Below are 72,089 nucleotides of genomic sequence, written 5' to 3'. Positions count from 1 at the left end.
GAGGCCTGGCGTTGTCCAATCCACAACCTGTAAAAGAGGGGTATAAGGAAAGGTCTTAATGTGACCTCATGGTATGCAAAAAAAGGGGGTAGAGGCCTTTGCTGCAGGTCCTCTAACGCTGGCTCCTCTTCTTTCCTTGTGACTCCGAGCTGAAATCAGTTTGGCGGTGAATCTGAGCTGGAATTTGAAGGGTTGTGAGTCTCTGGAGGTCTGAGATCCAAATCAGGTGGTTGAATTCTACTTCTGATGAAACGTAAAGGGATCCAAAGTTTCTTAGCGGGGTTATCATCTGTTGAAACAAAAGCATAGACTTTTCCTCGAATGAGGACTTTTCCTCTACATTCAATTGAGAAAATACCTCCTTTTTATATTTGACTTAACATTCCATATGTCCACTGAAAATATAGAGGTTGTGGGCTTAACGCCGTAGTGTTTGCTATTGAAAAGGGGTTGTAATAAACTGAATCAGGCAGGAAATCGGCTGTGCTTCCTGCCATCACTGGCTGCAGCGATTATACTGATTGGAGCTCTGAAACTCCACACTGGGAAAAGGGGCTGCAACTGAGAACATCCCCTGATTTTGTGGGGCCTGGGGCTGGCCCCCTTGCAGGTTTCCCGAGTTGGGGTCACCCACTGCATCAAAATTAAAGCGACAATCTCTGGCCCAATGATTTCCCCTCTTACACCGGGGACAGGGCCCTGGAGGTGCAAGTCTGGCTCTGCAGTCTCTGGCCCAGTGGTTTCCCTTCTTACACCTGGGACAGGGCCCAGGACATGCTCTCACAGTAGCACGGCTTGGGGGCGCTTTGCAATCTCTATGAAAGTGGCCTGGTTTTCCACAATTAAAACATCTTTTCTGAGCTTGTCTCTGTAAGGCATAGACCTGCACCTTATGTTTAACAGAACCAACATTCCTGCATGCCTCCAAGTAGCCCATTATGCCTTCCTTCTCCTTAAGAGGGCACAGAATGGCCTGGCAATCCTCATTAGCATTTTCAAAGGCCAATTGTTTAGTCAATAGCTCATGAGTTGCCTTATCCTTAACCTGCATTTCAATGGCTTTCATCAACCTACCCATGAAATCTGCATAAGGTTCTGAGGCTCTCTGGAAAATCTTTGTAAAACTTCCCTTAAATTCTGCATCTGCATCAACCTTCTCCCATGCACACAGGGCTGCGTCACGGTGGACATGAGCAAAAACAGCACGAGGCAAGGTGACTTTCCTTTCTGGGTCATGCCATTTCCCTTCACCAGTTAACATCTCACTAGTTAACTCAATACCTGAAAAGTTTTGTCCAGCATGGCCTAGGCCTTGAAGCTTTGCCTTGGCCTCATTATAGAGCAACATTCTCCACTCCAAGTACTGAGAAGGGCTTATGTTGGGGACTGCTCAGGACCCTGAACAAAAGAGGACCCCGAAACCTTTACCCTGGACAAACCTGAAAATTCCATTACCAGCTTTGCATGACCTGAGGCAAAGGTGCCCTTGTGACAAAGGAAATAGCCAAACTCAAGAGGTAAAAGTAGCCCAGGGCAGTTACCTAAGAGACGCCATAAAGCCCTAAAGTAGAATACCTTCCTCTACACTAAAAGCCTTGTGCATTCCTCCTGCCAGATGCTCCTGCCAGATAAACCCTTGCCTTCCTCTCCCCACTATTTCTCAATCTACTCTTGAAGAATGTTGTAAGCCCACCTAATACACCCCGAACCTTTCCTTATGTGGTCTGAGAAGACACTTCCCTGATGATTGACAACTTATGTACCAACCCCCTGCTAAGAAAAGTATAAAACCAGCATGGCTGTTAATAAAGTTGCCCTTGATCGGCATGTGTCGTCTTGGGCCCCCTGTTTACTAACCTCACTAGTCTTTTTTTTTTTTTTAATTTTTTTTTATTTTTAATTAGAGAATCACTGTGAGGGTACAGTTACAGATTTATACACTTTTGTGCTTATACTTCCCTCATACAAAGTTCAGGAACCCATCCCTTCACCAGTGCCCATTCTCCACCACCCGTAAACCCGGCGTCCCTCCCACCCTCCCCACTCCCATCTCCCCCCCACCCCACCCTGCCACTGTGGCAGGGCATTCCCTTCTGTTCTCTCTCTCTAATTAGCTGTTGTGGTTTGCAATAAAGGTGTTGAGTGGCCGCTGTGCTCAGTCTCTAGCCCTCATTCAGCCCGCAACTCCATTCCCCCACATGGCCTTCAACTACAATGTAGTTGGTGATCACTTCTCTGAGTTGCCCTTTCCCCGGAACGTGAGGCCAGCCGCGAAGCCATGGGGTCAACCTCCTGGTACTTATTTCTACGGTTCTTGGGTATTAGTCTCCCACTCTGATATTCTATATACCATAGATGAGTGCAGTCTTTCTATGTCTGTCTCTCTCTTTCTGACTCATTTCACTCAGCATGAAACTTTTCATGCCCATCCACTTAACTACAAAATTCTTGACTTCCTTTTTTCTAACAGCTGCATAATATTCCATTGTATAGATGTACCAAAGTTTCCTCAACCAGTCATCCGTTTTGGGGCATTCGGGTTTTTTCCAGATTCTGGCTATTGTAAACAGTGCTGCGATGAACAGACATGTGCAGATGTTGTTTCGATTGTACTTTTTTGCCTCTCTGGGATATATTCCCAGCAGTGGTATTGCTGGGTCAAATGGGAGCTCAACCTCTAGTTTTCTGAGAGTCGTCCATACTGTTTTCCAAAAGGGCTGAACTAGCCGGCATTCCCACCAGCAGTGTAGAAGGGTCCCTTTCTCCCCACATCCTCTCCAACAGCGGTTGCTTTTGTTCTTTTGGATGTGTGCCAGTCTCTGTGGTGTGATAACCTCACTAGTCTTATTTCAGGTCGGGACCCTCACAGAATCCACCCAATTAGGAGCGCTTTCCACTGTTGTCTCTCTGCGGGCAGGAGAGATCTCCAGGGGAACCCGCAGGCTGAAGCATGTCTTAGCAACCATGTGAAAATCATGGGGTACCCAGTAGGACTTTTTACTCCAGTATGCAAGATACTCCCTACAGTATGGAGATGTAGGCCTGTACGAGACACAGGCCTGTTTGAAACGACTGAGAGAATCCATCCTTAACCTGCGATAAGATGGAGGCTGCTTCTTCTCTGCCTGGACTGGGCGATTGGGAGCATGTCCCGAGCGGTCTGGAGGCCGCTTGGCTGAGTCACCCTCAGACTCAGAATCTGAGTTAGTAGTAGCAGACTCATAACCTGCATCACTTCCATCTAACACACTGGAAGTAGAGCTATATTCACCACCCTCAGAAGTATTTTTACTATGAAAAACCTTTCGGTACAGGAGGAACCGAGGCCATATTACCCCTAATATTCTCCTCCACATCAATCGCACTTTTCAAAAACAGGAGAATAGAATTAACTACATGGGAGATTTCCCATGTAGTCCAGAATTCTCCGGGGATAGTAGTCCCTTCCTTAGATGCCTTATAGACATTTTTCCTAACTTGTTTCCAAATCTTACTTTCTAGAGTTCCTTCATCCGGGAGCCATGGGTGAACTGCATAAGCTACCTTAAAGCAGGACCGGAGTTGGTCTCTGGAAATGCAGAGTTCCGGGTCTCCTATTCTGCGGGAGAGAGACTGAATCAAATCCATAAATGACTTGCCCTGTTCAGTCTGGCTCGAGAAAATATGAAAGATCTTGGGAAGGCCCAGAATCTGCCCCATCTTAGTGGGGGATTGCTGTTCGGATTCTAACCCGCAGCACACAAAAAAATTCCTATCTCCCACTCACTTTCTAGAGTGGGGTGCACCGAACGCTATTCTTACCTTTAGTTGGTAGTTCAGGCCCACTCCAGGGACGCCAGCTGTAAAAAACTAAAGCTCGCCGACGGGAGCGTGCACTCTCGGGCTCTCCGGGCGGCTCTGTCTCACCGCCCGCATTCGGTGCTCTGGAACCGCTGTGTATGGACTGGATCGGGACAGCCGTTGGCCAAGGACAGGCGAAAGAAGAACGAGGACCAAGCTGGTTGCTGATTAGTTACCGTATACTCAATCTTCCATCTTTCTCTTCTTCCGCACTCCCAGCTCCTGCCTCTCTCTGGACCAACTGCAGCCTCTCCTTCTCTTCTCTAGTCTCTCCTCCTACTTCTCTCTCCCACCTTGCCCTCTAGGCAACACCCAGCCAGGTAGCAAAATCAACATAAGAAAGTCCTTCCTGAGGGCAGGGCATTCCAAAGCCCTTCCTGACTCTTAAGGTGTTTTTTCTTTTCCTTAGTCCAGGAACTTATTAACATCTTAATCCTAGTTATTTTTGTATGGACATAGCAAGAGATACATTGAGGCTTGCAAGGCAGCTCTCCTGGCAACATCTTGCCACAGGCTCAGACCATAGCACTCAGGCCAGATTAATCACTCCTAACCCTAGCAGGGTCCAAATCTAGTCATCACTCTTTGGATCATGACAACATTTGTCCATGATCAAGCTCTTAACTTATAGTTAAGCGTTAGGCACTTTGGCCAGGCCCATCTCGATGCCAGGGTAGCACACACCTCACCGCTTGCCCTGGGTCCCTCTCGTCCCTCGTCGGGACCCTGCTTTGGGGATGCCAGGAAGTAAGGGCAGCTGAGGCTTAGGTCAAGAGAACAGATGCCCTGGAGGAAAATATCACGTAGAGTCAAATGACTCCCAGGTTACGAAAGCATAACATTTGTTAAGTCTTCCTGTGTCCATACAAAAAGGACTTGCTCTGAATAAACTATGCAAAGGACTCAAGGAGAAGAGAAAAACAATATTCACAAGTCAACAGAACACTGTTGAATTCTGAAAGAATTCAACAGAAAGAATTCCGGTTGCCAAGTTAGAATTCCCTTTTTAATCTGCCAGAAAGACAATGTCACAGCCTGTAGGATAACATAGCCTCAGGTAGCTTAGGTTTATTGGGTTACTCCCGTTACAGTGCTCCTATTCCTCTCTGTTTATTTGTAGCTTCTTTCTTAGTGTTCTGTTGACTTGTAAACTGAATTCTCACTATCTTCAATACTCAACACTCGGCATTTCCTCATCTGGTAGATCAGGCATTTCTTCAAAACTGGTTGGGAAGTTCTGCTTGATATGACTAAGGATAGCACACATAGAAGGGCCAAACCCAGAGGGTTTAGCATTTCCTTCTCGGGAGTCAAGTTTTAGACCGGCATGCATGCCCACCAGCAAACCCTCTGAATTAAACAGAGGGGAGCCAGAAGCCTCAAAGTAAAAATGACTCCCAGGTTACAAAAGCATAACATTTGTTAAGTCTTCCTGTGTTCATACAAAAAGGAACTTGCTCTGAATAAACTATGCAAAGGACTCAAGGACAAGAGAAAAACAATATTTACAAGTCAACCAGAATTCTTTCACTTTGCAAAATCTATCCAAAGTTTTCTCCATGAGTGACAGTCAGATACTTGACTATCAAGTGGGTACCAGAGGCTCCTCTCACAACTTGTGCAACTATCATTTCTTTTCTAGAAGATAAGCTTATTTGATGGTTTTACTGCCATTACCCCCCCCCCGATGAATTGCAAGGAATTTCCCTTAAAGTTGGTAAGGAAACTGAATTCTCACTATCTTCAATCCTCAACACTCAACATTTCTTCATCTGGAATATCAGTCATTTCTTTAAACAAGTTTGGGAATTTCTGCTTGATATGACTAAGGATAGCGCACATAGAAGGGCCAAACCCAGAGGGTTTAGCATTTCCTTCTCGGGAGTCAAGTTTTAGACCGGCATGCATGCCCACCAGCAAAGCCTCTGAATTAAACAGAGGGGAGCCAGAAGCCTCAAAGTAAAGTGAGGTGTGATAGGTAATCACATCATTCTTTTCACTTACGTGGACATCTGAACGTTCTGCTTGCCTAGCCCGAAATTCCTGTTCCTGCTGACTCTGATGGATCACAAAACAATTCTCCACTTTCTTTCTCTGTCCATTTGGATGACCGATAAGATGGATCACATCACTAACTGCCACATGAGTAGGGATCTTAGTTACTCCATAAAAAACTGGGGCTTCCACTCCTCTGTTCAGTTTCAGGACAGCATAATCAAGACTTCTATCGCCTACCTCAAACCAAGGGTCAAGAGAAAAGGAGTTCCTTTCCCTCTCGATGTTCTCTTCATAACCAAACGATACCTGTACACACTTACTAATTATGCCTGCCCACAGGGCTTGAGCTACTCCCTGTCCAACAATCTCTTCTACCACATGCCAACAAGTGAAAACGAACTGCTTGTTAAAAACAAAGCAGGTGGCACTGCCCTTCCTTCCCATGTTCTCCCATGAGAGGTAACCGACTGTTTCGCTGTGATTACAAAGAAGCTTCATTGATTTAACCGGTATACCACTCTCAAACTCAATCTCAAAGAACCGGCCCTCCAGGTCATCCACGAGCTGGGAACTCTCTAAAACGCAGCTCTGGTTTTCCACGAGTTTCCAAACACTATTCTTCAGCCAGGGCAGAAACCTGTCATCCCGACATAAAGCCTTCTTAATGGTTTCTCCTTTGATACCACTGACACAGAGTTTGTCCCCTTGTTTGTATGACTGATACCCCTGATCAATGTCTGCTCTGTTCTTCCTGGTTACATCAATATAAAATTTGACACAGTTGTTTTCTAATTTAGGTGACTGCTCAACTAATGGGTTGTTTACTTTCTGCTCACTCTGACTTTTGATAGGGTCAATTTTCACACCAGTTTGTTCAGAAAAATCACTCAGGTGGCTTTTAAACTTGTTGTAAGTTTCAGGGTCCTCTATGCTAAGCGTCAGCACTGCCTTGCCACTATGAGTGTCAATTTTATCTTGGAGAACTTTAACACGCTGGGTTACTTGATTAAAGGGTTTCTTCTTGCTGAGGTTAGGGCTGCTTTCTCCCTCATGACAGAGACCTGTTTTTATCACATCTTTGGGCCGTTGGATTTGGATATCAGGTTTATCTTTTGGATCATTTCCACAGTCCTTCTTCGTTTGCTCTTTCTTGACCTAAAAATTAAGGTGAAAAATGTAAAAACTCTGAGCATTATGCTAGTATTTTCCCAAAAGCTCTACAGGAATCTCAGAACCAATCTCAAGGTTGCGAATACAATGAAGTCTGAATTTGAACTGGGATCCAAATAGTAAGCTGTTTTCTATCCCATCAGAACAATTAAGCTCTTAATGGTGCTATCTTCTTACATTTTTCTAGGAATATGAGGATGAACAATATTTCCAGGCCCACCAATATCAGATTCGTGAAGTATTTTTTCCTTTCCTATGTTCCTGCTTTTCGATTTGAGGGGGCGGCATCCCAGGATATGCTCAGGACTTATTACTCCTGTCTCTGCACTAGAGCCCCTGGACAGGCTCCAGTGACCCTGTGGGAGGCCTGGGATCAAATCCCAGTCAGCCGTGTGCAAGGCCAATGCCCTACCCACTGTGCTAGTTCTCCAGCACCTAAACTATTTCTAACATTGTTGACTATATTGGTTAGATGTACAGTTTTTACATTTTCCACATATGATGATGAACTACAGGGAACACTTGTTCGTAAAATATCAAACTCAGCAGGATTAGTTTCCATGTTTATTACCAGCCATGAAATGCTAAAACCAACATAATGTAACCCATTGCTTATTAATTAGTTATTTATTAGGTGGCTATTCATTTATTTGTTTTTATATCATAATGTTAAGCTTTCTTTAAAAATAATTTTTAAATTGCATTTTAGGTAACGTGGTTACTGCAGTATAACTGTCATGGTTTTGTCATCCAAACGATTATTCCTTCACCAGACCAAAGTACGGTCCACCACCATCCTTAAGGGATTTCAAATGTCTCTCTTCCCCCACCAGCAGACTGCTTAATAATTTCAGTTTTGTGCTCAAAAAATTTGGGCTTATCATCATTTAATAATGTGTACTCTTGTTTCTCATATTTTGTATCTCTATATAACACAGATGAGTGAGGAGTATTCTAAATGGGAAAAGAATATGATGGTTAGAGTAGAAAACAGAATAAGTTCAGACAAACACCAGCTTAAGTCCAAATCTTTATGCTACTTTTGCTTTTAGCAACAAATTACTTCTCTCCTCATAAACAAACCGAGGGTTAAAACAATCTACAGCTTGTCCAATAAGGTTATGTTTAAGATTCAATAATGTAATTGTTTTCTCAAGTACTCTCTAAGTATAGGTAATTCTTGTGATCAAACAGATTAGCCATATTTGAGGTGAGATATGTTATGAAGCTACAAAAATATCACTAATTCTATCTTTATTCCACAGTTGACTAAGGAAATGTATATTTGACCATTTGCTGTTGTTCAGGAAACGCTGCAATCATTTTTATTAAAGGTGATTTGGATAAAGAGATGATCTGTATTAGAACTCCCTTCCCCACTGTCACTCCACTCAAAAAGAGAAAATAAAATGGATGAGAAAGACTTCACCTTAAATTCTCATCATAAGGCAATTTTTAGCTAGTAGTGACTATGAAACCCAATGTCAGAGATAGCTAAGTCTATAACTGATACATTCCATACAATGCAGATATTAAAAAGACAAAATCATGCCCTTTGCTACTACATGATGGAACTGAGGCCATCATGCTGGTGAAGTCAACGGGAAGGAGAGAGGACGTCACAGAATGATCCCTCCCCTGTGTGATACAGAAATATACTTAGAAAGGAGCAACAAACGGCCAAAGGCAACAGAACTGAAAAGTTGGTCTACAGAACTGGGGGAGATGACATGGTTACAAGGGACACTGGTGGAGGGAAGAGGGCACTTTAGGGATGAGAATGGTGTTGGGATTAACTTACACGTGAAATTATCATTAGCAGCACTGCAAATCACCAAAACAAGAATGTGGGTAAAAACAAAGTAAGTATATTTCATAGACATGCTTTATAAACATACCCTTTTTGAAGGCGGAGCCGGCTACTCTGTGATATTACTTCTCTCATTCAATGACTTTCTGTCATTGTGTTTCGTAAAAGCCATGATGGCTTGAAGATGAACAGGAAGCTCAACTGAAACACTAATTTCAAATTCAAAATTAAAGTTACTGCAGTCTCCCCAAAGCTATCTATTAATTATACAGATGATAAGACCTTTCCTATTTTGTCTCCATCAACTGTCAACTCACTCTCCTGTGAGGTGTCAACTTAGCCAGCAGACAGTTTAGCCACCAAAAAAAAATCAACTCAGGGGCTGGAGTGATAGCACAGCGGGTAGGGCGTTTGCCTTGCACGCGGCCAACCCGGGTTCGAATCCCAGCATCCCATATGGTCCCCTGAGCACCGCCAGGGGTAATTCCTGAGTGCAGAGCCAGGAGTAACCCCTGTGCATCGCCAGGTGTGACCCAAAAAGCAAAAAAAAAAAAATCAACTCAACAATAAAAAGCTACCTCTGATTTAAAAAAAGAAATGGGAAAAAAGCATGAAATTAATACCTCAAAGCCAGAGAAAATATTGGTCAAGAGGATTGGTCAATGGTTGGAACCTACCACAAGTGTGTGTGCAGGCGGAGAAGGGTAGTTAGGGTACAGAAGGGACCACTATGATAAAAAGAGTTGGAAATGATCACCGTGGACAAGAGCTGAGTGTTGAGAGTAGGTAAAAGAATATACATGACAAGCTTTCAGTATCAGTATTGAAAACCATAATGTACAAAAGGGCACAGAATGTGTGTGTATGTGGCAGGGAGAAAGAGAGAGAGAGAGAGAGAGAGAGAGAGAGAGAGAGAGAGAGAGAGAGAGAGAAAGGGAGAAAGGGAGAAGGTGGGAGAGAGACAAGAAAAGTCCCTGCTTATGTGCGTGGGGGGAGTGTGCCGCGGTGTGGCAAGAGGGAAACTAGGGACTTCTGTGCTGGGAAATGTACACTGGTGAAGGGACGGGTGTTGGAACATGATATGAACTCAAATCCAATCATGAACAACTCTGTCACTGTGTATCTCACTCTGGCTCAATTAAAAACACAGCTGGGTCTGACCAAACTACAGCACAGTAGCTCATCAACCCCAACACCTGCTCCTGGTGTGGAAGAGCTGAGATACACAAGAATGACCTGAGTATCAGGAAAGGAATCAAGGAAACAAACGAAATTTAGAATGAGAGCTTAGGTACCAGAGCAATAGTATAGCAGGGAGGGCGTTTGCCTTGCATGTGGCAGTACTAAGTTCAATTCCCCAGCATCCAATATGTTTCCATAATTACCATCAGGAGTGATCCTAAGTGCAGAGCAGGGGGAAACTCCTGACTACAGCTGAGTGTGTTGCAAAAAAGCCATCCTCATCCAAAATGAAAAAAAAAAAAAAAGAATGAGAGCTTACCTGGGCGGAGTCAGGAACTTTACTGCTGCTTCAGTGATTTTTAGAAGAGGAAGGTGCCTCTATCTCTCCTCTGAGGTCTCTCTCTTGGAAGAAAAGGAACAATAAAAACAAGATCTTCAATAATGATAAACATCACTAAAACAAAAGACCAGGACAGTAGCAGTTGTCTTCAGAATTTCAGTACCTAAGAAGAAACTCGGTCCATGAGAGCCCCCTATAAAGCTTCTGTTCTCTGGATTGGGGCTATACACAGTGGGTATGGGGCTTGACTTGTGTGCGCTGACCCGGGTTCCATCCCCGGCATCCCATATGATGCACTAGGAGTCACTCCTGACTGCTGAGCCAAGAATAACACCTGAGCATCACTAGGTGTAATCGGAAAAAAAAAAGCAAAGCAAAATCAAAAGTTTCACTTATAAAGAGCCCTTCAATGAATACACGGAGAATAAAGGTAATGTATAAATCTTACCGTCTTGAGAGAGAGGTATTAATAATCTCCCTTACTATTCAAGAACTGAAACATTCAGAGAGATTAAGCTAGAGACTCAGGTTTTTGCGGCCCCACAAAAATATGCTTCTGGAAACTTTTGATTGTGAACATTTTCAGCAGAAACAGAGAACATGGAAATTCATGTAACTATCAGGAAGAGTTATATTTTCTGTTGAAAAATGTACATCTTCTAGTTTTTCTGTACCATGGTTAGAAAAGTCCTAACGTTTTCTTTTTTTTTTTTCCTATTTTTGCTTTATGGGTCACACCCAGCGATGCACAGGGGTTTCACCTGCTCTGCACTCAGGAATCACCCCTGACGGTGCTCAGAGGACCATATGGGATGTTGGGAATCGAACCCAGGTTGGCCGCGTGCAATTCAATAGCCCTACTGCTGTACTATTGCTCCAGCCCCCAAAAGAACTAACGTTTGATCCTTAGTTATATCTTTTCATCTGTAAATATGAAGGACTTCTTTATCATCATTTTAATCAATTCAGACCAAGATGAAGCACCGGGGTTTAGTTATTATGTACATCAAGTCTTTTCATCTAGGTAAAACATGGGCTTCTTTTACTTTTGAGATTGACTTTGTTGTATCACTGCGATTCAACAGACCATTGCAAAGCTGTTCATGATTGGGTTTCAGTCATGCAGTGTTCCACACCCATCTATCCACCAGTGTACCTTTCCCAAGACCAGTGTCTTCAGTTTTCCTCCAGTCACCACCACCCCACGCCCCCAGCCTGCCTCTATGCTCTTGGCAAGCAGAACTTCCTGGAAATTAGGCTAACTCTCCTAACCATCTCTGTGTAGAGTAAGAGTTCTGGCTTCCTCCAGCATCACATTCTTAGCCGCCTGTTTATAAAATGAGGCAATAACTGTAAATGAAAGTGAATGAGGCAACAGCTGTAAATTACATTGAAAGTGCTGGACCAATATTAATGTTCATTTAAGCTGTTGGGTTCAACTGCCAGGCATCAGGGATTGTATCCAGGCTGCACAGCCTTTGTCATATTTCTGTTTCAATCTCCAAACCACTTCAATCTGTGTACCAAGTAGGATCAACCTCCATTGTCACAACCATTGTCACTAACTTTAGCTCAGTGCCTGGCACGTAACAAAAATATGATAGTACATATTCCTGCTCGGAGAATTACCACAGTATTGAGATACTCACCTTGGACATGTGTTTTCTAAGCAGCAGAGAACCTAGGAGAACAAAAATAGAAGCACACAGTTAAGGATCTGAACTGCTTTGTGAGATGCTAAAGAAAAAGAACCTAATGCCCAGCCATGAAGAATGGTTGCAGTCCAAGAGTGCCTGAGACTGTGACTCGACTTATGGAACTTGACGGAGGACACATGTGCCCAGAAGAGAGTCAAAGGAGGAAAAAGAAATATGAATTTGCAACGTCCACTGGGAAGAACGTGACCAATCTCAAGAGAAAGGGACAAGAGGTTAAATCAACACCCCAAGAGCTACCCTAGACAACATATACAGACAGAAACATGTTTTTTTCAAATATGAAAAGTGTCCTCCTCGCTGCCATCCTGCAATGTTTTTTGTTTGTTTGTTTAATTTTTTTTTATTTTATCACCATGTGGAAAGTTACAAAGTTCTCAGGTTTATGTCTCAGTTATACAATATTCAAATACCATCCCTTCACCAGTGCCCATATTCCACCACCCAAATCCCCAGTATACCCCCCGCCCCCCCACCCCCAACTGTATAACTGATGAATTTCACTTCATTTTCCCTTTACCTTGATTATGTTCCATATTTCAACACCAAACTCACTATTATTGTGGGAGTTATACCCCCAAACAAGATAGCCCTACTAAGGAAGCATTTGATAATTAGATTTCCATTAAAAGATTGTATGTTTTCAGGTTTTAGAAAAGGTCGTGCAGCCGCATTAGCGGCTGCACGGCTCGGATGTGTCCCAGTCCCGAATCCCGGAGCCGTGTTAGTGGCTGCTCAGTGTCGCCGGGGCTCCATCTGGAGAAGGTGTGCAGGCTGCACCTCCTCCTTCCGGCCCCCCAGTGTTGCTGGCCCCGATTGGGGTCCGGAGCAATTTCCGGGCCGTGTTGCTCACCAGAATGCCTGGCCGCTTCTCTGTTGAATGTGTCAAAATGGCGCCGAGAGTGGGTCGAGGGCGTGACTTCCGGCGGCCGGTACCACTTGGAGTTTGGGCTGGCGCCGCCCCACTACAGTGCCCCCCCCCCCCCGCGGCTCAGATGTGTCCCAGTCCCGAATCCCCGAGCCGTGTTAGTTGCTGCTCAGTGTCGCCAGGGCTCCATCTGGAGAAGGTGTGCAGGCTGCACCTCCTCCATCCGTCTCCCCGGTGTTGTTGGCCCCAATTATCCTGCAATGTTTTTTGAGAGTTGAGCAAACCCTTCTGACCTTGCCCTTCTCCAACAGAAGGACTTAAATCAACACAGTCCTTCTGGGCCTGTTTTCAGCCCTAGCAAAATGCTCCTCCCCCCTTAGAATTCCCTCTTTCCCCTCTTCTCTCCGCCCTCCCTCCCGCCCTCTCCCCTGCCCTCTCGCCCCTTTCTCTTTCTGCTACATTAGTTTTCTCTCTTATTCTCCTCTATCTCTCCTCCTTTTAGTCCTCTCACCTAGCCCTCTCTCCCTTTCTTCCTCTGACCCCCTGCTCTTCCCCTCCATCTTTTCTCTCCCAGCCTCTCTGTTTTTTCTCTTTTCCTCCAATCCATTCTGCTGCCTCACTCTCCCGGAACCCTCCTGTCCAGCTAATTCTCCCTCTCTCCTTCATACTCTTTCTCTCACTCGTCCCCTATCCCCGCATCACTTCCTACTTCTCTGGGCTCACAACTCCTTCCTCTTTTTCTCTCTCCCCCTTCCTTCCCCTCCAACCTCAGACCTTCCCATTCAGCCCTCTCCCTCCTCTCTCCCAGGTCTCTTCCTCTCCCTCCTTCCTATTCCCCACTGTCCTCCCAGTAGCATTGGCCCTGCAGAAGCACACCTGCTCATTGACGGGCTTCGTTGCATCTCTGCTTCATCGTTCCGTACAATAAGAAGCAGGTTCCTGTGTCATCTAGGTAAACCGGAGGTTAGCAGCAAGTGTGGCCCTGACCCCTGAGCCTTCCCCTGACCTGGAGGACTCCTGCATTTGCTTAACCCCCAAACAACACCCGCCAGCCCAGACGCTATAGCTCACCTTGTCTGCCGCCGCCAGCACCAGGATCCAGGGACACCCAGCGGAATCCAGCACCAGGTAGGCTACTCTTGTTGGGTTGTATTGGGTTTTTTTTTTGCCCTGAATGACTGCTGCTCACCTGCCTTTTGGTACTTTGGCTTTCAATTCCCTCTTGTCCCTTAAGCATAAGCCGCCCACCCCATTTCCCCTCTATTTCTTCTCCATCCTGTCCAAAGAAATCCTAGGCACCACATCAGGACTCCTAAACCCTGCTGCAGTGATCCCTGAGTAGTTCGGAGTGAGCCCTGGGTGCGCAGGGTGGGGCCCAACACCTCCTCCCCAAATCAACATAAACGGAAGTGGGGAGAGCTGCACCCCCACAGTGACTAACTGGACAGTTTGCAGAGCCCCCAAGGTGGGTGAGGCTGGCCAGGCTGAGCTGATGGGGATTGCGAGTGAGCTGAAACCAGGATGGCAGAGGAAAAAGAGGACCAGGAGGAAGAAGGAATTGGGGAGTCCCCCCTCATTTATTACATGAAACACCTCCAACTCCCTTCTTTCAACTCTCCCTTGTGGGTTTTGTCTTTTGGTTTGGGGTTTAGATTTATTTGCAGATTCTGACTCTTTTATATTTTTGCGGGTGGGAGGTTCGGGGGTTGGGGGGAGCGGCGGTCGGTGTGAATTTGGATTTTTACTAGACCAAACCTTGTGTGTTCTTGTGATCATGAAACTGTTAAAAAGGAAACCCAGGATCCCACCGAGCAAGTAGATAGATGACTCAGGATATCTGGTGTGTGACTGTGACTTTAACTTTGGAAATCAAACTACACAACCCAAGATCCACAGCGGCCCCGGAAATACACACCGCCCACTTTTTTGAGTGGCGGCCTACTCTAGCTGGCAAGGCCTTTCCAAAACGGAAACTAAGCGAAAACTTTCTCGTCGAATCTCGCCGAAGCAGAATTTGGGCCCTGCCTGAGCCCAGCTCTGCCCCCAAAACCTCTTTGGCTCTGGGCCTCGGGTCGAAGCAACTCACCCACTCCTAGCTCCATGGAATCCCAGAGCAGAACTACTCACCGATCAGAGACACAGCCTGGCAGCAGCAGTGCGTCGTTCCAAGTTGGATCCCAGAGCACTTTAACTCCTGTGATGTCAAAGGAACCACTAGAGACGAGGAATCCCGCGAGCAACAGGGCGGGAATGAGCTTCTAGGAGAAACTCAGATGACCGCCTTCCCCGCGCTCCAGGGGGATGTGCCCAGCTTGCCGCATGCGTCCTGCCCTCAGGGGGTTGTGCCCAGAATGCCGCATGCGTCCTACCTCCAGGGGGTTGTGCCCAGAATGCCGCATGCGTGCAGAAGCCTGACGCTCTAGGCGCACCTCATCCCTGTGTCTGCTGGGTGGTAGACTTGAGGTCCGCACAGGCCATAGAGCTTAAGTTATCCCCGCCACTGCCCATCAGAAGGAGGCAGAGGGCTTAGTTTTACTTCTGGAGTCCGGACTCAGGCTCAGGTCCTGCACTTGCCCGCGAGGCTTTTCAGCCTATTTATTGCAAGTAACTCTACCACCTCCTCCCCCTGGCTTCAGTGGAATTTGGGATTCTCCTGAAAAGACCCTCCAGTGGAACTTGGGGCCCTCCCCTAGTGGAATATCCTTTCCCATTCTGTAGACTGCCTTTGTATTTTGGTCACTGTTTCTTTTGAGATGCAGAAGTTTCTTAGTTCAAGACAGTCCCATTTGTTTATCTCTGTTTTCAATTGCTTGGTTAGTGGCGTGTCATCTTTGAAAATACCTTCAGTTTCAATGTCGTGGAGGGTTTTGCCAACCTTGTCTTCCAGGAACCTTAGGGATTCTGGTCTGATGTTGAGATCTTTAGCCATTTTGACCTGACTTTTGTACATGGTGTTAGGTAGAGATCTGAGCCCATTTTTTGCATGTAGCTGTCCAGTTTTGCCAGCACCATTCATTGAAGAGGCTTTCCTTGCTCCAATTCACATTTCTTGCTTTCTTATCAAAGATTAGATGATTATCTAGTTGAGGGTGTGTGTTAGGATATTCAACCCTGCTCCATTGGTCTGTGGCTCTGCCTTTCTTCCAGTATCCTGCTGTTTTAATTATTACAGCTTTGTAGTAGAGATTGAGGTTGAGGAGGGTGATTCTTCCCATATTCTTTTTCTCAAGTGTTGCTTCAGCTATTCATGAGGGCTTATTGTTCCATATGAATTGCAAGAGTGTTCGCTCTATTTCTCTGAAAAAATCATGGGTATCCTTATAGGGATCACAATGAATGTGTACAATGCTTTGGGGAGTATTGCCATTTTGGCAATTTATTTCTACCAATCCATGAGCAGGGGATATCCTACCATTTCCTCGTGTCCTCTTTTATTTCTTGAAGTAGTGTTTTGTAGTTTTCTTTGTACAAGTCCTTTACCTCCTTAGTTAAACTGATTCAGAGGTACTTGATTTTCTGAGGCACTCTTGTGAATGAGATTGCTTTTTTTTATGTCACTTTATTCTCTGTAATTATTTGCACATGGGAAAGCCAGGGACTTTTGGGCATTGATTTTATAGCCTACAACTTTACTGTATAAGTCTAATGCTTCTAGGAGTTTCTTGGTTTTAGGGTTCTCTAAGTACAGTATAATATCATCTGCAAATAGTGGGAGCTTGATTTCTTCCTTTTCACCCTGAATGGAGGGCTAACTTTTTTACCAGATACTTTAGTCTCTGCCATGCTAAGTAGGATGGAGTATTAAAGTAGAACAAAAATACCCAATGACACACCAGAGCGTTTGTATGGAGCCTAATTCAGTTTTAAGAGAATCGAAATAATATCTTGATGACTTGACATTAGTAATCAAACCATTTTAAACTGCTTGTATTTTATAAGCTATGGTCATTTATAACTCATAACAATCTTTGGCTACTGTTCATTTCTAATTGATGTCAATAATAATAGCGATCAACATGTATATACAATCCTTAGATCTTCCAAGACTATCCTAATATTCAGTGATCTGTGCCAAATATCCTGAAAATGTCAGGGGTCTTGTTAATCACACGTGTAACTCTTGATGTGAATGAATCTCAAAACTTTGCCAGGACGATCAACCCAAACACCCACATATGGTGGTTGTGCTGTTTCATGGCTTTTCACTTTCAATTGAGGTTTTCAGTGATAGTGATGCAAGAGCAAATGGCAGAGATTCTGTTGCTGGTGCCTGAGCCATAGGACAGCAGGTAGGGTTCTTGCCTTGCTCGTGGCTGATACAGGTTCTACCTATTCATATGCTAGAATGTTCCCCAGTACCTGAGGCAGAGGCAGAAGTAAGCCCTGCCAGGTACAGGCCCCCCAAAAACCAAAGAAACAAGCAAGAATAAATTCCTTTATCTTTTTGTTCTTTATTTTGAAAGGCTGGTAGATTTCCATACAATTAAAGAAATAAGACAGAACTCTCACATTTATTCTTTTCCCTAAAATACCCCAATGTAAACAGCTTACATAGATATAGATACAGACTGCAATATCACTATCAATTTTAGCAGTTATCTTACTTGGATCAAATGGACAACGAAGGAAATTTTAACATGCCAATTTCGCAAATTCCAAATTTTATTTCATTAAATTTTAACACATTTTTCACTGAGAAGTGGGGTCATGTTTTTTAAAACCATCTTGCAACTTGTACGGATTATTTGTGGGGCTTCTAGAATTATCCGTAAAAGTCAGGAAAGACAATTTGTTTGTCTTGCCATACCCAATAGTGTTCTATAGTTGTTCAAAATGGTGTTGAGTGAACCATGTAGCACCAGAGACTGAACCTGGGGCTGTGGCATGCAAGACCGGTTTGTAGCCCTTTGAGTTCTCTCCCTGCACAAGCAAGAAAATGTTCTTCTCAAGTTCAAGATCATATTTATCCATTGTCTTACAAAGTTTTTTAGGGTCGCCAGGAGACAGCTTGGTGGTACTCTCTCCTTCTGGATGCCAAATAATACATATTAAGTCACCAAGTGAGGCAGGAGTAGGTCCCCCAAACGGTCCAGAAAGAATGTGGACTCCCTCTCCTGTATCCAGTTTCAGAACACATAATCAACTTTCCACAGCTACCTCAAACCAATGGTCAGGAGAGAAGCAGTTCTCTTCCTTCTCTATGGCCTCTTCCTAACCAAATGTCACCTTTACACGCTCACTAACTATGCCTGCCTACTCAGTTTGATCTATTCCTTCCCCCACAATACCAATATTGATCCTTGGTAGTGTCACAGGATAAGGCCCCGGTAGCCCCCAAACACAAAACTCTCAGGCCCACACCATGGTGAGCATCACTAAGCAAAGTGGGCTGTGACATTCTCTCCCTGGCAGATTAAGAAGATAAATCTAACTTGGCAACAAGAACTCTTTCGCTTTGCGAAAATCCATGTGTTCTCTGTGAATTCCAGTCAGATATTTGGTATCAGTGAGTGGCAGAGGCTCCCCTCACAACTTGACCAATCATCATTTCTTTTCTACGAGATAAATTTATTTGATTATCTTACTCCGGTCAACTCTGCCCTCCACACACACACACCCAGTGGAATACAAGAAATTTCCCTTAAGGCCGGGTAAGAAACTGAATTTTCACCATTCTCAATCCGCATCACTGTCAAATTCTTCATCCTTATTGGCACCTATTTCTAGATACTACCTAGGAAAATTCTGCTCCATATGACTAAGAATAGAACGTATACAGGGGCCAAACTCAATGAGTGTAGGACTATTTCCATGGAGGTTCAAATTCAGACCAGCGTCATGCATGTCCACCAGCGAACCCTCTGCAATAACACAGGGAAGACAGAGGCCCCAAAGAAAAAAGAGCTGTGATAGGTAATCACATCATTATTTTCACTTATTTCCAGGAAACACCTTCGAGTGACCATGTGGACAGAGGGAAACTATGTCTACCTAGCCCAACATTCCTGCTCTTGCTGAGCCTGAGGGATCACAAGGCAAGACTCCGTACACTTTGGCTTTCCTTCTGGGTGACCAATTATATATATCAAGCCACTAATTGATGCAGGACTCAGTCCCTTGTAGAGTCCATAAGGAACTTGGGCTTTCTCTTTTTTCAGTTTCAGAACAGCATAATCAAGACTTTCATCAGCTACCTCAAACCAAGGGTCAACAGAGAAGCATTTCTCTTCCTTCTGCAGGGCCACTTCATAACCAAATGACACCTTTACACACCGACTGACTATGTCTGCCCACAGGGTTTGATCTACTCCCTCTCCCACAATATCTCTTATCACATGCCAACAAGTCAAAATGAACTGCTTGTGAAAAACAAAGCAGGTGGCACAGCCCCTTTTCCCCCTGTGGTCCCATGAGAGGTACCCGAGTGAGCCACTGAGATTATAAAGCAGTTTGTGTACTATAACTTGAGTAGAGTCATTGATAAGTTTTGAAAAGTTTGTTTTGTGTAATTTAAAGAAGCTGGCTTTTCTTTTGGCTCACTTGACTTCCTTCTCAAAGTTTTCTCTGAACTTTTCACTTTCTGTTTTTAACCCGGGGGTGCTCCTTGTTTCTCTCCCCTGACTCAAAATTCTGAGCTGTGGCTGAACTTGAGCTCCTCTTCGCAAACACAACCTCAAAGAGCCTGCCCTCCAGTTCATGCACAAGCTGGGAGCTCTGTAGAATATAGTCCAGGTTTTCCATGGGTTTCCTTCCAGACACTATTCTCCATAGAGGGTAGCAACTTCCCATCCCAACGCAAAGCCTCCTTAATGGTTTCTCCTTTGAAACCACAGACATAGAGTTTGTTCCTTTGCTTTGGAAGATGACTGCACTCCAAATCTTTACTGCCCACTTCCCAACTGCATGAATACAAAATTTAAGCCTCTCTTACTCGTCCTTCCCAATGGCACAGCATTAGAAGTTCTTCAGTGTCAGGGGAATAAGACCCATCATTGTTACTGTATTTGGCATATAAATAAACCCCAGGGAGCTTGCCAGGCTCTTTCCCGTGTGGGCAGTAGACACTCAGTAGCTTGCCAGGTTCTCCAAGAGGGAGAACTTGGCTATCAATGGTCGCGCAGCTGCATTGCTGCCGCATAGTTCTGGGAGCTTGGTTTTATAATCTCTGGATGTTGGCCGTTGATGGGATTTCACGGCACCAGAGGTAGTTTATAAGTGTGACTGCCTAGCTACTGGAAAACGGGCAATCTGGGTGGAAGAGGCCCAGTCCCAATCTAAGCAGCCTTGGAGATCTCGGCCCCAGGTTCCACACACCTGGGTTCCTCTGCTGGTTCCTTCATGTGTGAGGTTCATTCGAAAAATTTGTCCTAAAATTTAAAGATGATATGTAAAAATTCTGGATTATTAGTCTTTTCATGAAAGTCCTACAGGAATCGCAGAAACAGTGTCAAGATTATGAATACAGTGAAGTAGGAATTTGAGCGGGCATCCAAATGTTAAGCTGTTTTCTGTCCCATCAGATCAGTTAAGCTCATACTGCTGCTATCTTGTTATATTTTTCTGAAAAAGTTGAGGATAAACATTTTTTCTAGGCCCACCAAAATCAGACTCTTAAAATATTATTTTTTTCAGTTCTCTTTTTTCAATTTATGAGTTTTGGGAGCTGTACCAGAATACGCTCAGGACATACTCTTGGACCTGCACTCACTCCTGGTGGGGCTCCAAACCCAGATCAGTTGTGTTCAATGCATATGCCCTACCCCCTGTGCTATCTCTCCAGCATGTAGAGTATTATTTGTAGTATTGTTAACTATCAACTACACGGTTTTTACTTTTTTCCAAGCACGGTGATGAAGTCCAACAGATACTTATTTGTAAAATGTCAAACTCAACAGGGGTAAGTTCCCATAGTTTCTTACCGGGCGTGAAATGTAAAAACCAGCACTAATGAACTAATCATATGAGCAAAATAATAGAGTTATTTCTAATAATAAAAACCTTTCACCTAAGCATCTATTATATAAAGACTGAAATTATTTCTCTTGTTACATCCATTAATATCCAGAGAAATAGTACAACGAATAAGGCCCTTATCTTGCATGCAAACCACACAGTTCAATCCCTGGCACTCCAGAGGGTCCCCCAGGCCCTGCCAGGAGTGATCCTTAAGCCCAGAGTTATGAGTAATCCCTGAGCACCAGCAGGGGTGACACAAAAACAAACGAAAGTTGCAAAGGTAACTACTGCTGCCAGGAGAGTATTCAATGACATATTTTTAAATCTTATGAAATAAAAAGAAACATACATTTTCTTTCTTTTAGACAGAGAAACTGTAGCATAGAACTTTTTTTTGACAGACTCATATTCTATGGCTGCAAATAACTACTTTAAAGTGCACATCGGATCCCCAAGTACTTACTTCAATATCTTTATTAGACCATACAATCTTCTTAAGAAGGGAGGATGAGGTGGGGAGAATTTTTAAATCTCTAGTTTCCTTTTAAATATGAATTTATTTAAAAACCAGGGCAAGGAAGAGAAATTAAATGAGAACGATAAATCAAATACCAGAAATTCCCACAGAAACTGAGAGTACCTAATCCTTCTGCCTCAGTGGCAATTTGTCCCCAATCACAAACGTCAATCCATGTGTGTCCAAAGAAGTGGGTGCAGGAGGCCAGAGACATAGTACAACGGTAGCACATTTGCCTTGAATATCGTGGACCAGGGTTTGATCCACGGCATCCCGTAACTGCACCCCCCTTCCAGCACTGGCAGGAGTGATTCCTGAGTACAGAGCCAGGAATAAACCTCCTGAGCAATGCCGGGTTTGACCCAAATAGAAAAAAAAAAAAGTGGGAGCTAATGTGTAAGCCATCACTGGCGAATAAGGGACTGACAAAGCCAGGATTGTTGTGACGATTAAATGTAGCATCACCTGTCCCAATGCCTAGTGTAATTATTGGCCCATTAATAGGAAATTTTTATTTCAGAGAGATAAAGTAACATAAATTTATTCTGTCCATACAGGAACTGTCAAATTACTTCCCCAGAGTCGGTAGTGCGTTTACATTGCACACGTCAGACCCAGGTTCAATTCCCAGCATCCCATATGGTCCCCTGAGCACCGCTAGGAGTAATTCCTGACTGCAGAGCCAGGAGTAACCCCTGAGCATTGCTGGGTGTGACACAAGAAGCCCCCCCCCGCCCCCGCTTCCGCATCCAGGAAAAAGAATCAGAGATTTCCCTGGCAGAGTCAGGAACTTGACTGCTGCTTTAGTTGTTGTTAGAAGAGGTTTTCCGTCTCTACCTCTCCTCTGAGGTCTCTCTCTTCAAAGAATATGAACAATAGAAATGAGATCTGCAATAATGACAAACATCACTAGAATAAAAGGCCAGGACAGTAGCAGCTACCTTCAGGATTTCAACATCTAAGAGGAAACTCAGTCCATTGAGAGCACCCTACAAAGCTTCACTTCAGTGGCTGGAGGTGTATAATAGTGTGCAGGGGGCTTGGCTTGTGCCCCTCACCCAGGCTCCAGCCTCCGCATCCTATATGATGCCCCACGTACTGCTATGAGTGACTCCTGACCGTCGAGCCAGGAAAAAGCCCTGAGCATCGCTAGGTTCGGGGATTAAAATTAAAACAAAGCAAAAAGCTTCACTTATGAAGAGCCCTTCAATGAATACACGGAGAACAGAAGGTATCTCAAATAAAGCTTACAGTCCTGAGACAGAGGGATGAATAATCTCCCCTTACTATTCAAGAACTGAAACATTCAGAGACATTACGCTGAGGCTCACGCGGCCCCAGAAAAATATGCTTTGGGTAACTTCTGATTATGAACATTATGAAAGTCATGAAGCTATCAGAGTTAGTTTTTCTCTTGGAAATTTAGTTTTTGATACTAACGTTTTATCCCTAGTTATTTCTTTTCTATTTTTTTCAATTTTTTTAATGGAATAACCATGAAAAAAGTTACCAAGCTTTCAGGTTTAAGTCTCAGTCGTACAATGATCAAATACCCATCCCTTCTCCAGTGCACATGTTCCACTACCAAGAACCTCAGTAAACCTCCCAACCCACCCCCCACAACATGTGTGGCTAATGATTTTCACTTTACTCTCTGTATACTCTGATTACATTCGACATTTCAACAGAAAACTCACTATTATTATTAGGAATTTCCCCCCAACTATCAAACCTGCTGAAAAGGCATCATTTGATAATTTGCTTTACATTGCTGAGAACAACCAGAATATGAGGTCCCGCTATCGCGACAGCAGCCGCAGGGTTTTGGATTTCTGGTATTTTAGTAATTAAGTCCAGAGAAATTTCTGCCAGAAGTTGCATCACTGCAAGCTCGTACTTCCAGATAGTAGATTCTAAAAGATGGTGCTCTCCATGTGGCCACCACCACCGTCAACTCGAAAAGGAAAAGCCAAGAGAGAAAAATCTTTTCCCTCCCGGGGCGGCATGGGGTCGCAGCTCAGTTCACAGTCTAGGGGCACTCCTGTAAAGAAGCCGCTGGGTGCTGAAATTAGTTAGTAGGCCTCCGGGATCATGGTCTTTTAGGAGCAGAGGAGCCTTTCGTGTGCGGCTGCTCCGGGTCTCCTAGTTATTTCTTTTCATCAGTAAATATGAAGGACTTCTACTTTATCATCATTTTAATCAATTCAGACCAAGCTGAAACACCAGTGTTCAGTTATTATGTCTCATAAGTCTTTTATTCTAGGTAAAGTATGGGCTTCTTTTTTTGTTTTTGTTTTAAAAAAGATGTTTTATTATAAAATGATGCTTTAAATAAAAAACATTTTTTTCTTATCAATGAATCACGTGAGGGTGTAGTTACAGAGTTTCATGCCTGTGTTACAGTTACACAATACTCGAGTATCCATCCCTCCACCAGTGCCCATTCACCTCCACTGATGACCCCAGGGTCCCTCCCCCACCATGCTGTCTCCCCCCACCCCGTGACAGGGAATTCCTTATTGTTGTCTCTCTCCTTTTGGGTGTTATGGTTTGCAATGGAGATACTGGGTGGCTATCGTGTTCAATCTGCTTTCAACCCACCTCTCCCATCCTGAGTGGATTCTCCACTACACTTTAGTTGGTGTTCCCTTCTCTATATGAGCTGCCCTCTCCCCCAGTATGTAATATCATCTTCAAAGCCGTGGAGCAGGCCTCCTGATACTTATTGCTACTATTCTTGGGTGTTAGTCTTCTACTCTGTTATTCTATATCCCACAGATGAGTGCAATCTTTCTATGTCTGTCTCTTTCTTTCCGACTCATTTCACTTTGCATGATACCTTCCATGTTGATCCACTTATATGCAAAGTTCATGACTTCATCATTTTTGACAGCTGCATAATATTCCATTGTTCAGATGTAGCAAAGTTTCTTTAACCAGTCATCTGTTCTCGGGCATTTGGGTTTTTTCCACATTCTGGCTATTGTAAACAGTGCTGCGAAGAATATACAGGTGCAGATGCCATTTCGACTGTACTTTTTTGCCTCTCCGGGATATATTCCCAGAAGTGGTATGTATTTCTAGTTCATATGGGAGCTCAATTTCTAATTTGATGAGGAGCGGCCATATTGTTTTCCAGAAGGGTTGAACCAGTCGGCATTCTCACCAGCATTGTAGGAGGGTCTCTTTCTCCCCACATCCACACCAACAGTGGTTGCTTCTGTTTTTTGGATGTGTGCCAGTCTCTGTGGTGTGAGGTGGTATCTCATAGTTGTTTTGATCTGCATCTCCCTGATGGTTAGTGATGATGAGAATTTTTTCATGTGCCTTTTGGCCGTTCGTATTTCTTCCTTGAGAAAGTTTCTGTTCATTTCTTTGCCCCATTTTCTGATGGGGCTGGATGTTTTCTTCTTGTAGAATTCAACCAGTGTCTTATATACCCTTGATATTAACCCCTTATCAGATTGGTATTGGGTGAATTTCCTTTCCCATTCTATAGATTGCCTTTGTATTCGGGTCACTGTGTCTTTTGTGGTGCAGAACTTCTTACTTTAATATAGTCCCATTTGTTTATTTCTATTTCTACTTGATTGCTTAGTTCCGTGTCATCTTTGAAAATACTTTTGGCTTCAATATCATGGAGGGTTTTTCCACCTTGTCTTCAATATACCTCATGGATTGTGGTCTGATGTTAAGTTCTTTAATCCATTTTAATCTGACTTTTGTGCATGGTGTTAGGTCGAGGTCTAAGCCCATTCCTTTGCATGTGGTTGACCAATTATGCCAGCAGCATTTGTTGAAGAGACTTTCTTTGCTCCACTTCACATTTCTTGCTCCTTTATCAAAGATCAGATGATCATATGTTTGAGGTTGCATGTAGGGATATCACCCTTTTCCATTGATCGGCGGCTCTGCCTTAGTTCCAGTACCATGCTGTTTTAATTGTTACCACTTCGTAGTAAAATTTGAAGTTGTAGAGGGTGATACCACCCATCGTCTTTTCCCCAAGAATTGCTTTAGCAATTGTGGGCGTTTGTTGTTCCATATGAATGTCAGGAGTGTTTGATCAATTTCTTTGAAGAATTTTATGGGTATCCTTAGAGGGATCGCATTGAATCTATATAGTGTTTTGGGGAGTATTTCCATTTTGACAATGTTAAGTGCTCCTATCCATGAGCAGGGAATATGCTTCCATTTCCTCATGTCCTCTTTTATTTCGTTGAGTAGCGTTTTCTAGTTTTCCTTGTAGAGTTCCTTTACCTCCTTAGGCTGATTCCGAAGTACTTGATTTTCTGGGGAACAGTATGAATGGGATTTTTTTCAAATGTCACTTTCCTCTGTCTCACTATTTGTGTATAGGAAGGCCATGGGTTTTGGGGTATTGATTTTATAGCCTGTAACTTTGCTATACAAGCCTATTGTTTCTAGGAGTTTCTTAGTGGAAGTTTTAGGATTCTCTAGGTCTAGAGTCATGTCATCTGCAAATAGTGAGAGCTTGATTTCTTCCTTTCCTATCTGAATACACTTAATGTATTTTTCTTGCCTAATTGCTATTGCAAGTACTTCCAGTACAATGTTGAACAGAAGTGGTGAGAGTGGGCATCTTTGTCTTGTCCCTGATCTTAGAGGAAAGGCCCGAAGTGTTTCTCCATTGAGGATAATGCTTGCCATGGGTTTGTGGTAGATGGCTTCAACTATCTTGAAGAAAGTTCCTTCTAAACCTATTTTGGTGAGAGTTTTCATTATAAGTGGGTGTTGAATCTTGTCATATGCTTTCGCTGCATCTATTGAAATGATCATATGGTTTTTATTTTTACTTTTGTTGATGTGATGGATTATGTTGATTATTTTCCGAATGTTAAACCATCCTTGCATCCCTGGGGTGAATCTTACTTGGTTGTGATGTATGATATTGTTGATGAGTTGTTGGATTCTATTTGCTAATATTTTGTTGAGAATCTTCGCATCCGTTTTCATCAGGGATAATCGCCTGTAGTTTTCTTTATTAGTGGTATCTTTGTTTGCTTTTGGTATTAGGGAGTTATGAGCCTCATAGAAACTGTTTGGTAGAGTCCCTGTTTATTCAATTTCCTTGAAAAGCTTAAAGAGAACTGGCAACAGATCCTCTTTAAATATTTGGAAGAATTCACTAGTGAATCCATCCGGGCCTGGGCTTTTGTTTTGGGGAAGACATTTGGTAACAGGATCAATTTCCTTGATATTAATGGATCTATTCAGGTATTCCAAGTCTTCTTAATTCAGTCTTGGGAGATTGTAGGAATCAAGAAATTTGTCCATTTCTTTTAGATTCTCTTGTTTCATGGCATAGATATTTTCAAAGTAGTCTCTGATGATCTTTTGAAGTTCATTGGTTTCTGTTGTGATATCCCCCTTTTCACTTCTGATTCGGTTTATTAGTGTTCTCTCTTTCTTTTTTGGTGAGTCTTGCTAGCGATTTATCAATCTTGTTTATTTCCTCAAAGAACCAGCTCTTTGTTTCATTGATCTTTCGGATTCTTTTTTGGGTTTGCATATCATTGATTTCCTCTCTAAGTTTTATTATTACTTTCATTTGGTCTGGCTTGGGTTCCTTTTCCTGGTTCTTTTCTAAGATCTTGAGCTGTGAAGTCAAGCTCTCTATGTAGGCCCTTTCTTCCCTTCCTAAGAATGCTTGCAGAGCTATAAATTTTCCCATTAACACAGCTTTAGCCACATCCCATAGGTACTGGTAGCTTGTGTCTTCATTCTCATTTGTTTCAAGGTACCTTTTGATTTCTTTCCTTGATTTACTTCATTGACTTGTTTAATTTCCAGGTGTTTGATTTGGTTCTCCGTGTCTGTGTGTGCTTAGCTTCTATCTTCAGTGCATTGTGGTCTGAAAAGATACTTGATACAATTTCTATCTTCCTGATTCTATTGAGGTATGTTTTGTGACCCAGCACGTGGCCAATTTTGGAAATTGTTCTGTATGCACTGGAAAATAATGTATGTTCTTTCTTTGGGGAGTGTAAAGCTCTGTATAGGTGTATTAGCCCTCTCTTTTCTATTTCTTCATTCAGGGCCATAGTTTTCTTGCTGCGTTTTAATCTTGTTGATCTAACTAAAGCTGATAAGGCAGTGTTGAAGTCTCTGACTACTATTGTGGTGGTACCAATGTCCTCCTTAAAATCTGTTAGCAATTGTTTTAAGTATTGAGCTGGTCCTTCATTGGGTGCATATACGTTTAAGAGTGTGATTTCTTCCTGCTGTATATATCTCCTGATTATTAAAAAATGACCTTCGCTGTCCCTTCTAATCTTTTTCAACCCAAATCTATGTTGTCAGATACTAGTATGGCCACTCCAGCTTTTTTGAGGGAGTTGTTTGCTTTCAGGATTGTTTTCCAGCCTTTAATTTTGAGTCTGTGTTTGCTCTGACTACTCAGATGCAGATAATCTTTTCAAAGATTAGGTGTTCATACAACTGGGGTGGTGTTTAGGGATATTCCACCCTGTTCCATTGGTCTGAGGCTCTGCCTTTGTTCCAGTACCATGCTATTTTAATTGTTACTGCTTTGTAGTAGAGTTTAAGGTTGGGAAAAGTGATGCCTCCCATCGTCCTTTTCCCAAAAATTGATGTTGCGTGAACGTTTGTGTGGTCGGAGACGCTGAGTCAAGGAACGCGGAAGAAATGTATTTCATGGAGGATCTAGGTTCTCTCTGACTCTTAGACAAAGGTAGAGAGGCCCAAAATCTTCTTTTATTGATCATGGAACCTCTTAAGGGCGCAATACAGTGACATTACCAAAGGCATCCAAAGAAGTTACAGAAGGAGCATTGAGGCAGCAGAGCATGCATTGTCTCCAAAATGGAAACTGTTCTTGGGTGATAAGCACTTGCATTTACATCCCAAAGATAAGGCTGGGCCTGCACCTGAAATCTACATCCCAAACACTAGGCTGGGCCAGAGCCTGAAATCTATAATCTCAAAGATCAGGCCTGGCTAACATCTGAGATCTGCATGTCAAAGACCAGCCAGGCTTCTGTGAGAAACAGAAAAACTGCCCCTTTTCAATATACTGAAATTATTTACAGACGGCAGCTTGAAGGGGGAAAATGTTCAGCTTCATCCAAACCACAGGACACAAAAGAAATCTCACCCATTTTCATGGGTCCCTATGTTCCTGCCCATTATACGGTACCGTCTACATGGGTTCGCCCGGATAGCTCAGTCCAGCCCCAACAGAGGGCACACACTGAGATTTTTTATTTCATCTGCTGAATCCTTTAGTAGTGACACTTTTGTTTTTAGCTTTCTTATTTCTTCTCTAATTTCTTCCTGTATTTTGTTGGCTGTCCATTCGACTATTTCTCTCATGTCCTCTTTTAATTTAATGGATATCCATTCCACCGTTTCTTTGAGTTCGTTGAACATCCTCAACATTTTTTTTTTCTTTTTGGGTCACAACCGGCGATGCACAGGGCTTACTTCTGGCTCATGCACTCAGGAATCACTCCTGGCGATGCTCAGGGGACCATATGGGATGTTGGGAATCAAACCCAGGTTGGCCGCGTGCAAGGCAAACGCCGTACCCGCTGTGCTATCACTCCAGTCCCCAAACATCCTCAACATTTAATTTCCAAATTCTTTATCTGAGAGATTATATTTGTGGGAATTTCATGATGAGGCTTCAGGGCTCTTTTCTTCATCTGCGCTATTTCTTCATGTTGCTGTGGTAATATGAAGGTGGGTCCCTTCAGTTCACCTCTCACTGTAAGGGAGGACTCTAGATGGGCTCAGTCAATAGTGGTCTCTCTTTTTCCTTTAAGAAGACTACCTCTTCAGTGCTCCTCTGTGCCTTACCTGGGGTCACTAGTGTGGGTATAGGAAATGTGTTCTATTTCACTGGGATTGTTCAATTCTTTATGTTCACTGTTATTTCGGTGTTCGAGGGGAGTATTTTGATTGGAATAGGCTAATGGACTATTGGCCTAATGTGATTGGGATAGCCAGGATGTCCTCTTCAGAATTAGGTAATGGAGGCTGAGCTGTGAGTCCAAAATGCTGGGAATAGAAAAAAGAACTGTGGTGGTGTGATTGGTCGCCGCCCTGGAGGCCACACGCACCAGCTGCCTCACCTGTGCATAAAGCAGTGGGTCCCTTCAGTTCCTCTGTGGGATGTGACACTCACTTCTGGCGCTCCTGGGGCTCCAGGGATTTCCCCCAGCCAGGTGCTACACAAGGGGCCTTGACTGGGAAGCTTTTTCAGCTATAATTATCATACTGGCCCCCTCCCTATCTTACCTACCCTCTTAACCCCAAACACCTGTACATTCCAAACATTGATCCCTCTGCTACCCCACTTCCCTGGCCTTGGATATCATATTTCTACTATACATTCTTTCATATACCATAATGAATGCAGTCATCCTATATCTCTTTCCTTCTGACTTACTACACTCGGAAAGCACAGGCATATAAAGGAAAGCAAAGAGCTGTTGATAGAATGTTCCTCTGCTAGGAGCTTCTGGACATTGTTGTTTGCCTTCTCTCTAAACCCTTTCTTTCTTGTAAAGCAGAACTTTCCTGGAAACTAGGCTAACTCTCTCAACCATCTCTGTGTAGAGTAGGAGTTCCCACTTCCCCCAACATAACTGTCTTAGCTGTGTGTTTATCAAATGAGCCAATAGCTGTACATGTAGGCTTTGTATTGAAATTGCTGTATGAGGGTGCATGGTGCCACCAACAGGTCAACCTGTACCTGCAAGACAAGTGCATCAGCATCCTGATCATGACTTCACGCTTCCTGACACCCCAAAATTGTCGCTTTGCCTTGGTCAGACCCCAAAAATTTTGGACCAAGTTTAACGAAGAAATTCAGTGGCCAAAAGTTAGGTATGTGAAAGCCATACCACAAACCACCTCCGACTCAGCTATACAAGCTCATGCACTGGGCTTATTTCAGAGACTCAAAAATAAATCTCAAAAGCCACAGTTAATCTTGGACCCACGCATGGCTGAAAAGACTGGGGTAAACTGGAGGAGGGCTGTTTGGCCTGGTAGCCCACCCAAGCACAGCCCCCATCAGCCACTTGCTTCCACAATCCAAAATCGCAGCAATACTCCAGCCTGACCCCACCGTCTCAGGACAGACCTCACCAAGATATAATCTGCTGAAAATTCTGGTCTGTGGGCTTTGTGACTGCAATCTCCAGGCTTTTAGAGTAGGGGTGGGCTCCCTGGCCCCACTTCCCAATACACATGGAAGCACTGGCAGTCACCCCCACAAACCAACTCCAGCACCACCCTGTAATCTCTACTACCAGTCTTGCTTCAGAGACCCCAAAATAAATCTCAGAAAGAGATCAAAAGCCACAGTTAAACTGGACCTGTGCATGGACTGGGGTAAATTGTAAGGGCGAAGGTTGGCCTGGCCAGCCCAAGCAGAGCCCCCCCCCACACACACCCAGCCAATTGTTTTGCAATCCAAAATCGCCAACATACCACCAACCTAAGTCCATGGGCTCAGGACAGACCATACCAAGGTCTAATCTGCTGAAGATATTGTGATGTGAATCTTAACACACCAACAGTCAGTGTCCAGAGACACCCCAGCAGTCCAGGAAGGCACCACAGCACCAGATATCTCTACGAGGCCCCTCCCAGGCCTATTTCACTGGGCACCCCAGATGGAACAGGTACACTCTCCCTGCCTCCTCCAGATGGAATCCAGGTGACCAAGAGCTACCACAAGCAAGTCCCAGGTGTGTAGGCTCCAGGACTAAAATCTCCAGGCTGCATGGCTACAGAGTATGGGGCTATCCCTCTCCGGGACCCCTGCACCCAGTTGATTGGTGTCAAGCCCACAATTGCCTCTGGGCGCCAGGTTAGTGCACCAGCAGCCCTGACCCGGAGACACAGCAGTCCCAGAAGACACCACAGCGCCGGAGATCACTCTGGGTACCATAAATTTCACTGGGGAACCTCAGATGGAATAGGTGCTCTCTCCCAGCCTACTCCAGATGGAATCCTGGCGACCAAGAGCTTCTAAAAGCAAGGCCAAGTGTGCGAGTTCCAGGACAAAATCTCTGGCCACACGGTGGCATAGGACCCTGGTTGTCCCTGCCACAGTCCCCACTGACTCAGCACACAGGTGTCTCGCTCAAAATTTTCATCCGGGCGCCATCTTAGTGCAGAAACAGCGTTTGCCAGAGACACAGCAGCAAGTCCTGGAAGACACCACAGCACCAGAGATCTCTCCAAGCCCCATACTGATCCAGTTTCACCAGGACACTCCCGAGGGCGCAGATGACCTCTCCCCACCTACTCCAGATGTAATCCAGTGACCAAGAGCATCCACAACCAAAGCCCCCCCCACTGTGGTATGCGGGTTCCAGGACTTAATCTCCAGACAGCATGGCAGCAGAGGACTCACGCTGTCCCTGCCGGGGTCCCTGCCTGCCAAATAGACTTCGTGTAACACTCAATTTTTGCACCCAGGCGTCATCTTAGCACAGCAACAGCCCTGGCCTAGAGACACAGCAGCAACTCACTGAAGACACCACAGCACCAGAGATTTCTCTGGACCCCATACCGAGCCAGTTTCACCGGGGCACCCCAGATGGAGCAGGTGTGCTTTCCCTGCCTAGTACAGATATAATCCCGGCGACCAAGAGCTTCCAGAACGAAGCCCCAGCCCCCAGTATACAGGTTCCAGGACTAAATCTCCAGGCTGCATGGAGGCAGAGGAATCGGGCTGTACCTTCCTGGGTCCCCGCCAGCCCAGCAGATTGTTTATCATGCCAAATTTTTGCATCGGGGTGCCAAATTCGCGTACCAGCTGCCCCGGTCCAGAGATACAGCAGCAAATCCCAGAATACACTGTAGCACTGAAATATCTCCAGGCTCCATACCAGACCAATTTCACCGGGGCACCCCAGATGGAGCAGTTGCACTCTCCCTGCCTACTCCACATGGAATCCCGGTGACCAAGAGCTTCCACAAGCAAGACCCATGTATGCAGATTCCAGGACTAAATCTCCTGGCTACATGGTGGTAGAGAACATGGGCTACCCCCTCCCCAGGTCCCTGCTGGCCCACCAGACTGGCTGTCATGCCTCCAATTTTCATCTGGGTCCAGAGACACACAAGCAAGTCCTGGAAGACACCACCAAACTGGATATTTCTCCAGGCCCCATCCTGGGCCAATTTCACCAGGACACCCCAGATGGAATAGGTGTGCTCTCCCCACTTACTCCAGATGGAATCCCAGCGACCAAGAGCTTCCACAAGCAAGGACCATGTATGCGGATTTCAGGACTAAATCTCCAGGCTACAAGGCGGCAAAGGACCTGGGCTCTTCCTCCCCAGGTCCCTGCCTGCACAGTGGACTGCTATCATGGCCCTAATTTGTTTCCCTGTGCCATCTTAGTGCATCAACAGCCCCAGCCCCAAAGACTCCCAATTGAATCCCAAAATGGATTAGTGCCATACAGAGATGTCCTGGAACCCAACCATTTACAATCAAGAAGTTTACATTTATAATTGCAGCTGCGCAGGCTCTCATGATGTTCAAATGAGCAATGGAAAATAAATTATCTATCGTCTGCCCCTGGCAGGAAGCTTGAATGGTGGTGGGAAATTTGAGCAAAGTATTATACCCAAAATTAGAGAGAGAGTATTGGTAAAATTGTCAGCCATAGAGGCAGGGTGGGAACTGGAATGTGTGTGTGTGTGTGTGTGCAGGGGGGGGCATCAGAATAGGTACATTGGTGGTGAAAATTGTGTACTGGTGTAGAGATGGATGTTCCATCATTGTATGGCTGAATCTCAAATATGAAAGCTTTGTAACTCTAACTCAATGTGATATAATAAAATAAAGTAAGGTGGAGTTCATGCCCAATTCAATAAACTTAATCAATGGCTGAATAAATAGCAGTACTACTACATTATTATAAAACAAAGAAGAAAGTGTTGTACCAATATTAGTGTTCATTAAAGGAGTTGGGTTAAACTGCCAGACATCCGGGACTGTATCCGGGTGCACAGATTCTGTCATATATCTGTTTCAGTCTCCAAACCACTTCTACATGTGTACCAAGCAGGATCAACATCCGTTGTCATTACCATTTAAAGCCTTTAACTCAGTGCCTGGCACATAACAAAAATACAGTAGTACATATTCCTGCTGTTACTATTACCACATTATCAAGATATTTATCACAAAGCTGAATTTCTTAAACAGAGAACCTAGAAGAACAGAAACAGGAGCAAACAGTTAAGGATCTGGACTGCTTTGTAAGATGCTAAAGAAAAGAACCTAATGCCCAGCCATAAAGATGGTTTGCAGGCCCGGTGTACTTGAGACTGATGACACATCTTTTGGAACATGACAAAGGACACCTGTGCACAGAAAAGAGTCTAATGAAGAAAAAAGAAATGTGAATTAGCAAAGTCCACTGGGAAGCACTTGAACAAGGAGGAACTTCACCAGGAAGGCCAAGAAGTTAAATCAACATTCCATCAGCAACCCCACACAACATATCTGGAATCCAGATAGAACCATGTTGTATTCAACTATGAAAAGTGTCCTCAGCTGTCCTCCTGCAGTGCTATTTGTGAACTGAGGCAACTCTTCTAATCTTGCCCTTTATCCAACAACAGGGAGTAAAGCAACTCGGTCCATGTGGGCCTGTTTCCAGCCCTAGCAAAGGGCTCCTCCCCTGAGAATTTCCCTCTTTCCCATCCTCTCTCCTCCCTCCCTCTATCTCCGCTGTTCACACTTTGCTTTTCTGTTCTGATACATGAATTTTCTCTCCCAATTCTATTGTCCCACTCCTCCTTTTAGTCCTCTCTCAACCCTTCTCCCTTTCTTCCTCTGAACCCCTGCTCCTCTCCCTGTTTTTCTCTTCTGGCTTCTAAATCTTGTCTCATTCCTCCTTTCCCTTCTGCTCCCCTCACTCGCCCAGAACCATCCTGTCCAGACATCTCTCCTTTTCTCTTTCACACTCTTACCCTCTCTACTCCCCACTCACTTCCTACTTCTCTGGGCTCCCTCCTCTTCTCCGTCCTCTTTTCTCTTTACCCCCTTCCTTCCCCTCCAACCTCAATCCTTCAAATACAGCCCTCTCCCTTAACTCACTCTCTCCTCCTCTCCTTCCTCTCTCCCAGGCCTCTCCCTCTCCCTCTTTTCTACTCCTCTCTGTCCTCCCAGGAGCACTGGCTCTGCAGAAGCACACCCGCTTATTGAGAAGCATAGCTTGGATCTCTGCTAACTCTTTGCTTCATCACTCTGTACAGTAAGAAGCAGGCTCCTGCGTCATCTAGGTCACCAGGAGGTGAGCTACAAGTGTGGCCCTGTCTTCTGAGTCCCTGAACTGGAGGTCCTCTTGCATCTGCTCAACCCCCAAACAACACCCGCCAGCCTACCAGCCTAGACTCCTTAGTTCACCTTGCCTGCTCCAGTCAGCCTCCCCGCCACCAGCACCAGGACCCAGGCATGCCCATCGGAGTCCAGCACCAGGTAGGCTCGTGTTGGTGGGTTTTTCTGGGTTTTGTTTTGCTTTGGAGGCTGCTGCTCAGCTGCCTTTAGGTACTTTGGGTAGAATCATCCTCTGGTGCCTTCAGTTTAAGCCTCCCACCCTACCTTCCCACTATTCCTTTTGCATCCTGTCCAAGGGAATCCTAGGTAGGCACCACATCGGGACTCCCACATCCTGCCAAGTGTGATCCCTGAGCACAGACTTGGAGTAAGCCCTGGGCAGGCAGGGTGAGGCCCAACACCTCCTCTCCAAACAAAAATAAAGGACAGTGGCGAGAGCTGCACCCCCACTGTGACTAACTGGACAGCTTGCAGAGCCCCCACGGTGGGTGAGGCTGGCCAGGCTGAGCTTATGGGGAATGCGAATGGGCTGAAAGGTCACTAGATGGCAGAGGTAAAGGAGGATGGAGGAAGTGGAGAGTCCCTCCTCATTTATTACATCAAACACCTCAAACCCTCTTCCTCCACCCCTCCTTATGGGTTTTATATTTTTTGATTCGGGGTTTAGATTTATTTTGTAGATTTGTATCTGGGAGGGTATGTAAATTTGGATTTTTGCTCAGACACAACGTTGGGCGTTCTTGTGAACATGAACTTGTTAAAAGGAAACCCAGGATCCCACCGAGAAAGCAGATGACTCAGGGTGTCTGGGGTGTGATTGTGAACCTGAAACTTTGTGAGTCAAAGTACCTGTAAAATGCCAACCCCAAGCTCCACCGAGGCCCCACAAATACACATGCCACACTGTTTGGCATGGCACCCTAGACTAGCTGGCAAGGCCTTTCCAAAACTAAAGCCCTTCCACGTTGAGTCAGAGGGGCGGCTAGGCCCTGCCTGCGCCCAACTGTGCCCCCAAAACCTCTTAAGCTCTGGACCTGGGGTCTAAGTCGCTCACTCACACATAGCTCCAAGTTCTATCCCAGAGCAGAAGATCTACTCACCGATCAGAGACACAGCCTGGGAACAGCAGTGCGCGGTTCCACGTTGGATCCCAGAGCACTTGAATTCCTTAGAGCTCAAAGGAAGCACCTCGGAATACGAACCTTGCGGGCGCGAACATTCAAAGCAGCAGGGTGGGAATGAGTCTCTGGCCGTTTAAAACTACGTGTTGGCGAACCGACCAATGGGATAACTCATCCTCCAAGAAAATGGATTGGCCCGTGTGTACCGCCCTAGGGACTGAGTTAGCTTCTGGACCAAGAACACCTGAGTGCGGGAAAAGGTTAGCTGGGCACTGAGACTGCCCAGGGTAATGTGGACAGTAAAGAGCCGAGTCCGCGAATGCTTGCAGCAGCCTTGGGGCACGCCTGGTGGGGGCTTCTTTGGGCGCAATCTGTGGGCCCTGTATCAGTCAGGGAGCTTCAGGAATCTCCACCGCTGCCCATCAGCTGGAGGCAGATGGCTTCATTATACCCCTGGAGACGGGACTCAGGCTCAAGTTCTGCACTTGTCAGGGACTTTTCACCTGCTTGCAGGTGACCAAGTGGCCCCAAGCAGACAACAGCAGCCCCCACCAACCCAGGCTCCAGTGGAACTTGGAACCCTCCCAGAAAAGACCCTCCAGTGGAACTTGGAACCCTCTCCTAGTGGAACTAGGGGCTGAGGTTCTTTTAGAATGGGTTAATCCAATGGGAAAGGACAGCACCTGTTCTCCTGGTTGCCAGAATTGTTCATAGTTAGGGCAAAGCAAATACTTGGCTTTCTGATACAAGACTCTAGACTTCATCATCTCCAAACTGGTGATCAAGATTTTTAAAAAGGAAAACATCTTTCTCCTTAGCAATCTGAATAGGAACAGATTCTATATGTTAATATATTCTTGAAAAGCTGGGTAACCGGAGGAGACTATGATTGGTAGTGATCAATCTTTTGCAACTCCTAGAACCTTGTTCGTGTAAAGGCGATGAGGTTGGAATAATAACTGAGATATTTTTTCGGATTTGGCTTAAAGGAAAATATGCATAAAGTAGTGATGACCACAGCTTAAATTCCAATTGCTTGTTGCGGTTTGGAAAGAATGATCATTAAAAGTTTTAAATTTTTATTTGAATTTTATAAAGTTGTTCTCAAGAGTTCATTACAAAATGTTCAAACACCAATACACTTTCTTGTACCTTCCCACCACCAGAAGACGAAAGTGTGTTCAAATTGTTTTATTTCATCCTGGAGCTTTCAAAGCCCTTATGTAAGAGATTGCAAGCATGTATATTGAAACCAAAGAAATGTGTGCTACTTTTGGAACATCAGTGGGTTAGAGTGTAAGGAGACGTGTGGCCACATTTGTGGCCGTTCACTCCAGGATGTTCCGTGTTGTTCTCTTCTGGGAGCTTTGCTTCATAGTCATTGAGTCTTGTGCGTTGATGAGATTACATGGTGCCAGGGACAGTTTGAGGGTGTGACCACCAAGCGACTGGAAAACCGGGGAGCTGTGGGGAGGAGGCCCTGTCCCAATCAAAGCAAGCTTGGGGATTTCAGTCACAGGTCCCGCGTACTTAGTATTTTCTTCAGGTTTCCCTGTAGGTGAGGCTCGTCTGAGCTCGTGGAAAGCAGCCTTGAACATGGCTGCAGTTATTTCTGAAGGTTTTCAGCTGCTGGGGTGTTTCTTGGGGTGAGTAGGGAAACTCAACCTGCCCCCCTCCGAGGCTCCCTGTTGAAGACAGCCTGGCATGGTGTCAAGATGGTCTGTCTCATTAAAAGTTTTTATAAAACCTTTTTTTTTGACAAGGAAAGATACTTTAAAAAGATCCAAGTACAAAATAAAATTTAATGCAATATATTTTAGATGTGAGAGTTGAAATCTTAGTTTTGTATATAAGAATTGGCAGCATACTACATTGTAGTAAGTTATTCACGTTTCATTATTTACATAGGTTAAAATCCAATAACAATCATTCACTACAAGTTGACTTTTGTGGATTTATTTTTCTGATAATTCCATTTGCTATGCTTCAAGCATAGTTGGAACAAGCAACATAAAATACATTTGTTTTATATGCGAAGAGGCAGTCTGTCAAGGAACCTGAGGACATTGTTGGAGAGAAGGGGACTTTGGTGGCAGGACTGGTATTGGAACACTGTATGCCTAAAAGAACTCCATTATGAGCAATTTTGTAAATCATGGAGTCTTCATTTTTAAAATGTGTTTTAAGTTTTAAGACTTTTTCAAAACATTTTTTTGTTGCTTATTAGTTCACATTCGGTGCTGCACAGGGGTTACTCCTGGCTCTGCACCTGAATTACTCCTGGCGCTGCTCAGGGGACCATATGTGATGCTGGGAATCGAACCCATATTGGCCACATGCAAGGCAAACACACTACCCTCTGTGCTATCGCTCCGGTCCCCTTTTCAAAACATTTTCAAGTGTAAAAATTGTACTTATCAATTAAAAATTTTAATTTAGGGCGATTGGAGGCCGCCCTAAAAGCCAATACCCCTTTCGAAGAGCCTGGCAAGCTACCGAGAGTACCCCGCCCACATGGCAGTGCGTGGCAAGCTACACGTGGAGTATTCAATATGCCAAAAACAGTAACAACAATTGCCTCATTCACCTGACATCGAAAGAGCCCCCAATACGGAAGCGTTAAGAAAGATGAGCAAGGCGATGCTTAAAAAAATCTCATGGACGAACTAGATTGCCAAAACGAAGAAAGACTAAAATGACTGTACTTTCAATGCACGTATACTGGCATCGGAAGCATCTATCGAGGACCTGATGGTACAAGCGCAGAAGATCAAGTAAGATCTCATTGGTCTGACCAAAACGAGAGGACATATATCACATCACGCCATTTTCGATTCTGGAGAAGAATTGTTCCTTGGAACATGCGATAACAGAGGTGTCGGTGGCGTTGGTGTCCTTGTCACACGAACTTGGCTAGGAGCATTGATTCATTCGAATGCTTAACAACCCAAATCGGACGATTATGCTCTAACAGATGTGGCTCACTGCCGGCAGTTTCTATCTTCGTCGTCTATGCACCAACACATCCAACTACTGTCACTGTCACTGTCATCCCGTTGCTCATCGAATTCTTCGAATGGGCACCAGTAATGTCTCTCATTGTGAGACTTATTGTTACTGTTTTTGGCATATCCAATATGCCACGGGTAGCTTGCCAGGCTCTGCCAAGCAGGCGCAATACTCTCGATAGCTTGACGGGCTCTCCAAAAAGGGCAGAGGAATCGAACACGGGTAGGCCACGTGAAAGGCCCTACTGCTGTGCTATTGCTCCAACCCATCCAAATACAGTGAAGAAGAAATAGAGAAGTTCTACATGGAACTGGAAAGGTTCTATAAAAAAGACCACACCTTCTACAAGATCATTGTTGGAGATTTTAATGACAAGATAGGACTGAGAAGGTCTCCCAAAGTACTCCACATTCGGACACATGGCCTAGAATGGAATAATCGGGGTGAGAGACTGTCTGAGTTCATCATGTGAACCAAGACCACCCATAGTAACTCACAGTTCCAGAAGGACAAATCTAAACGCTGGACGTGGGAGTCTCCCGGTGGACAGTTCCACAATGAAATTGACCACATCGCATTCAATCGAAGGTTTTGCCTGACCGATGTCCCAAAATTCCAAATGAGATCGGACCACCGTCTCCTTCGTGTAAAATTCTACTTCACAGAGCCGGGAGAAAGTTCTGCAAAGTTTAAGTTTAAGAAAACAACTCCCAGTGACTGGGAGCTCTTTGGTACTATTGCGGCAATGTGGGAAGATGCCGTACTTGGCAACATCGACAAGGAATGCGATCGACTGGTTCAGCACCTCCATAACTGCGTGAAGAATGCCAAGAGTGAGAAAGCCACAAACAGACACTTGTCTTTGGAAACTCTCAAGCTCATTCGTCAACGTGGTGTGATGCAAGCCTCAGGCAACCAGAAGCTAACATCCGAGTTCGAAAAGCTGTGCGAAGAAGCGATAAAGGAAGACCTCAAAGAGAGAAGAGCAGCAGTGTTGGCCGATGCGGCTGAAGCTGGAAAAAGTATTCGCAATGCTCGCCTGTCCTTCGCCAACTACAAGACCAAGATGACTGCCCTCTGACGTCCTGATGGATCTATCACATCTTCCAGAAAGGAAATCGAGAGAATTATTCACGACCTCTACTCGGATCTCTTTGACAGCCACGTCCACCTGCCCACATACCAAATTCCACAAGATGGATATATCGTTCCCAACATCCTCCCTTCCAAAATTCAACATGTCATTTCGCTGTTAAAGATGTGTATAAGCACCCGGTCTAGACAAGGTCAGACTCGAACACCTGAAGAATCTGCTGGCAGTACTCATCAATAAGCTGGCTCGAGTCTTCACACACTACCTGTCTGAATGCAAGATTCCATCGCAGTGGAAAATCTGCGGGACCATTGTTGTACAAGAAGAGAGACATCCATGACATCGGCAACTATCACCCAATCTGCCTGCTGTCTGTCGTCTACAAGTTGTTTACTCGTGTCATCCTGAATAGAATAGGCAGAAAGAACACTAGATGAAGCAAGCATGTGAGCAAGCCGGGTTCCGAAAAGGATCCAGCATGATCGACCATATCCACACAATGAACAAACTCATTGAAGTTTCACCACAGTTCAAGATGCTGCTCTATCTAACGTTCATCGACTTAAAGAAGGTCTTCGATTCTGTTGAGACTGAAGCGGTCATCGAAGCCCTAGCAAAACAAGGCATTCAAACTCAATACATCAAGATCCTCCACGAGCTGTATTACGGATTCACCACCAGGAACTCACCATTCTACAAGGAAGTCATTAACATAAAGAGAGGGGTTAGGCAAGGCGATACCATTTCACCAAAACTCTTCAGTGCCACCCTCAAGAACATCATGCAACGACTGGAATGGGAAGGAATGGAAGTGAGGACAGACGGTCGGCAACTACACCACCTACACTTCACTGATGACATCATTCTCATGAAGCCAAACATTAGCCAAGCGGCACAAATGCTGGCCTATTTCAACCACGAGTGTGGAAATGTTGGACTGTAGCTGAACCTCAACAAGACGATGCTCATAAAAAAATGAACTAGTCCCTGAAGCTCCATATGCTCTCAATGGAACAAACATCTCCAAATGCAGCAGCTTTGTATCCCTGGGACAAGAACTCAACATGAGGAACGACTTGGTGCCAGAACTGTGCAGGAGGAAGAGAGCAGCGTGAAACGCCTTCAAGAGCATTGAGAAGTGGGTAAGAGGATGAAGGACCTCTGAATCCAGGCACATCTTTTTGATTACACCGTTCTTCCTGCATGAACATATGCCTCAGAGACCTGGGCACTAAGCAAACAGGATGAGAACACTATTCGGGTATCACAAAGAAGAATTGAAAGAGCTACGCTAGAAGTATCATGTTTCACTGAAGTGAGAGAAGGAATCCAGAGTTCCGACCTCCGTCGACGGTCAAGAATCAGGGACGCTGTCTCGTTTGCCAAGACATGAAATATTAGATGGGCCAGACATGTAATGCGATTCAGAGACGACCGTTGTACTAGAGCTGTTACTGACTGGATTCCTTTGGACATAAAAAGACCACATGGCCGCCCACAAACGAGATGGTCAGATTTCTTCGTCAAAACACTGCATGAACGGTTTGAGGCTATTCCTGATAAAATATTTTTATCAGGATTTTATCCAATGATTCCTGGAACGAACAGATATCATTGGGCTACACTAGCACACGACAGGGACAAATGGAGACGTTACTGGCGCCCGCTTGAGTAAATCGAAGATCAACAGAAAGACAAGTGATACAAGTGATTAATTAAAAATATAAAAATAATACAAAAACGTTTTTAATAATGTAGGAGTACTAGTGTTTATTCAGCCATTGATTAAGCTGATTGAACTGGACCTGTGTTGTATAAAGTGATATATCAGTTGGTTGAAGGTGCAGAGATAAGACACTCAAGAGGAATGTAGAGAGCACGGAGGGTCATGCCATCCATCTGGCTCTAGACAAAGATCGACTGCCAGCAACATCTTTTTTATTCTATTTTTTTTATCAGTTACATCCTAATGACTTCATTACAGAGACTAAGTAATGAGAATACGAACAGTTATAAGGTAAGCATTCATCAAAAGAACATCAGGGTATATATTTTCTTGTCAAAGCTGTTTTACTGATCAGAATGTGAGAGGAAGATATGGAGCTGGACACATACACTCTATAGATCACATCCCCCACATTCTTATGGTCGGTTACACACAGAGTAAAGAGAAGGCTCATACTATACTTGAAGGTCAAACCAGATTAAGGATGAGTAAGAGAGGAGGAAACTGCTGCTTTGTACTGCTTTCTATTGTATGACCCGGCAGGCATATGAGAGCATGCTGTACTTTCCAAATCATCTGGACTCACACGTTTTCTAGCTTGTCCACTTAATGTAAAGTGGGGCCTCAGTTCTGCTTCCTGCTTGCAGGGCAGTGTCCAGAGACTTATCCTAATGCCACCTCAGCACCATCAGGTATGAATTCCACATGACTTTTTAAAAATTCAGATTTAAATTTTATTTTATCATCAATATCATCATTACTATTATTAACCCTGTGACAGTTTTAAAGCTTTCGTGTGTGAATTTCAGTCCTACAATGATTGTTCACCCAACCCTCCACCATTGCACATCTCCCACTACCAACGTCCCCAGTATCCCATCCCACCCCTCCCCCTGCCTCTATGGAAGACAATCTCTACCATACTCTCTTTTTTATTGTTCGTTATGAATAGCATAAGATGTTGCAGCTGTGCTCACCTGAAACTCTAAAAATTGAGATGATCAGGTTCTAGAGAAATCTCTGCAGTGGGATGATCAGTTCAGAGATTCTTTTCTGTATCCCTGGATCATGGCCATGAAGGGGTTTAAGTAGCAGCCAGAGGCAGTTTGTGACCTCCAGGGTCCATAGGGATGAGGACATTAAAAGGACCGGTGTTGGTGCCCAACCAGATTGTCAGGATGAATTCTTGGACACTGTCCTGCAAGCAGGAAGCAAATCCAGGATCCCACTTTGAACTATGTGGGTGAGCTGAAGCTTGTGAGTGAGATTGATTTGGAAAAGGCCAAACCGATCCTCTGTGCTAGCATGTTCCGGCAGTAGAAAAAAGCAGTCCTCCTGTTCTCACATATCACAGACCTAGCTAAACCTTAAGCTGTGAAATTCCTCTCCTCCTGTTTATCACAGACCCCAGGTGTGAGGAAGTCCTGATTTACGGAGCCTACAATCGACCATGTTTTCCTCCCGGGAATTTGTTACTGACCATGTTTTCGTTCTGGGAGTTTGTAACATTAACAAGGCAAAACAATGTATATTTTGATACATGCTCATCCTATACCTCTACTTTCTGCTCTATTGAATTTCTAGGAAGAGTTTACAATAGGAGATCAAAGAAAAGGAAGCTGGGAAAGCAGCTCTGGGCCACAGAGCCAGAGTGAGCTTTGGCCCTCCGTGCTTCCATATTCCTCTCGCGTGTCTTGTCTCTAAGCTCAGACTGCCCAATCAAGTGTTCGTACAGCAGACCTGCACATCCCCTATCCCTTGAGGCCTGGAGTTTGCCGTCACTGAACCCGCATACTGGCGCTTCTCATTAGGTTCTAGAAGTTGATGGTTGTCGGGGTTCTTGGGTGGCAGGTGAAGGGAGGACGCCTGCCCCTGTCTGAGGCTCCCTGGTGAAGTCGGCCTGGATTAAAGTTTGGAGGCATCTCTGCAGCGAGTTCCTTGGCTCAGTGATTCTTTTGTATGTCTCTCTATTATGGCCCTTGATTCCATCTTTTCCAGAGAAATAAACTATTGGCTTCTGCCCTACAAGGTGTGCCCGCTTGCTTGCAGCACGCTATGCTGCCGGCCCTAAATGTGGCTTTTGAACTCTTTCAGCATTTATGGTCTCTGAAATAAGGCAGAGTCTCTTGCCCGCACACCTGGCTGTCTTTCCTGGGGCCCCATGAAAGGGATGGGCTCCAGCTTCCTTCCCAACCCCGAGCAGAGCTCCCGGCAGCCGAAAACCACTGAAACCTAGCTACAGCCATGCTTGAGGTCCCTCTCCACACGGTCGGACAGGCCTCACGCATGAAGGTACCAGCAGAGGAACCCAGGTGTGTGCAATCCCATCAATGGCCAACATCCATTGACTTAAAAGCACACTCTCAGAAGATATCTTGTAGCCTACTTCTCCCTCTGGGAGAAACTGGCAAGCTTCAGAGAGTTTCCTGCCCACATTGGACAGCCTTGCAAGCTTCCCATGGTGTATTCATATGCTAAGTCCAGTAACAAGCTGGATCCCATTCCCCTGACTCTGAAAGAGTCTCCAGGGCAATATCATTGGGAGGGCAGAGTTGAGAGACTTCTGAGATCTCATGGAAAGGACAATTGGGAGAGTTTACTGAGCCTGCTCAAGAAATCGATGATAATGGGATTTCGTGATCGTGATCGTGAAATTAGGCCAATAAATGAACTAGTATAGCTGAGCCAGGTGGTTGTAGGTGTGGCTCCCACATACCAAATTTTAGGCCACTTAATTTCTTGGTAAACCTGGACCCAAGTTGTTGGGATCCGGCCAAAGCCACAATGCAATTTTGGAATATTAGGAAGTCTGAGGTACCATCACGCTGCTAACAAAAATTTTAAGAATTGTGAGAAACATACAAGTTGTTTCAAATTGGTGTTATTTTTAAATTTTCCTTAAGCAATACAGGTGGCAAGTATCCGGATGTACATAGAGAAACAATTAATGCACGGGAGCCTTGGCAGATCCATGTCTGGAGACAGAATTACTATATAAAAAGCAAGAGGCAGTAGAGAATGGTTAAAATGACCTGGCACTACAATGGTAAGGGGACCTTCCAATCATCCTGCCCGCTTACATCAATTGACGAGTCATGGCTGCATCAAGGAAAATACTCTACCCTCTATACTATCTCCCAGCTTTATACTTCGAGTCACACAACCAACATTCTGAAGGACACAGAACTTTCTTGTGATCTAGGTAGGTATATATCCAAACAACATCAGTAATGATTTAAGGGGGTAGTAGAAATACTTGGGTAAAGAAAATACACTTAATGAGCTGCACCAGAAGTTTCCAGGTGGAAAACCTAATATTAATAAATATTAGAGCGTTTTGTTTTGCTTTGCTTTAAGTTCTTGAGGTTTGATTTTTGTTTGTTTCTGGCCATACCCAGTGGACTTTAAGGGCTATTCCTGGGGATCATGCAGGACATAGGCTGAATTTTTTTAACCAGATACTCTAGTACCTGCCATGCTAAGTAGGATGGAGTATTATAGTAGATCAAAAATACCCAATGGCACATCAGAGGGTTTGTATGTAGCCTGACTCTGTTTAAAGAGAACAGAAATAATACCTTGATGACTTGACATTAGTAATCAAACCATTGTAAACTGCTTGTGTTTTTATATGCTATGGTAATTTATAGTTCATTACAATCTTTTACTAGTGTTCATTTCTAATTTATGTTAGTGTTTATTTCTAATTTCTATTATGTCAGTAATAGAGATCACCATGTATATACAGTCCTTAGATCTTCCAAGACAATCCTAATCTTCAGTGATCTGTCCCAAAATATCCTGAAAACGTCAGGGGTCTTCTTAATCACATGGTGTAATCCTTGATGTGCGATGAATCTCAAAAGCTTCCCAGGATGATCAGACCAAACCATATGTGGGTACATATGCTTTTTGTGCTGTTTTGTGGCTTTTCATTTTCTTTTGAGGCTTCCAGTGAGAGTACTGCAAGAAATTCTGTTTCTGGTGCCTGGGCCATAGTACAGCAGGTAGAGTTCTTGTCTTGCTTGTGACTGATACAGGTTCAACCTATCTACATGTTAGGAGGTTCTCCCAGTCCCTGAGGCACAGCCAGAAGTAAGCCCTGCCAGGTATATGCCACCCCTCCAAAAAAAGGAAAAAGAAACGAACAAGAAAAAATTCCATTTCCTTTTTGTTCTTTATTTTTAAAGACTTGGAGATTTTTCATACAATTAAAGAAGTAAGACAGAACTGTCACTTACTCTTTTTTTTTTTTTTACAAAACTTAGTCTAAAATAACCTGTTATAAACAGCTTACAAAAACTTAAAAACAGACTTCAATATCGCTATCAAATTTAGCAGTTTCCTTACTTTGGATAAAATGGACAGTTATGAAAATTTTAACATGCCGACTCTCAAATTCCAAGTTTTATTTCATCAATTCTAACATGTTTTGTACTGAGGATCAAGGTAATGTATTTTAAAACCATGTTGCATCTTTTATGGATTATTCGTGGGACTTCTAGAATTATCCCTAAGTTCAAGAAAGACAATTCGTTGTCTTTCCATACACAAGGGTGTACAATGGTTGGTCCCAATGGTGTTCAGAGAACCATGTAGCACCAGAGACTAAACCCAGGGCTGTGGCACGCAAGAGAGGTGTTTGTAGCCCTTAGAGCTCTCTTCCTAGCACAAGCAAGAAAATGTTGTTCTCAAGTTCAAAATTTATGTACTGTGGCCTTACAGAGTTTTTTTTAAGGAAACCAGGAGCCAGCTTTGTGGTATGCTCTCCATCTGGATGACTAATAATACATATCATGTCACCTTATGATGCAGGAGGAGGTCTCTCATTGTCTCCAGAAAGAATGTGGACTCCCTCTCCTGTATCCATTTACAGAACAGCATAATAAACTTTCCACAGCTAGCTCAAACCAAGGGTCAAGAATAAGCAGTTCTCTTCCTAACCAAATGACACCTTTACACACTCTATGCCTGCCCACTCGGTTTGATCTCTACCTTCTCCCACAAGATCAACTTGATCCCTAGTGGTGTCACAGGATACGGCTCCAATAGTCCCCAAACACCAAATTCTCAGGCTCACACTATGGTAAGCACCACTAGGCAAAGTGGGCTATAATATTCTCTCTCTCTGGCAGATTAAGAAGATAAATCTAACTTGGCAACCAGAATTCTTTCACTTTGCAAAATCTATCCAAAGTTTTCTCCGAGAGTGTTAGTCAGATACTTGACTATCAAGTGGGTACCAGTGGCTCCTCTAAATCCTTGTGAAACCATCATTTCTTTTCTAGAAGATAAGCTTATTTGATGGTTTTACTTCCATTACCTCCCTGATGAATTGCAAGGAATTTCTCTTAAAGTTGGTAAGGAAACTGAATTCTCACTATCTTCAATACTCAAGACTTGCCATTTCCTCATCTGGAAGATCAGTCATTTCTTCAAAACAGATTGGGAAGTTCTGCTTGATATGACTAAGGATAGCATACATAGAAGGGCCAAACCCAAAGGGTTTAGCATTTCCTTCTCGGGAGTCAAGATTTGGACCGGCATGCATGCCCACCAGCAAACCCTCTGAATTAAACAGAGGGGAGCCAGAAGCCTCAAAGTAAAAAGAGGTGTGATAGAAAATCACATCACTATTTTCACTTACGTGGACATCTGAAAGTTCTGCTTGCCTAGCCTGAAATTCCTGTTCCTGCTGACTCTGATGGATTACAAAACATTTCTCCATTTTCTTCCTCTGTCCATTTGGATGACCGATAAGATGTATCACATCACTAACTGCCACAGGAGTAAGGATCTTAGTAACTCCATAAAAAACTGGGGCTTCCACTCCTCTGTTCAGTTTCAGAACAGCATAATCAAGACTTTTATCGCCTACCTCAAACCAAGGGTCAAGAGAAAAGGAGTTCCTTTCCCTCTCGATGTTCTCTTCATAACCAAACGATACCTGTACGCACTCACTAATTATGCCTGCCCACAAGGCTTGATTTACTCCCTGTCCAACAATCTCTCTTACCACATGCCAACAAGTGAAAATGAACTGCTTGTTAAAAACAAAGCAGGTGGCACTGCCCTTCCTTCCCATGTTCTCCCATGAGAGGTAACCGACCGTTTCGCTGTGATTATTAAGAAGCTTGGTTAATTTAACCGGTATACCAATCTCAAACTCAATCTCAAAGAATCGGCCCTCCAGATCATCCACAAGCTGGGAACTCTCTAAAACGAAGCTCTGGTTTTCCACGAGTTTCCAAACACTATTCTCCAGACAGGGCAGAAACCTGACATCCCGACATAAAGCCTTCTTAATGGTTTCTCCTTTGAGACCACTGACACAGAGTTTGTCCCCTTGTGTGTATAACTGATGATTTTGAACAATGACTGCTCCGTACTTCTCGGTTACATCAATATAAAATTTGACACAGTTGTTTTTTAATTTCGGTGACTGGCCAACTAATGGGTTGTTTGCTTTCTGCTCACTCTGACTTTTGTTACGGTCAATTTTCACACCAGTTTGTTCAGAAAAATCTCTCAGGTAGCTTTTACCCTTGTTGTAAGTTTCAGCGTCCTCTATGCCAGGCATCAGCACTGCCTTGCCACTATGAGTGTCAGTTTTATCTTGGAGAAATTTAACACGCTGCAGTACTCCATTAATGGGTTTCTTCTCGCTTTGCTCTTTCTTGGCCTAAAAATTAAGGTGAAAAATGTAAAAACTCTGAGCATTATGCTAGTATTTTCCCAAAAGCTCTACAGTAATCTCAGAACCAATCTCAAGGTTGTGAACACAATGAAATCTGAATTTGAACTGGTATCCAAATAGTAAGCTGTTTTCTATCCCATCAGAACAATTAAGCTCTTAATAGTGCTATCTTTTTACATTTTTCTAGGAATATGAGGATGAACAATATTTCCAGGCCCACCAATATCAGATTCTTGAAGTATTTTTTCCTTTCCTATGTTCCTGCTTTTCAATTTGAGGGCGGGGGGGGGGGCATGCCAGGATATGCTCAGGACTTATTACTCCTGTCTCTGCACTAGAGCCCCTGGACAGGCTCCAGTGACCCTGTGGGAAGCCTGGGATCAAATCCCAGTCAGCCGTGTGCAAGGCCAATGCCCTACCCACTGTGCTAGTTCTCCAGCACCTAAACTATTTCTAACATTGTTGACTATATTGGTTAGATGTACAGTTTTTACATTTTCCACATATGGTGATGAACTGCAGTGAACACTTGTTCGTAAAGTATCAAGCTCAGCAGGATTAGTTTCCATGTTTATTACCAGGCATGAAATGCTAAAACCAACATAATGTAACCCATTGCTTATTAATTAATTATTTATTAGGTGACTATTCATTTATTTGTTTTTATATCATAATTTTAAGCTTTCTTTAAAAATAATTTTTAAATTGCATTTTAGATAACATGGTTACTGCAGTATAACTGTCATGGTTTTTTCATCCAAAACGATTATTCCTTCACCAGACCAAAGTACGGTCCACCACCATCCTTAAGGGATTTCAAATCTCTCTCTTCCCCCACCAGCAGACTGCTTAATAATTTCAGTTTTGTGCTCAAAAAACCTGGGCTTATCATCATTTAATAATGTGTACTTTTGTTTCCCATGTTTTGTATCTCTATATAACACAGACGAGTGAGGAGTATTTTAAATGGGAAAAGAGTATGTTGGTTAGAGTAGAAAACAGAATAAGTTCAGACAAACACCAGCTTAAGTCCAAATCTTTATGCTACTTTTGCTTTTAGCAACAAATTACTTCTCTCCTCATAAACAAACTGAGGGTTAAAACAATCTACAGCTTGTCCAACAAGGTTATGTTTAAGATTCAATAATGTAATTGTTTTCTCAAGTACTCTCTAAGTATAGGTAATTCTTGTGATCAAATAGATTAGCCATATTTGAGGTGAGATATGGTATGAAGCTACAAAAATATCACTAATTCTGTCTTTATTTCACGGTTGACTAAAGAAATGTATATTTGACCATTTGCTGTTGTTCAGGAAACGCTGCAATCATTTTTATTAAAGGTGATTTGGATAAAGAGATGATCTGTATTAGAACTCCCTTCCCCACTGTCACTCCACTCAAATAGAAAGAATAAAATGGATGAGAAAGACTTCACCTTAAATTCTCATCATAAGGCAATTTTTAGCTAGTAGTGACTATGAAACCCAATGTCAGAGATAGCTAAGTCTATAACTGATACATTCCATACAATGCAGCTATTAAAAAGACAAAATCATGCCCTTTGCTACTACATGATGGAACTGAGGCCATCATGCTGGTGAAGTCAATGGGAAGGAGAGAGACTGTCACAGAATGATCCCTCCCCTGTGTGGTACACAAATATACTTAGAAAGGAGCAACAAATGGCCAAAGGCAACAGAACTGAAAAGTTGGTCTACAGAACGGGGGGAGATGAGATGGTTACAAGGGACACTGGTGGAGGGAAGAGGGCACTTTAGGGATGAGAATGGTGTTGGGATTAACTTACACATGAAATTATCATTAGCAGCACTGCAAATCACCGCAATAAGAATGTGGGTAAAAACAACAAAGTAAGTATATTTCATAGACATGCTTTATAAACATACCCTTTTTGAAGGCGGAGCCGGCTCCTGTGTGATATTCCTTCTACCATTCAATGGCTTTCTCTCATTGTGTTTCTCAAAAGCCATGATGGCTTTAAGATGAACAGGAAGCTCAACTGAAACACTAATTTAAAATTCAAGGTTTAAGTTACTGTAGTCTCCCCAAAGCTATCTATTAATTATACAGATGATAAGACCTTTCCTATTTTTTCTCCTCCAACTGTCAACTCACTCTCCTCTGAGGTGTCAACTTAGCCAGCAGACAGTTTAACCACCAAAAAAAAAAATCACCTCAACAATGAAAAGCTATCTCTGATTTAAAAAAAGAAAAGGAAAAACAGCATGAAATTAATACCTCAAAGCCAGAGAAAATATTGGTCAAGAGGATTGGTCAATGGTTGGAATCTACCACAAGTTTGTGTGCAGGGGGAGAAGGGTAGTTAGGGTACAGAGGGACCACTATGATAAAAAGAGTTGGAAATGATCACTGTTGACAAGAACGGAGTGTTGAAACTAGGTAAAAGGATATACATGATAACCTTTCAGTATCTGTATTGCAAACAATAATGCACAAAAGGGGACAGAAAGTGAGAGAGAGATGAGAGAGAGAGAGAGAGAGAAATGGAGAAAGGGAGGGTGGGTGGGAGGGAGACAAGAAAAGTCCCTGCCATAGAGGCTGGGGGGTGGTGGCAGGAGGGAAACTGGGGATGTCAGTAGTGGGAGATGTACACTGGTGAAGGGACGGGTGTTGGAACATGATATGAACTCAAATCCAATCATGAACAATTCTGTCACTGTGTATCTCACTCTGATTCAATTAAAACCAGAAGTTAAAAGTTTTAAACCAAAAAAACTAAAAGTTCCCTCTGAGAGAGCACTGCACCTTAACACAAAACTTCTCTAGCTGACAGTTCTCCTCTCACAAAGAGTTCATTCTTTCTTTTGCAAAACAGAAAATCATCATAGACTTTTTTTTTATTGTACAGAGTAGATGTGTCCGCTCGGCAACTGGGGAGATCAGAAGGTGGCCCGTCCAAGGTCGTGCTACATGGCAGAGAGGGAGCCCAGAGACAAATGCAAGGGCTTGAAAGAGCGGGCTGTGTTGGAGGTGCTCTCAAAAATATGCTCTACTTACGCAGAAGCTCATCTGGCTTTCATTTAAGAAGGAGTTGAGAACCAGAGAGATAGTACAGGGAAAACCAAAAACAGCCCCTGAGCACAGCTGGGTCTGACTTGACCACATCCCACTAGCCCATCACCCCCCACATCTCCTCCTGACACCAATAAAAGGAAGAGCTTAGATACACAGGAAAGATCTAAGTATCAGGAAAGGAATCAAGGAAACAAACCAAATTTAGATGAGAGCTTAGGGGCCGGAGCAATAGTACAGCAGGGAGGATATTTGCCTTGCATGTGGCAGTCCCAAGTTCAATCCTCCTAGCATCCCATATGTTTCCACAATTACCACCAGGAGTGATTCCTAAGTGCAGAGCCTGGGGTAACTCCTGAGCAGTGCTGGGTGCGACCCAAAAAAGCCAGTCTCATCCAAAAAAAAAAAAGAATGAGGGCTTACCTGGGCAGAGTCAGGAACTTTACTGCTGCTTTAGTTTTTTGTTTTTTGTTTTTTTTTTAGAAGAGGTATTGCGCCTCTATCTCTCCTCTGAGGTCTCTCTCTTCAAAGAAAATGAACAATAGGAACAAGATCTGCAGTAATGATAAACATCACTAAAATAAAAGATGAGGACAATAGCAGCCATCTTCAGAATTTCAACACCTAAGAGGAAACTCAGTCCATGAGAGTCCACTATAAAGCTTCACTTCTGGGGACTGGAGCAATAAGAGAGTGGCTGGGGGTGTTGACCCAGGTTCCATCCCTGGCATTCCATATGATGCCCCATGAATGGCTAGGAGTGACTCCTGAGTGCACAGCCAGGAATAGCCCCTGGGCATCCCTAGGAGTGACCAAAAAACAAAAGCCAAGCAAAATGAAAAGCTTCACTTATAAAGATCCCTTCAAAGAATACACGGAGAACAGAAGGTAACTTATAAATCTTACAGTCTTGAGAGAGATATATTAATAATCTCCCCTTAACTATTCAAGAACTGAAATATTCAGAGAGATTAAGTTATAGACTCAGGCTCACGCGGCCCAAGAAAAATATGCTTTTGGTAAATTCAGATTATGAACATTTTCAGTAGAAACAGAAAACAGGGAAACTCACGTAACTATCATGAACTGATTTTTCTTTTGAAAATTTACATCTTCTAGTTTTTCTACACTATGGTTAGAAAAATCCTAATGTTTATCTCTAGTTATTTCTTTTCATCTGTAAATATAAAGAACGTCTTCTTTATTGTCCTCTTAATCAATTCAAACCACGTTGAAGCACCAGTGTTTAGTTATTATGTCTCATAAGTCTCTTTCGCTAGGTAAAACATGGGCTTCTTATTTTTTTAAGATTACTTTATTGAATTGAATGCAATCAAAGTAAAGTGAAATTTATCAGTTACACAGGCGGGGTGGGGGGCTGGGAAGGTGGGGGGATGGGGGAAGGTATACTGTGATTCTTGGTGGTGGAATATGTGCACTGGTGAAGGTATGGGTGTTCGAGCATTGTATAACTGAGACTTAAACCTGAAAGTTTTGTAACTTTCCACATGGTGATTCTATAAAAGAATAAATTAATTAAAAAAATAAATTAAAAAGAAATTTAAAAATCTTTTTTTAAAACTTAAAAAAAAATTACTTTATTGAATCACTGTGATTCAACACACTATTGCAAAGCTGTTCATGATTGGGTTTCAGTCTTACAGTGTTCCAACACCCATCCCTCCACCAGTGTACATTTATTTCCCAGGACCACTGTCTTCAGTTTCCCACCAATCTCCACCACCCCATGCCCTCAGCCTGCCTTTATACTCTTGGCAGGCGGAAATTTCCTGGAAACTAGGCTAACTCTCTTCACCATCTCTGTGTAGAGTAGGAGTTCTGGCTTCCTCCAGCGCCATGTTCTTAGCCGCATGTCGATAACATGAGGCAATAGCTGTAGATGAAGGCATTACATTGAAATTGCTGGACCAATGTTAGTGTTCATTAGAGCAGTTGGGTTCAACTGCCAGATATCAGGGACTCTATCCAGGCTGCACAGCCTTTGTCAAATTTCTGTTTCATTCTCCAAACCACTTCTACTCATGTACCAAGCAGGATCAACCTCTGTTGTCACAACCATTTAAAGACTTTAGCTCAGTGCCTGGCACATAACAAAAATACGATATTCCTGCTCTGAGTATTACCATAGTATCGAGATACTTACCACGGAGATGAGTTTTCGAAACAGCAGAGAACCTAGGAGAACAAAAATCGAAGCAAACAGTTAAGGATCTGGACTGCTTTGTAAGATGCTAAAGAAAAGAACCAAATACCCAACCATGAAGAGAGGTTTCTGGCCAGGTGTGTCTGAGGCTGTGACTCCTCTTATGGAACTTGACAGAGGACACATGTGCCCAGAAAAGAGTCAAGGGAGGAAAAAGAAATGGGAATTTGCATAGTCCACTGAGAAGAACTCCAGCAATCACAAGGGAGAGGGATAAGAGGCTAAATCAACACCTCAAGAGCTACCCCAGACAACATATCTGGAACCCAGACAGAACCATGCTGTATTCAGATATGAAAAGTGTCCTCCCTGCCCTCCTGCAGTATTATTTGAGAGTTGAGAAAATTCTTCCTGACCTTGCCCTTCTCCAATATAAGGACATACAGCAACACAGTCCTTCTGGGTCTGTTTCCAGCCCTAGCAAAGGCTTTAGAATTCCCCTCTCTCCTCCCTCCCTCTCTCTCCCCTGCCCTCACTCTCCTTTCTCTCTCTGCTACATTAATTTTCTCTCCTAAGACCGCTGGACTAGAGCTGTTACCGACTGATTCCACGAGATGTCAAAAGACCGCGTGGTGCCCACCTACAGGATGGTCAGACTTCTTCGTCAAAACCCTGAATGAACGGTTTGAGGCTCTTTGTGATCCTGGAGCGAGCAGATACCATTGGGCTACACTAGATGCGACATTGACAAATTGAGACCCTACTGGCACCCAATTGAGCAAATCAAAGATCAATGGGATGATAAGTGATACAAGTGAATTCTCCTCTATGTCTCCTCCTTTTAGTTCCTCTCTCCTAGCCCTCTCTCTTCTCTGCTCTTCCCCTCCATCTTTTCTCTCCTGGCCTCTCAGTCTTGTCTCTTTTCCGCCTTTCCTTTCTGCTCCCCTCACTCTCCCAGAACCCTCCTGTCCAGACATCTCTCCCTCTCTCCCTCACACTCTTGTTTTCTCTCCTTCCCTGTCACTTCCTGCTTCTCTGGGCTCCCTCCTCTTCTCCTTCCTCTTTTCTCTCTCCACCTTCCTTCTCCTCCCACCACAGTCCTTCAAATTCAGCCCTCTCCCTTAACTGGCTCTCTCCTTCTCTCCCTCCTCTCTCCCAGGTCTCTCCCTCTCCTTCCTTCCTACTCCCCACTGTCCTCCCAGGAGCACTGGCCCTGCAGAAGCACACCCGCTTATTGAGGGGCTTTGCTTGTATCTCTGCTAACTCTCTGCTTCATCATTCTGTACAGTAAGAAGCAGGTCCCTGTGTCATCTTGTTCACCCAGAGGTGAGCAGCAAGTGTGGTCCTGACCCCTGAGCCTTCCCCTGACCTAGAGGCCTCCTGCATCTGCTCAATCCCCCAAACAACATCCGCCAGCCCAGACTCCTTAATTCACGATGCCTGCTCCACCCTGCCTGCCCGCCACCAGCATGCGGTGTGTATTTGTGGGGCCTTGATGGAGCTTGGGATTGGCTGCTTTGATGGGCAACCCTAGGACGCCTATCAGAGTCCAGCACCAGGTAGGCTAGTCTTGGTGGGGTTTTCAAAATTTTGTTTTGCTTCCCCCCACCCTGTGCCTTCAGCGTAAGCCTCCCACCCCATCTCCCCACTATTCCTTTTGCATCCTGTCTAAGGGAATCCTAGGCACCACATCGGGACTCCCAAACCCTGCCAAACCCTGCCGGAATAATCCCTGAGCACAGAGTCTGGAGTAAGACCTGGGTGGGCCAGGTGTGACCCATCACTTCCTCTCCAAACTCAAATAATGAGCAGTGGAGGAGCTGCACCCCCACTGTGACTAACTGGACAGCTTGCAGAGCCCCCAAGGTGGGTGAGGGGGGCCAGGCTGAGCTGAGGGGGATTGCCAGAGAGCTGAAAAGCCAGAATGGCAGAGGAAAAGGAGGACCAGGAGGAAGGAGGAAGTGGGGACTCACCCCCTTATTTATTAAATGAAAAATCTCAAACCCTCTTCCTCCACCCCTTCTGGTGGGATTTTTGTGTTTTGGTTTGGGGTTTAGATTTATTTTGTAAATTTGGATTTTTTTTTTGCGGTGTGTGTGTGTGTATGTGTGTGTGTGTGTGTGTGTGTGTGTGTGTGTGTGTGTGTGTGTGTGTCTAAATTTGGACTTTGCTCAGACCTAATCGAGGGCGTTCTTGTGAACATGAACTTTTGAAAAGGAAACCCCGGATCCCACAGAGAAAGGAGATGACTCAGGATGTTTGGGGTCTGATTGTGAACCTGAAACTTTGCAAATCAAAGCACCCAACCCCAAGCTCCACCAAGGTCCCACAAATACACACCGCATACTGTTTGGAGTGGCTCCCTCCTCTAGCTGGCAAGGTCTTTCCGGAACCAAAACTCTCCAGTTTGAATCAAAAGACCAGAACGTGGGCCTGTCTGGGCTGAGCTCTGCGCCCGAAACCTCTTTGGCTCTGGGCCTGGGGTCTAAGCCACTCACCCGCTCATAGTTCCAGGTTCGATCAGAGCAGAACTACTCACGGATCAGAGACACAGCCTGGGAACAGCAGTGCGCGGTTCCAAGTTGGATCTCAGAGCACTTGAACTCCTTAGAGTTCAAAGGAACCACCTCTGAAGAGCAGCCCTGTATGCGCGCACATGCAAAGCAGCAGCAGGGCGGGAATGAGTCTAGGGGCTCTTCACACTGAGTGGGCAAACTGACAGCCCGGCTGACCAATGGGAGGATGACGACTCATCCTCCCAGAAAGCTGATTGGCCCGTTGCCAAGTCCTCGAATTGGCATAAGAAAAACCCACGCGGGGGAAGACCCCCCTGCCAGAGGCTGCAGAGGCGCGCAAAGCTCTGAGCCTGCCCCGGGAAGATGTGAAACTGGTAGGGGCCTAGCCAGTTCAGGAAGGATGTGACCTGAGGGCACAGAGCCCACCCCGGAGGGAGGGGGGATGTGGCGCTCCAGGCACCAAGCCCGCCCAGGGTGGGATGTGACCCGCCAGGCGCTGAACCACCCGTGCTTGTGCTCGCAGCAGCCTCGCGCTCTCCGGGCGCGTGCAGTCCACGGGGTTCACTGGGCTGAGCCTTGGGGCCCCCATCCAGCCAGGGAGCTTCAGGAATCCCCGGTCAGCGGGACGCAGAAGGCTTCATTTACCCCCTGGAGACTGGACTCGGGCTCAGGTCCTGCACTTGCCCGCTTCTCAGCTGTTTACAGGCGACCAAGCGGCCCCAAGCAGCCAGTCGCAGGCTCCCTCGCCCTCCCCCAGACATTAGTGGAACTTGGGACCCTCCTGAAAAGACCTTCCAGTGGAACTTGGGTCCCTTCCCTAGTGGAACTAGGGATGAGGCTCTTGAAGAACAGGTTAACCAAAAGGAAGAGGCCAGCACTTGCTCTCCTGGTTGCCAGAATTGTTTGGACAAAGCAAACACTTGGCTTTCTGATGCAAGGCTCAAGAATTCCTCATCTCCAAACTGGTGATCAAGATTGTTAGAAAGAAAAGCATCTTTCTCCTTAGCAATCTGAATAGGCACAGGTTCAATACTTTAATATATTCCTTAAAAGCTGGGTAACCAGGGGAAACCTTGATTGATAGTGATCAAAGCAACTCCTAGAACCTTGTTCGTGAAAAGGTGATGAAGCTGGAACAATAAGCAGGAATAACAAGCTTTTTCCAGATTTGGCTTAAAGTAAAATATAGGTTAAGCAGTGATGACCACTACTTATATTCCAGTCACTTATTGGGTTTTGGTAAGAATTATCATTCAAAGTTTTTTTTTTTTTTTTTGCTTTTTGGGTCACACCCGGCAATGCACAGGGGTCATTCCTGGCTCATGCACTCAGGAATTACCCCTGGCGGTGCTCAGGGGACCATATGGGATGCTGGGATTCGAACCCGGGTTGGCCGCGTGCAAGGCAAACGCCCTACCCGCTGTGCTATCACTCCAGCCCCAGAATTATCATTCAAAGTTTTTAAATGTCTTTTTTTTTTTGGACAGGGAAAGATATGATTACTGTAAAAAATCGAAGCATAGGGGCTGGAGCGATAGCACAGCGGGTAGGGCGTGATTGCCTTGCACGCGGCCGACCCAGGTTTGATTCCCAGCATCCCATATGGTCCCCTGAGCACCTCCGGGGTAATTCCCAAGTGCAGAGCCAGGAGTAACCCCTGAGCATCGCCAGGTGTGACCCAAAAAGCAAAAAAAAAATTGAAGCATAAAATAAAATGTAAAGCAATATATTTTAGATGAGAGTTGAAATCTTAGTTTTGTATATAAGAATTGGTAGTATACTACATTGTAATAAGTGATGTGAATTTATTTACATAGGTTATAATCCAATAGCAATCAATCACTACAAATTGACTTTTGTGAATTTATTTTTCTACTAATTCCATTTGCTATTTCTTCCAGTATACCTGGAACAAGCAATATGAAATATATTTGTTATATATGCAAAGAGGGCAGTCTGTCAGGGAACCTGAGGATATTAGTAGAGGGAATCCCCTTCCCTCTTTGGTGGCAGGACTGGTGTTGGAATGCTGTATTCCTGAAACAACTCTATTATGAACTGTAGCACTGTAGCACTGTAACACTGTACTCCCATTGTTCATCGATTTGCTTGAGCAGGCACCAATAATTTCTCCATTGTGAGACTGTTTTTGGCATATCAAATATGTCACAGGTAGCTTCCCAGGCCTTGCTGTGCAGGCGGGATACTCTCGGCAGCTTGCCAGGCTCTCCCGGCAAGAGGGGCAGAGGAATCAAGCCCGGGTCCGCTGCATTGAATGCAAACGCCCTACCCACTGTGCTATCGCTCCAGCCTATTATGAACAACTTTGCAAATCGTGGAGTCTTAATTTCTAAGAAATGTTTTTAAGTTTTAAAAACCTTTTTAAGTATAAAAATAGCACTTAATAATTTAAAAGTATAAAAATAACACTAAAATGTTAACAAGTGGTGGGAAACATACTAGTTGTATCAAGTTGGTGTTATTCTTAATAACAAATGGCTCCTCATTTGTGCTTAAGCAATACAGGTGGTAGGCAGCTTGATGTATACAGAGATCAACTTATGCACAGCACCTTGGCAGATGCTTGTCTGGAGACAGTCTTACTACATATAAAGCAAGAGGCAGTAGAGAATCGTTGAGATGACCTGGCGCCATACAAGGGCTAGGGGGCCCTTCCTATCAACCTGCCTCCTTGCATCAATTGAACCCAGGCTGCCCTACCCTCTTTCCTATCTCCTCAGCTTCATACTTCGAGTCACATAACCAAAAGGTGAAAACTCCAGGAACTTTCTTGTGATCTAGGTAGGTATATATGCAAAGAACATCAGTATTGATTTAAGGGGATACTAGAAATACTAGAGAAAAGAAAAAACACTTAATGAGCTGCACCAGAAATTTCCAGGTAGAAAAAGCTAAAGATTAATAAATGTTAGACAGAGTGTTTTTGTAAAAAATATAAACGCATGTGCAGAAGGGTGTGATGATGTGTATTCATGGGCTCTTGGGGTGGGGCTCTCTCTCTCTCTCTCTCTCTGCTTGTGTTCTGTGCTCTCAAGCCACTGTATATGGACCGGGATTGCTCCTCATTTGTGCTCTGCTTCTGTATGTGCCACAGTGCTCTCTTCTACCTGTCTATCCCTGACTCTGTCTCTATAGTCTCTCCTCTGGTCTCTTCCAATCTCTCTTCTTTCGATCTCTCTCTCCAGAGCCCTTCTGCTTCTGCTTCTCTCTCTGGAGCCCTTCTCGCTCTCACTTCTGACTCTGACTCTTACTTCTGACTCTAAACCCCTCCGCTCTTATAGTCCTAGTTTATATAGCAATCACATAGGATGGTGACACAAAGGTGGGTTGAACATTAACAAATCCACAAGGAGGGATAAGACCATTCCTCCAGGAGATTAACTCAAGGACAAAGTCTAATCTAAAGAGATTACTCCAGAGTACTAGGTGATCCACTTAAGGGTGGGATCCCATCCAGGTTGTGTTGCTTTCTTCTTTCGTCAGTTAGTAATCCACTTAATTAGTTGTAGTAAATCTACTTATAATATTTCTTTTTTTTTATTTCTTTTTTTATTTTTCAAGTGAGTCACCATGAGAAGAGTTACAGGGCTTTTATGATCAAGTCTCAGTCATACTATGCTCAAACACCCATCCCTTCACCAGTGCACATGTTCCACCACCAATAACCCCAGAATAGCCCCCTCCCACTCCACCTGTGCCTTTGTGGCAGATGATTTTCACTTTACTCTTTCCTTACTTTGATTACGTTCAATTTTCAACAGGAAACTCACTATCATTATTTGGAGTTTTCTCCCCAACAGTCAGACCTGTCGGAATGGCATTATTAGATTGTATGTTTTCTATTGTTGGTAACAAAGATCATATGATGTTGCACGGTCACAAAAGTGGCCACCCAGATTTGGAATTCTGGTATTAAGTCCAGAGGTATTTCTGCCAGCAGTCACTGCATTCCGAGATTGGTTTCTGTGGCACTGGGATCATGGCTATTCAGGAGCGGAGGAGCTATACATGGGCAACCACTCGGGATTTCATTTGGGCAGGAGGCAGGGCCAGTTCTGCCTCCCCCATCGCAAGATTCCCCATGCATCCCGTCCCATCACTGCAAACTCCTACCTCTCTGTCCAGTTGGTTCTGAACGGTGGCAGTCGCCATGCTGTCCAGAGGGGGAAAAGGCGAAGGGACAGAGACCCTTCCCCTCCCGGAGCTGCAGGGGGCCGTAGTCTAGTTCAGAGTCCAGGAGTATATCTGTCAGCAGCCGCTGCGTTTCTGAGATTGGTTTCTGTGCCTCTGGGATAATGGACGATCAGGGGTGGCGGAGCCTTCCTGAGCATATATTTTGTATATCAGGAAAGATTTGGAGATGTCCCAGTCCCGCATACCGGATCCGTGTTAATAGAAGCTCAGTGTCGCCAGGCTCCATCTGAAGAAGGTGTGCTGGCTGTACCTTCTCCGTCTGGCACCCCCGTGTTGCTGGCCCAGTCTGGGTCCGGAGCGATCTCCAACCTGCGATGCTGTCAGAGCGCTACTTCTAATATTTTTAGCATAGTAAGAGATATATCAAACTTAAAGTTTGGGTCTTCCTGAGGACATTTCACTATATATTCCAGACCACAGTCCTCAGGCCAGGTTAGTCTTCCTAACCCCAGCAGGGTCCTAGTCTAATTGTTACTTTTGGGTCATGACAGCATTTGTCTATGACCATGCTCTCAACTTATAGTTGAGTATTGTGGTATTTTGGCCTGGCCCATTTCGATGCCAGGGTAGGTGACAGCTTGCCCTGAGTCCATTCTATCCCTTGCCGGGACCCTGTTTTTGGGGTGCTAGGAACTAAGGGCAACTGAGTTGAGAAAGCAGATGCCCAGGAGTAAATATTATTGGAGTCAATCAATTCCCTAGTTACAAAGCATAATATCAACTGTCTTCCTGTCTCCATACAGAAAGAACATAGGTTTAAAGTAAACTAAGTTCCCTGTGGCAAGGCTGAGAGGACAAACCCAATGTTATCCTATAATTTTGCTTTGTTTTGCTTTAGTTCTGGACGTTTGATTTTTGTTTATTCCTGGCCATACCCAGTGGTCTTTGAGGGCTATCTCGGGGAATCATGCAGTGCAGAGGACTGAATTTATTAATTTTTTAACCATATATTCTAGTATCTGCCATGCTAAGCAAGATGGAGTATTACAGTAGAACAAAAATACCCAATAACACGTCAGAGGATTTGTATATAGCCTAAGTCAGTTGGAAGAGAATAGAAATAATTATCTAGATGACTTAACATTAGTAATCAAACCATTGTAAACTGCTTATATTTCTATAAGCTATGGTAATTTATAATTCATAACAATCTTTGACTAGTGTTCATTTCTGTCAATAATAATAGAGATCAACATGAAGTCCTTAGATCTTCCAAGTCCATCCTGATATTCAGTGATCTGTACCAAAATATCCTGAAAACTTCACATGTGTCACATGTGTCATCCTTGATATGAGATGAATCTCAAAACCTTGCCAGGACCATCATCCCAAAACCCACATATGGTCTGTCTGCTGCTTTGTGGCTTTTCACGTTCTTTTGAGGTTTCCAGTGAAAGTGATGCAAGAGCGACAGTACAGGAGGTAGGGTTCTTGCCTTGCTCATGGCTGACACATGTACAACCTATCCACATACTAGAAGGTTCCCCAAGTCCCTGAGGCAGAGCCGAGTAAGCCCTGCTAGGAATATGTCCTCCTCCACCCCCGCAAACCAAACAAACAAGAATAAGTTCCATTGTCTTTATATTTTTTTATTTTGAAAGACTGGTAGATTTCCATACAATTAAAGAAATAAGAAAGAACTGTCACACTTACTCTTTTCCCAAAAATACCCTAATTTACAGACAGCTTACAAAGATTTCAAAACAGACAGCAACATCACTATCAGTTTCAGCAGTTGTCTTACTTAGGATAAAATGGACAAAGAATGGAAACTTTAACATGCTGATTTCTCAAATTTTAAGTTTTATTTCATCAAGTTCTAACACATTTTGCACTGATGATCAAGGTAATTCTTTTTAAAACCAAGTTGCAACTTATAAGGATTATTTGTGGGACTTCTAGAACTATCTGTAAGTTTAGGAAACACAATTTGTTTGTCTTGCCATACCCAGATGTGTACAATGGTTGTTCCCAATGGTGCTCAAGGAACCATGCAGCACCAGAGACTGAACCTGGGGCTGTTGCATACAAGACAGGTGTTATAGCCCTTTGAACTTCCCCCCAGCACAGGCAAGAAAATGTTGTTTTCAAGTTCAACTTCTTATGTACCTGTTGCCTTACAGAGTTTTTTAGGGCCACCAGGAGGCAGCTTGGGAGTAGGCTCTCCATCTGGATGCACAATAATACATATCAAGTTACCAAATGAGCAGAAGTAGGTCCTCTCTAGGGTCCAGAAAGAATGTGGACTCCCTCTCCTGTGTCCAGTTTCAGCACAGCATAATCAACTATCCACAGCAAGCTCAAGCCAAGGGTCAAGAGAGAAGCAGTTCTCTTCCTTCTCTGTGGTCTCTTCCTAACCAAATGACACCTTTACACACTCACTATGCCTGCCCACTCAGTTTGATCTATTTCTTTTCACACAATATCAACTTGATTCCTGATGGCGTCATAGGATGAGGCCCCAATAGTCCCTAAACACCAAACTCTCAGGCTCTCACCATGGTGAGCATCACTAGGCAAAGTGGGCTGTGACATTCTCTCTCTGGCAGATGAAGAAGATAGATCTAACTTGGCACCCAGCATTCTTTCACTTTGCAAAATCTATCCAAAGTGTTCTCCATGAGTGCCAGTCAGGTACTTGAGTATTAACTGAGTACCAGAGGCTCCTCTCACAACTTGTGCAACCATCATTTCTTTTTTAGAAGATAAACTTATTTCATTGTTTTACTGCCATTACCTCCCGGATTAACTGTAAGGAATTTCCCTGAAAGCTGGTAAGGAAACTGAATTCTCACCATCTTCAATACTCAGCGTTCAGCTTTTCTTTACCCTGAAGATGAATCTTTCTAGATACCAGATTGGGAAGTTCTGCTCCATATGACTAAGGATAGCGCACATAGAAAGGCAAACCAAATGGGTTTAGCATTTCTTCCTTGGAAGCCAAGATTTAGACCAGCAGCATGCATGCCCACCAGCAAACCCTCTGAATTAAACAGAAGGGAGCCAGGAGCCTCAAAGTAAAGTGAGGTGTGATAGGTAATCACATTGTTATTTTCACTTATTTCCTGGGCTGTAGCGATAGCATAGCAGTTGGGCATTCACCTTTCATGCGGCCGGCCCGAGTTCGATTCCTCCGCCCCTCTCGGAGAGCCTGGCAAGCTACCGAGAGTATCCAGCCTGCGCGCGGCAGAGCCTGGCAAGCTACCTGTGCGTATTGGATATGCCAAAAATAGTAACAATAAGTCTCTCAATGAGAGACATTACTGGTGCCCGCTCGAACAAATCGATGAGCAACGGGATGACAGTGACAGTGACTGACTTATTTCCTGGAGACTCCTTTGAGTGAGCATATGGACAAGTGGAAGTTCTGCCTGCCTAGCCCAAAATTCCTCTTCTCGCTGACTCTGATGGATCACAAAACACTGGTCCAAAATCTTACTCTGTCCATTTGGATGACCGATAATATGTATCACATAACCAACTGCACAGGAGTAGGGCCCTTATATACTCCATAAATAACTAGGACTTCTTCTCTTCATTTTCAGAACAGCATAATCAAGATTTTCATCAGCTACCTCAAACCAAGGGTCAAGAGAAAAGAAGTATCTTTCCCTCTCGATGTTCTCTTCATAACCAAACAACATCTGTACGCACTCACTAATTATTCCTGCCCACAGGGTTTGATCTACTCCCTCTCCCACAATCTCTCTTACCACATGCCAACAGGTGAAAATGAACTGCTTGTTAAAAACAAAGCAGGTGGCACTGCGCCGGTTCCCCTGTTGTCCCATGACCGACCGATTTGCTGTGATTACAAAGAAGTTTGGCTACTCTAACCGGAACCAATCTCAAGTTCAGTCTCAAAGAACCGGCCCTCCAGGTCATCCACGAGCTGGGAACTCTCTAAAACGCAGCTCTGGTTTTCCACAAGTTTCCAGACACTATTCTCCAGACAGCAGAAACCTGCCATCCCGACATAAAGCCTTCTTAACGGTTTCTCCTTTGAGACCACTGACACAGAGTTTGTCCCCTTGTGTGTATAACTGATGACACTGCTCTCCTAAATGTGCTCTACTTACGCAGAAGCTCCACTCTGACCTCCATTTAAGAAAGAGGTGAGGACCAGAGAGATAGTACAGGAGTAAGGAAGAACCAAAAACAGCCCCCTGAGCACAGCTGAGTCTGACCCAACCTCACCCCACTAGCCCATCACCCCCTAAAGCTCCCCCCAACACCAATAAAAGGAAGAGCTGAGAAACACAGGGATGACCTAAGTATTAGAAAAGGAATCAAGAAAACAAACCAAATTTAGAAATGAGCTTAAGGGCCGCAGCAATAGTACGGCGGGGAAGGGCGTTTGCCTTGCATGTGGCCAACCAAGATCATTTCCCCCGGCATCCCATAAGGTTCCCCAGGCACCACCAGAGTGATTCCTAAGTGCAGAATCAGGGGTAATCCCTAAACATTGCTGGGTGTGACCCAAAAAGTCAGCCTCATTCAAAAACTAGAAAAGAATGAGCTTACCCGGGAAGAGTCAGGAACTTTACTGCTCCTTTAGTTTTTTTTCTTTTTTAGAAGAGGTATTGCGCCTCTGTCTCTCCTCTGAAGTCTCTCTCTTCGAAGAAAATGAACAATAGGAACAAGATCTGCAATAATGATAAACATCACTAAGATGAAAGACCAGGACAGTAGTAGCTGTCTTCAGAATTTCAAACCTAAGAGGAAACTCGGTCTATGAGAGCCCACTATAAAGCTTCATTTCTGGGGACTGGAGCTATACGACCGTGGGTACGGGGCTTGGCTTGTGCACTGACCTGGGTTCCATCCCCGGCATCCCATAAGATGGGCTAGGAGTGACTCCTGAGTGCTGAGTTAGGAATAACCCCTGAGCATCACTAGGTGTGACCGAAAAACAAAAGCCAAACAAAATGAAAAGTTTCACTTATAAAGAGCCCTTCAAAGAATACACGGAGAATAAAGGTAACTCATAAATCTTACAGTGCTGAGAGAGAGGTATTAATAATCTCCCTTTACTATTCAAGAACTGAAACATTCAGAAAGATTAAGCTAGAGACTCAGGCTGACGCGGCCTTAGAAAAATATGCTTTTGGAAACTTGTGATTATGAACATTTGCAGTAGAAACAGAAAACAGGGAAACTCATGTAACTATCAGAAACAGTTGATTTTTCTTCTGAAAATTTACATCTTCTAGTTTTTCTATACTATGGTTAGAAAAATCCTAATGTTTATCTCTAATTATTTCTTTTCATCTGTAAATACGAAGAACGTCTACTTTATTGTCCTTTTAATCAATTCAGACCACATTGAAGCACCGGTGTTTAGTTATTGTGTCCATTATGTCTTTACTCTAGGTAAAACATGGGCTTCCACTAGGGATGGGAGATATGGGCTGAAAAAAGACTATAGACTGAACATGATGCCTACTTAATACCTCTGTAGCAAACCACAACACCCAAAAAGAGAACAAGCAAATGGGAACGCCCTGCCACAGAGGCAGGGTGGGGTGAAGGGGACAGGGTGGGGGTGGTGGGAGGGATGTTGGGACCATTGGTGGTGGAAAATGGGCACTGGTGGAGGGATGGGTACTCAATCATTGTATGACTGAAATGTAAGCATGAAAACTTGTAAGTCTGTAACTCTGTCTCACGGTGATTCACTAATAAAAAAACTTTAAAAAACATAAAATAAAAACATGGGTTTCTTTTCATTTTGAGATTACTTTGTTGAATCACTGCGATTCAATAGACTGTTGCAAAGCTGTTCATGATTGGGTTTCAGTCATACAGTGTTCCAACACCCATCCCTCCACCAGCTTACATTTCCCAATACCAGTGTCTTCAGTTTTCCTCCAGTCACCAACACCCCATGCCCCCAGCCTGCCTCTATGCTCTTGGCAAGCAGAACTTTCCTGGAAACTAGGCTAACTCTCCTAACCATCTCTGTGTAGAGTAGGAGTTCTGGCTTCCTCCAGCATCACGTTCTTAACCGCCTATTTAGAAAATGAGGCAATAGCTATAAATGAAAGTGAATGAGGGCAATAGCTGTAAATTACATTGGAAGTGGTGGACCAATATAAATGTTCATTAAAGCAGTTGGGTTCAACTGCCAGACACCAGGGACTGTATCCAGGCTGCACAGCCTTTGTCAAATTTCTGTTTCATTCTCCAAACCACTTCTACTCGTGTACCAAGCAGGATCAACCTCAGTTGTCATAACCATTTAAAGTCTTTAGCTCAGTGCCTGGCACATAACAAAAATACAAAAATACAATAGTACATATTCCTGCTCTGAGTATTACCACAGTATCGAGATACTCACCACAAAAATGCTTTTTGAAACAGAAGAGAACCTAGGAAAACAAAAATAGAAGAAAACAGTTACGGATCTGGATTGCTTTTGTAAGGTGCTAAAGAAAAGAACCAAATGCCCAACCATGAAGAGAGGTTGCTGGCCAGATGTGCCGAGACTGTGACTCATTTTATGGGACTTGACAGAGGACACATGTGCCCAGAAAAGAGTCAAAGGAGGAAAAAGAAATGGGAATTTGTAGGGGCTGGAGTGATAGCACAGCAGGTAGGGCGTTTCCGTTGCAGGCAGCCGACCTGGGTTCGAATCCCAGCATCCCATATGGTCCCCTGAGCACCGCTGGGGGTGATTCCTGAGTGCATGAGCCAGGAGTGATCCCTGTGCATTGCTGGGTGTGACCCAGAAAGCAAAAAAAAAAAAAAATGGGAATTTGCAAAGTCCACTGGGAAGAATTCGAGCAATCTCAAGAGAGATGGACAAGAAGCTAAATCAATACCCCAAAAGCTACACTAGACAAGATATCCAAACAGAAACATGTTTTTTCAAATATGAGAAACGTGTCCTAGCTGTTCTCCTGCAGTGTTATTTGAGAGTTGAAGAAACTTCTGACCTTGCCTTTCTTCAACAATAAGGACTTAAAGCAACACAGTCCTTTTGGGCCTGTTTCCAGCCCTAGCAAAGGGCTCCTCCCCCTTTAGGATTCTCTTTCCCCTCCTCTCTCTTCCCTCCCTCCCTCTCCCCTCTATTTCTGCTACATTAATTTTCTCTCCTAATTCTCCTCTACCTCTCCTCCTTTTAGTCCTCTCTCCTAGCCCTCTCTCTTCCCCGCTCTTCCCCTCCACCTTTTCTCTCCTGGCCTCTCAGTCTCTTTTTTTTTTTTTTTGATTCTTGAAGCTTATTTATTTATTTATTTTTAATTTTTATTAAATCACCATGTGGAAAGTTACAAAGTTCTCAGGTTTATATGTCAGTTATACAATATTCAACACCCATCCCTTCACCAGTGCCCATATTCCACCACCAGAAACCCCAGTATACCCCCCGCCCCCACCCCCTACCCCCTACTGTATAACTAATGAATTTCACTTCATTTTTTCTTTACCTTGATTACATTCCATAATTCAACACAAAACTCATTATAGTTGTTGGAGTTTCCAACCAAGAGAGACAGACCTACTACATTTGATAATTAGTTTTTCATTGCTGGAAATGAAGAGATATGTAGCCCCACTGCTACAAGTACATAACTCTCTCTCTCTCTTTTTTTTTTCTTTTTCCTTTTCCCTTTTTTTTTTTTCTTTTTCCCCCTCATCCCCCTTCCTGCGCCTCATAGTATGGTGTACGCCACGCCGCGTCGGCCAGCGTGGGGCTTTTGCTTAGTTCACAGTCCAGAGGTGGCTGCTACATTAAAAACCTTCAATATTTCAACAAAAACTTACTGTTATTATTTGGAGTTTCCCCCCCAAGTCAGACCTGTTCAAATGGAACCGTTTCACATTGCTGACAATTATAAATGTTAAGTCGCGCGGACTTTATACTGGCCTCTCAGTCTTGTCTCTTTTCCGCCTTTCCTTTCTGCTCCCCTCACTCTCCCAGAACCCTCCTGTCCAGACATCTCTCCTTCTCTCCCTCACACTCTTGCTCTCTCTCCTCCCCCGTCACATCCTGCTTCTCTAGGCTCCCTCCTCTTCTCCTTCCTCTTTTCTCTCTCCACCTTCCTTCCCCTCCCACCTCAGTCCTTCAAATTCAGCCTTCGCCCTTAACTGGCTCTCTCCTTCTCTCCTCCTCTCTCCCAGGTCTCTCCCTCTCCCTCCTTCCTACTCCCCACTGTCCTCCCAGGAGCACTGGCCCTGCAGAAGCACACCTGCTTATTGACGGGCTTTGCTTGCATCTCTGCTAACTCTCTGCTTCATCATTCTGTACAATAAGAAGCAGGTCCCTGCGTCATCAAACAACATCTGCCAGCCCAGACGCCTTAGCTCACCTTGCCTGCTCTTGCCTGTCTCCCGGCCGCCATCACCAGGGCCCAGGGACGCCCATCGGAGTCCAGCACCAGGTAAGCTAGTCTTGGTGGGCTTGCTGGGTTTTGTTTTGCTCTGGAGGCTGCAGTTCAGCTGCCTTTAGGTATTTTCGCTTTCATTTCCCTCTGGCACCTTCAGCTTAAGCCTCCCACCCCATCTCCCCGCTATTCCTTTTGCATCCTATCCAAGGGAATTCTAGGCACCGCATCGGGACTCCCAAACCCTGCCGGAGTGATCCCTGAGCAGAGTCCAGAGTAAGCCCTGGGCGAGCCGGGAGGGACCCACCATCTCCTCTCCAAACCAAAATAAAGGGCAGTGGCAGGAGCTGCACCCCCACAGTGACTTAATGGACAGCTTGCAGAGCCCCCTCCCCCAAGGTAGGTGAAGCCACCAGGCTGAGCTGATGGGGACTGAGAGTGAGCTGAAAGCCAAGACGGCAGAGGAAAAGGAGGATCAGGAGGAAGGAAGTGGAGTCCTCCCTCATTTATTCATGGAACACCTCACACCCTCTGCCTCCATCCTTCCTTGGTTTTATTTTTGTTTTGTTTGGGGGGTTTGGGATTTACATTTATTTTGTAGATTTGGATTTTTTTAATCCAAATTTAAAAAATCGGGGGTGGGGTGGGGTGTAAATTTGGAATTTTGCTCAGATCTAACCTTGGGTGTTCTTGTGAACATGAACTTGTGGAACCCAGGCTTCCACCGAGAAAGGAGATGACTCAGGATGTCTGGGGTGTGACTGTGAACCTGAAACTTTGTAAATCGAACTAAGCAACCCCAGGCTCCACGGAGGCCCCACAAATACACACAGCACACTGTTTGGAACGGCGCCGTAATCTAGCCGGCAAGGCCTCTCCAAAACTAAAACACTTTCACGCTGAGTCAGAGGGGAGGAACCTGGGTCCTGCCTGCACCCAGCTCTGCACCCCCAAACCTCTTTGGCTCTGGGCCTGGGGGGTCTAAGCCACTCACCCACCCAGAGCTCCAGGTTCGATCCCAGAGCAGAAGAACTACTCACCGATCAGAGAGACACAGCCTGGGAACAGCAGCGCGCAGTTCCAAGTTGGATCCCAGAGCACTTGTTTACTCCTTAGAGTTCAAAGGAACCACCTCGGAGGAGCAGCCGCGCGTGCAGGCCCATGCACAGCTGCAGCAGCACTGCAAAGCCCGGCGGGCTCTTCTGGAAGAGGGGGCGAACTGACCGCGCGTCTGACCAATGGTCGGCCCTCCACCCGGCCCGTGTCCGCACGTAAATACCCGCGCGCGGGAAAAGAGGTCCGCGAGGCGCAGGCGCCGGGGCGCGCGGCTGGGCAGGGAGGCGCTGAGCCCGTCCCGGGGGATGTGACCGCGAGATTCCGAGGCCGCGCGTGCTTGCAGCAGCCCCGCGCTCCCCTGGCGCGCCGGGTCCGCCGGGTCCGCGGGGTCCGCGGGGTCCGCTGAGCACTAGCCTTCGGGTTGGCACCGGCCAGGGAGCTTCTGAATCCCCGCAGCTGCCGGGCAGCGGGACGCAGGGGGCTTAGTGTCCGCCTGGAGACTGGCCCCAGGCTCAGATCCTGCACTTGCCCGCGGGGGCTTTTCAGCTGCTTGCAGGCGACCAAGTGGCCCAAAGCAGCCAGCCACGGGCTCCCCACCTCTTCCCGCCCTCCTCACCCTCCTCGCCCAGGTTCCAGTGGAAATTGGGGCACTCCTGAAAAGACCCTCCAGTGGAACTTGGGACCCGCCACTAGCGTAAGTAGGAACTGAGACTTTCGTAGAACAGGTTAACCAAAGGGAAGAGGACAGACAGCACTTGCTCTTGTGGTTGCCAGAATTTTACTAGTTAGGACAAAGCAAACAAACGCTTGGGTTTCTGATGCGAGGCTCTAGAATTACTCATCTCCAAAGCGATGATCAGAGCCCTAGGACTCGTCATCTCCAGACTGGTGATCAAGATTGTTAGAGAGGAAAGCATTTTCCTCCTTAGCAATCGGAATGGGCACAGATTCAATACGGTAATTTATTCTTGAAAAGCTGGTTAAGCGGGGAACACTATGACAGTGATGAATCTCTTGCAACTCCTAGAACCTTGTTTGTGTAAAGGCGATGAGGTTGGAATTATAACTGAAAGCTTTTTCCAGATTTGGCTTAAAGAAAAATATACGCAAAGCAGTGATGACCACGGCTTAAATTCCACTTGCTTATTGGGGTTTAGAAAGGATTATCATTAAATTCTTTTGACAGGGAAAGATATGATGATTACTGCAAAAAGATCTAAGTACAAAATAAAATTTAATGCAATAAATTTTAAATGCCAGAGTTGAAAACTCTATTAAGAACAATTTTGTAAATGATGTCTTAATTCTTAAAAAATCTTTTTAAGTTTAAAAAAACTTTTTTTTTGGTTTTTGGGTCACACCCGGCAATGCACAGGGGTTACTCCTGGCTCATGCACTCAGGAATTACTCCTGGCTGTGCTCAGGGGACCATATGGGATGCTGGGAATCAAACCCAGGTCGGCCGCGTGCAAGGCAAACGCCCTACCCGCTGTGCTATTGCTCCAGCCCCTTAAAAAGCTTTTTAAAGTGTATAACTGGTATTTAATAATTAAGAGTGTAAAAATAACACCAAAATATTAAGAGTGGTGGGAAACATACTAGTTGCATCAAATTGGTGTTATTCTTAAATTTTCCTTAAGCAATGCAGGTGGCAGGCAGCCAGATGTACATAGAGAACCAATGTATGCACGGGGGACCTTGGCAGATACTTGTCTGGAGACAGAATTACTATATAAAAAAGCAAGAGGCAGTAGAGAATGGTTGATATTTCCTGGCACCACTGGGAATAGGACATTAGTTTTGGAAAAGAACATTTGCATAGGCCCCGGGTACTAGGACCTCATCGGCAAGAGAACTAGGTATTATTTTAAAGTTGTATTTATTCTAAGCAGAATGTGACACTATGAGTATAAAGATGTGATTTACATATTTTGGTATATCAGACATTCAAATAGTGTGTGCGTGTGTGTGTGTGTATGTGTGTGGGTGTGTGTACACACTGGCAAGTGTGTGTGTACAACTATTCCAGAGAAAATGAGTCTACTGGGCATTTCGAGAATTTCGAGACTATTCCCACATTCCCAAGATACACGCAAGTTTTGAGTGGCAATGGTAGAGGCATAAGAAGTGACAGGTCTTGAGTTTATTCTAGAGTAAGCCTACATGCCTTGTTTATGGATTGGGGTGTTTCAGAAATGTGAGGAGAGCAAAAAGAACTTGATGGTATTTCCTGGGCTTTTGATTTGAGCAACTTAAGGACAAGGTAGCCAGCCAGGAGCAGAGGGGAAGCTGAAGAACTGCTCCACCGGCCAGGCTGTGCCTTTGTGACTGCATCTACTTCCATACGTCCACT

At 44.5% G+C, this 72,089-nt stretch overlaps 1 protein-coding gene across 3 annotated transcripts; it reads right to left on the bottom strand.

The window, feature by feature from the left end:
* Nucleotides 1–45,893: 45,893 nt before the first annotated feature.
* Nucleotides 45,894–70,416, bottom strand: LOC101552674 (serine protease FAM111A-like). 3 transcript variants are annotated; one of them, XM_055142471.1, is made up of 7 exons: nt 69,721–70,416; nt 66,694–66,724; nt 64,878–64,999; nt 53,623–53,654; nt 51,882–52,033; nt 50,312–50,432; nt 45,894–48,387 (listed from the first exon to the last, which is right to left on the bottom strand). In XM_055142471.1, exons 6-7 carry the CDS (start codon nt 50,393–50,395, stop codon nt 47,092–47,094), a joined length of 1,380 nt encoding a protein of 459 aa, XP_054998446.1. In that variant the 5' UTR covers nt 50,396–50,432; nt 51,882–52,033; nt 53,623–53,654; nt 64,878–64,999; nt 66,694–66,724; nt 69,721–70,416; the 3' UTR covers nt 45,894–47,091. The 3 variants fall into 3 exon arrangements, with proteins under 3 accessions (XP_054998446.1, XP_054998444.1, XP_054998445.1); XM_055142469.1 differs by having other exon boundaries at nt 51,882–52,012; XM_055142470.1 differs by lacking the exons at nt 66,694–66,724; nt 69,721–70,416 and having other exon boundaries at nt 51,882–52,012; nt 64,878–65,068.
* Between the last annotated feature and the right edge of the window lie 1,673 nt (nt 70,417–72,089).

This window comes from Sorex araneus, chromosome 6 (genome assembly GCF_027595985.1).
Source record: "Sorex araneus isolate mSorAra2 chromosome 6, mSorAra2.pri, whole genome shotgun sequence".
Lineage (NCBI taxonomy): Eukaryota > Metazoa > Chordata > Mammalia > Eulipotyphla > Soricidae > Sorex > Sorex araneus.
Note: the sequence above shows the minus strand (reverse complement) of the source record. Positions and strands in the feature narration are given on the sequence as shown.

Bases quoted from the DNA above. Each gene is read 5' to 3' on its own strand.
- LOC101552674 (XM_055142471.1), bottom strand. From the start codon at position 50,395: ATGGCTTTTGAGAAACACAATGAGAGAAAGCCATTGAATGGTAGAAGG. The intron at 48,388-50,311 runs GTATGTTTATAA...CTTAATTTTTAG, and splicing joins CGGCTCCGCCTTCAAAAAGG to GCCAAGAAAGAGCAAAGCGA.